Raw genomic sequence first — 71,763 nt, 5'->3', positions numbered from 1 at the left:
CAGGGATTTTCATAGAATCGTTTAGGTTGGAAAAGACCTTTAAGATCATCCAGTCCAACCATTAACCCACACTACCAAGTCTACTCTAAGCCAATCAAGGGTAGACTAGACTAAACCATGTCCCAAAGTGCCACATCTACCCGTTTTTTAAACAATTCCAGGGATGGGGACTCCACCACCTCTCTGGGCAGCCTGTTCCAATGCTTGACCACCCTTTCCGTAAAGAAATTTTTCCTAATTTCCAGTCTAAACCTCCCCTGGCACAACTTGAGCCCATTTCCTCTCGTCCTATCGCTAGCTACTTGGGAGAAGAGACCAACACCCACCTCACTACTACCTGCTTTCAGGTAGTTGTAGAGAGCGATAAGGTCTCCCCTCAGCCTCCTCTTCTCTAGGCTAAAATTTTTGACGCCTCCCCATGCCATGTGCCACAAAACATTTCTGAACAGCTTCAGCTCTTCAACAGAATGAACAGCTAAGGGAAAAAAAAAAAAAAAAAAAAAAAAAAAAAAGGAAAGTCTAACCTGCTTGGGATCAGTTGATACATTTTGTCTCATCCAAAATGAAGTTTTCTGCTTGTTTCATGGGCTTCTCCTGTTAAAAGTAAACCAACAAAAACTGTCTTTTTCCAATCTCACACCCCCTCTCAACCTTTTTTCCCATGATTATTCATCACACTGGATGCAAATCATCCCCTGTATATTATGTTTTTCTGTGGTAAATGGTTTTATCAGAAAATGTCACGCTAGGTTGCCTCCAGTGATTCTCATCCCACTTGGATACACAAATTTCTATAAAATACTTTGCCCACTCAGCTCCCTTTATAGAGTGAGTCCGATATTGCAATGCACTTTGACACTGCCAAACAGTTAAATAATTTCATTTTTTAAACCTCACCCTTATTTGGTGGCATAATTTTTAATCACACTTATTGGCAGTATTGTCCAGAGGTTGGATTTTGCAAAAGGATTGGAGACAGGCAGCCTAGAATTGAAAGGCTTTGAAAAAACAGGCTCTGACTTGAACATCACCTTGGGTTTGGGGTGCTTTCTGAGCCCTTAGTATTGAAAACCTCCAGCCCCAAAAGGAAATAACACCTGTTTTATTCAGCCAAGCAGCACAGACATTTCCCAGAGCCTCTTAATACCCCCTGGAATAAAAATAAGGCTGTCAGATGATGCATCACAGATAAATCAGTATTTTGCCTGTCAGAAAATACCCACCTCTTTATTTATAAATGCTGTTAGCATCCCTACTTCTGAAATTATGGCCTTGCAGAGGACTAAGACAGACACAGCTATCTCAAGTAACAGTAAACCATATAACTTTATAAGAAGTTTTTAATCCCAGTAAAAAATAAGAGACTGTAAACCCACTTTTACCCTTCCTCCTTCACCTCTTGCCTACTCAAAAGCAGGAGCTGCTTCTGGCTTCCAGATGTCAAACCCACAAGCTCTTCTCCTTTTGCTATTTTTGCTGTATGCTTTGATCTTTTGCAACGGCTGCCCAAGGAAGCAGGGGGGAGGCACATGGGGCTGGGGGCAGTGGATGCTTCCATGCCCCCTCCGAGCCCACAGGCTTCTCCCACTTGCTTCCCTTTGCATTTCCTATGGAGGGGAGAGAAACCCACCCAAAAGGTGGGGTGAAAACAGGGGAGAAAGTTGGGGGAGTGGTGGTGGGAAGACATGGGCAGACAGGCTGGGAGGATGCAAAGAGGGAAGGGTGATGGACAGGAAGGGAGCTGCTGGGTGGGCATGACTGAGCAGAAGGGGGGCTGGAGGGCACCTGCCTGCAGACTCAGTACTAATGTCTGAGTTGGGGTGGGTCTTGTGTGGGGTGGGAGGGGGTTTGTCCCATATGGCATATTGCTTTGGGCCAAAGTGGGATGCAGGAGCTGATAGCAAGCTACCGTCTTGAGCCACAGGGGCAGCTGAAAGCACAGCACATTGCACTCCTGCGCCACTGCCTGCCTTTCCCCCATCCCAAATAAATCTCATCTGCTTCAGGAGCATCTGATCACCCTAGACTTGCTTTCCTTTTCCCTGTACTGAGGGTTGAACACCACAGCATTAAAGACAGGGGAATGTGCTATATATAGCAGTGTAAGTATGGTGACACATGAATCACTCACTACCGGCAGGGTGCCTGACCTCCAGGCATCCCCAAAAGAGATGGGATTCCCTTTCAAAGGCAGCTGAGTCATGCCCAGGGCAGTTATAATTCATTGCATGATCAATGGTCTGCATCGCCCCGTAGTGTCTTAGACCGACTAGCACGTTGAAACCCACCCACTCTCCAATAAAAAATAAACCTTTTTCATGCAATACCATACAAGGAAAATTAAATTATACTATCTATGGGACTCATTCCTGGAACAAAGGAAGCAATATTGCAGCTGGAGAGTCAATGTCCAGTTAGAGAGTCATTAATATCTTCTTTCTGCTTCCCTGCCAATGTTTATTGTTGCAGTGGGTAATATAGGAAAGCTTTCACAGCACAGCTCAGCTTGCCTTGAGACACCCACTCAACAACTTCAGACTGGCAATAGTGCTGAGAGGATTCTGTGTCTTGATCTTTTATTGCCAAAAAAGACAAAGGAAAAATTGGAGGGTTTAAAACCTATGGGGACGGGGGACAGGGGGGACCAAGGGGGTGGGTGAAATTGATGCTTGTGACTGAAACAAATTGCATCAGGTATTTGCCCATGTGCTTGGGGTGAGAAAACATTCAGGCATATTGCATGGACCAAGGTGGGCAAAGAGAGTGTAACCCACACTGACAAGCTGCCAAGACACAGGCAAAATGCTGGTGAGTGCAAATCCTGGTGCTTTAGTTGCTCCGGCTTCATTCACTATGCGCTTGCAGACCACAGAAAAGCAAATTTTTCATATGGACATATTTGCCCTTTAATTTCCAAACAGATCACTGCATTTTAATAGCAAATACTCCTGCTCAGTGTGCCCCAGGAAGAACTTCTTTCCCATGGACTTTTTGCCTTTTTGGCCAGTGAACAAAATGTTGGGTCAAGTTCATGTGCATTTTCCTAAGGAGCAGCAAATTTAAGGCCTGGCTGTGTCATCCTTTCATTGTCTAGCTGACCTGAGACTGAAGAAGTGACTTCAGTGCTCAAAGTCAATGGGAATAAATGTAAAAACTCAGCCTGGCTACGTTTCATGCAGACCTTTGTGAATACTAGCCATGCAGTGCCCAGCTCTGATGGCTGCGCAAGTGACCCAGGTGCCTGCTAGATGGTGCTGGTGCAGGTCTTGGACAGGAGAAACAGCTCCAGTTCTGCCTGATATTCCTCACAGCCATGCTTCCTACCTCTTTAGCCATGCTCCTTGAGCTCCATTTCTTGCCTAAACCAGGGTACCTTGGGATAATGCTTCCTCTTTGCCAAGCTTGTTACTGTGATGGGTATTACAGTGCGATTTCCCTTGGCTGCAAGAGGCTCTCAGCAGCAGCAGCTCACCAGGCACCTCCCCAAAACATACCTCCATCAACTCTGTCTCAGCCCCTTAACCCAATCCAGCTATCCCAGCAGAGATCCTGGCACAGCTCAGCTGCCATCCCTTTCCTGTGGCTGGCCACACTGCTTCCCAGTGCTGGGGATGTCCCGTGCCTGCACATCTGGGCATCCTTGCAAGCCTGACATGGCCCAGGCTGCCTGCAAACTTGCAGGCAGGCTCAAGCTCAGAGATGCAATGAGTTTACTGCATCCAAGGTACACCAATGTGGCAGAGGGTTGCTGAGGTATCCTGAAGCCTGGTTAACCATTTTGCAACTGCACAGGGGTAAACTGTGAAAAGCAACATGAGCTTGGGAGTTATGCCAGAGCATGAGAGTGGTCCTCCCACAGAAGCTTAGTCCTCATTTGAGATGGAGGCACATGGGAAGCAGAGCCTCCTGAGGAACCCATGGCTGGAGGTGACCAGTATCTCCTGGGGTGACCAAAAAACAGACTCAAAAAGTGGGTAATTAGGATATCTAAGGGAGACGGCACAGATTTCCAGAATCCCGAGCCAGAGCAGCATTTTGGCTGCGGAGCATGAAGATGATTTAGAAGGCAAAACACTTACATTTGTGTCAAATTTCACTTTCCTCTGCTCCCCAGCACTCACCCGGTTACTTGTTATTCTCCAGGCCTCCCCTGCTACCCCTACCCTGCTCCCAGCCACTGTCACCATGTTGCTTATTGTGGCTCTGGCTGGGGTGAGGAAAGACAGACTTTGCTCATGTTGAGAGGTTGCACAGTGAGTGCTCCGCAGGTCAGAGCTCCCCTTGGCCACCTCCCCATCCCCAGAGGAGCTCGCCTTTGCCTGGAGGGCAAGGGACTGCACCATGGGGATGCTGTCTCTTCCCAGACATCCAACACCTACCTTCTCCTGGGTGTTTCATGGTAGCCATGGTGGTGTAAAAAACTAAAAACAGCGTCAACAATGTGCAAACAGGTGTTTCCTATATATACATATGTGTAGATATACATATACATATATCCCCGACGTGGCACCAAAACTACTTGCTGTTTTCTGTTTAAAAGCTTCAGTTTTGCCCTGAGGCACTTGCAAAAACAAGGCCATGATACACATAACAGGCAGATACCACCACAGAAATCTCCTCTCCTGCAGCTGTAGTGACTCTTTCCCTTGTAAACATATCAAGTTGAGATCAAAATTCACTCCTTCCAAATGAATTCCTGCGTCTCCACTAGCTGCATATTTGTGGCTGTTTAGTATTCCCAATTTAGGCATTGGCAGAAACAAAGAATAAGTGAGTATAAGAACACATATGCTGAGAAATGCAGTGCTGAAGGGTAACCCACCCTTCATTTAAATAGTAGAACTAAAATATCTCATGTGTGTGTATGTGTGTATACACATATGCACATATGTCATGGTACTTAAGCAAACATTAGATCCACAGACCACTGAACATTTGCTTCTCCTATGTCACATTTGGAAAAGTGCTAATGCCTTATGGGAAATGTGGAAAAAATGTAAATATTTTGTTCTGAAGCAACATAGCTTACCACTGTGCTTTTCTGACTTTCTTTTCCCTTGCAGAAAACAGCAAGCAAATAATGCACTGAATGCTTCTGCTTTCTTCATGTATAAACTAATTCTGTCCCTTTGAGCCAGCCTAACTGGGAGCAGGTTTTTTCCAGGTATGTTTTTAATGTTTTACAAATCATCAATTCCTGTTTCCTGCCATCTTCTTGGGGACGGGGAGAACCTATCCAAGTCAATTGCCAGGGAAAAGGCTATAGTTACAAAAATTGAACTCAAAACACCCCTTTTCTAGGCTGATATAGACTCTGACCAAGAGGAAGGGAATGGTTCCCCTTGCAGAAACATCCAGTTCAGGGCTGGTGCCCATATAAGCCATCCTCTCGAGGACAGCCAAGGACACCTGGAGCAACAGCAGGGTCAGTGACCCCACACTGCGAATGGCTCAGCAGATGTGTAGAGATGCTATGGGCCCCCATCTTCAAGGAGAAGCTGATGGTCCCCCACATGGGGAAATACACTCAGCTCTGGATCAGGAATTTCATCAAAAATATTATGTCAGTGGAAAAAATAAAATTTTTGCAATTTTAGCAAAGCTTGTGTGGAAAATGGAGACCTTGACACCAGAATAAGACTGCTTAGCAAACACCAGCTACAAAATATTTCATTAAACATCGCTGCTCTCCAAAAGAGCTGCAAGCCGCTAGGTGAACCCATGCACCAGCCCAGCACAGGTTATCAGTTTAACAGGTTCTTAACATGCTGCCCTTTATGGGACCCTCCCATATTATTGGATATATTTTGGCTTGCCATGAAGAAAATGTTCTTGCCAAAAGGGTTGCTATTACCTCAGTGGCTTCTCATTATAAGAGGGCTCCAAGCAATGGTGCTGGGATCAAGGAATTTTCCACCGCTCTCCTGCCATGCTGGGGGACCACAGCCCTGACATTACCACACTGAAAAACTTCTCAGACAATATCATATTCCTCAGTCATATCTTCACCTACCCATTTCACTGCATTATTAGGGTTGTTATTTATATTACACTTGTGCCACAAGCTCTCACTGCTCTCAATACTGGAAAAGCACAGAGATATCCCTCTGTCCAGGTGCTGTGGGTGTAAATGGACACATCAGAGCAAGAGCAGCAGCAGGGCAGCTAGTTCTCCTTTTTTTTTTCCCTTTCTTTGCATGGAAAACTGGCTCCACCTAAGTGAGCTATGGAAGGTTGCAATGGGAACTGGTGGCACTTCTAAGAAGATCTGACATGTCACACAGAGGTTTTAAAGCAAAGGATGTGCTGTGGAGAACAGGTTCAGGTGAGGTGGGAAACAGGGGCCCAGGTCTTTGTTGTGGGGGTCTTATTTAGATGCCCAGAAGCAGGAGAAGGGAAGCTAGCCTCAATGCAGGGAAGAGCTGGATCTCTACTACTGGCGGATGAGACAGCAGTCTCTAGTGGGAAGGGTTTGATGACCACAGCCATGCAGTACTGCCTCTGGGCTCCCTACCAGCTGCCTCTGCTCAGTGGGCTTAGCTTAAGCAAGGTGTTTGCACAAGAGCACACCAGGAGATAAGACAGAGATGACCAAAAAAATAAGACTCAATGTAAACATTTGCCTCAGACACACTTTTTCCCAGTGATTTCTGTTCTCTCTAGATGGAGCTGACACCATGTGGTTGCTTGCCACAGCCTTCGGACTCAGCATTGATGGGGAAGGGTGGCTTTTCTTGGACAGCCAGCAATCTCTCGGGATGAGTGACCTCCAAGGCCATAGAGGGTTAGAAGGCATGGGGGAGTATGTGCTCTGAGGATGAATTTATGAACCCTAATAAAACTGCTGGGGAAGGAAAGATAATCAGGGAAAACTGAAAAATATTTCAACATTTGCATTCCTCCACCTTCTGTCCTAGAGGCGAAGAGAAGTTCTCCCTCATGTCCTGCCAAGAAAAGAAATGGCTGTAAAACTGCTGATATCATTTTCAGTTCCTCCCCCCACTTTGAATCTGCAAACATCCTGCAATCATCCCTGCTTCCCTCTCAGAGAGTAGGAAATGGTTTGGATTAAACAAGCATGGAAGCTGGAAAGCCTGGAATTGGAATAATTTCCCTGCTGGCCTTCCAGGGGCTCTGATGGGAAAAGCCCCCAGGCACAAGCAGAGAACTAGATCTCCTGACAGGTCTTCTTCCACTTACACCTCCTGGTGCTTCACCTTGCAGGGTCTGCTTTAGCACTTAGGTGGTGGGGCAGAGTGGAGGAGAAGGTTGTTTTTCTTTCCTTCAGCCTTTGCAAATGGAATTCCAGGGCAAACAAAATAATTGTCTCAGGCAAATGCAAGAGATGAACTGCATCACTTGGCAGGTGGAGGTGTCACCTTTCCCATCTCTCCTTTGGTTTCTTATTGCCAAAGCACCCACCTCTTGAAGGAAATGTACTCCCTGAACATCCAGCTGCTGGCCTCCAGGGTTATTATCTGGAATATGGTGGCACTTTCTGAGCACAACCCTTATGCTTGCACCTTTCAGGATTGCATATGCTTCAACATAGGGTTGGGATCCCCAGAGGAACCAAAGAATGCTGAGTAAGTACAGTTATGCTTCAAAAAGCAAATGAAGGTTTCCAAGAAGCAAGAGTGAGGAGGAAAGAGGGATGACATGAGGACGGGGGATGCACAGGGAGCGCATCTCTGAAAATTCAAAGCATCTACAGAAATACTTGAAGGAAGCTTGGTCTGAGCTATCTATGCAAGGTCCATTCCCCTGATCACACACAGAAAACAAGCTGATTAAAACAAAGGACAGTGCAGCTACAGAAATGACAGCATTTTATTGTAAGACCTGGAACAGAAAGCCACCAGAGACCTCTGGAAGAGGTTTGCATGGAGGATGTCTCCAGAGAAGTACCGTCACAAAGGAGCCCCCAAGCCTGGCTTGGTGCAGGTCTTTCATCAATGAGGCTCCAGCTGGAGATCTGGAACTCAAGCTCCTCCATGCCAGGCATTGTACAAACACAAAGGTGGTCCTACCTTGTGGGGTTTGGACTCCACTTATTTAAGACATCTCCCATGCATGCAGGCACTGACTTTTGTCCCCCCACAGCCTGGGAAGACAGCCTTTGCCCCTGTCTTGCAGGACTACATGATCTCCTCGGGCTGACACAAGGAGCCTGCAGCAGAGTTGGGTGTAGGACCCAGGCTTCATAGCACCAGCTCTGCCTGTGTGTTGATTTTGGCTGGAGTAGAGTTAATTTTTTTCACAGTAGTTAGTATGAGGCTATGTTTTGGATTTGTGCTGAAAACAGTGTTGATAATACAGGGGTGTTTTAGATACTGCTGAGCAGTGCTTACACAGAGTCAAGGCCTTTTCTGTCTCAGAAGACCCCCCAGCAAGTAGGCTGGGGGTGCACAAGAAGTTGGGAGGGGACACAGCCGGGACAGCTGACCCCAAATGACCAAAGGGATACCTCACACCATATGATGTCATGCTCAGCACAGAAAGGTGGGGGAAGAAGAAGGAAGGGGGAGACGTTCATAATGATGGTGTTTGTCTTCCCAAGTAACACTTACGTGTGATGGAGCCCTGCTTTCCTGGAGATGGGTGAACACCTGCCTGCCAATGGGAAGTAGTGAAAGAATTCCTTGTTTTGCTTTGCTTGTGTGCGCAGCTTTTGCTTTACCTATTAAACCATCCTTATCTCAACCCACGAGTTTTCTCACTTTTACCCTTCCGATTCTCTCCCCCATCCCACTGGGGCGGAAGCGAGTGAGTGGCTGTGTGGTGCTTAGTTGCCAGCTAGGGTTAAACCACAACAGCCTGTTAAGCACCAGATCAGCCTTCTCTCCAGATGAATAGGAGGCAATTCCAGCACTCTGGCAAAGCCACTTGGAAAGAGGTGATAGAGCCCCCAAGGCTACCCCTAAATCTGTCATACAGCACGTCCTCCTTCCCTTAGCACTCACATATTGATATTGGGGGGGTGGGGGGGGTGGAAATTAGCCCTGGCTGTCCCTGTAGGTCCCAGAGGAAATGGTTTTATAGGACTCTGGTGGATGCAGAAAATAACTTCCACTTAACGGCAGGCGCTGGCTCAGCATTTGCTGGCCCGAGACAGATCAAACACTTCAGAGCAATTCCCAAGTTATTGGTCCTCCAGCTCAGAGGTTCCCAGCCAAATCTTTATCCTCTGCTTCTAAAAGCTGTTTCTACTTTATATGCAGGAATAATATCCTTAAAAACACGCATTTATGAATGAGCAATACTTTCCTCACCTCCGTAAAAGCCCAGCACCAGGCTGGAGTCCAGGATACAGCGGCATCTCTTACAAAGGTGCAGACCATTTGTGTCCAGACCCTTCAAGTGCTTTGGGAATCGGACCCAGCCTAGCACTGCTGCTTTGCAAATGGGCTATTAGGACACAGGCTCTCCAGCCGCACTGTTTAGTTAATGAATGTCTGCACATTTTTAGTTCTCATGACCCTTCATCTCTCGTTATCCAACAAGCCTGAACCAGCCTGTATGGATGGGACTTGGTTGCCCAGAGCAATCAGGCTTTTGAATGGACATTGTATTTTTGAATGCTATTTGAATGGACATGGCATTTTTGAATGCACATTGCAGAGCTTCAGAAACAGTGCCCAAGCTGGATGAGAAGAGCACATTAATTCTGGTGGCCAAAACCTTCACACTTCAGGAAAGGCCATGTGCAGCCCAGAGAAAGAAAAACAGCACAAGGTAAATGGAAAACTCTCACCCAGAGAGCGCTATGCTAATCGGCACCAGCTGGCGCTCTGCTAATATTTTGATAAAGTCCTGTTTTCTCTCCAGAACAGAAACTTTACTGAGGGGTTTTTTTCCCTCCCCCACCCCTTCCCTGCCCTTTCCTTCTGTCATAGTTCTGGCATGGTGTAAAGGGGAACATATGTAGCAGATATAAATGCCAGATGAAAGAAGAAAAAAATAGAGGAGGATAAGAAACCACTCAGCTTCACCAACACATCAAAACCCAGATTATATCCCCACGCTAAGCTGTCCTTTTCTCCCTCCGTCCCCATCCCATGCACGCACCTCACCCTCCTGCAGCCTCCCTCGCAGCATTAAAGGGGAGCAGAGCACACACAAAACCTGTAGCAAAGGATGAAGGATTCCCATTATAAAGTTGAGCTCATGCATTCAATTAAGGAAATGAAGAGGAACCAACTGGACTATTCATTACATATTTCATGCTAAATTGCTCTTTCCAGCCAATGCCTAGAGAAGCTTTGGAGAAGTGTTTGGTCTTGGTTGTCCCAAGGAACGTAATCAGCCTCTCAAACAGACATGGCCATTTTGTCAAACCCAAGGGAGGGTGATTTCAGGAATACATCAGTTTCATGCTGATTACATGTAAGAGAAAAGAAATAAAAGAAATTATTTCAATGTCTTCCAATGTGAGGTTTTAAAAATCTCTTATTTTCTGTTTTTAAAATTACATTAAAACCATCAACATTGGAATTAAGCCACATTTTAGTCAACCAAAATCTGTTAAAGCACCTCCTGCCTACCACCACAAACTGTCAGCAATCTGCAAGAAGGGGACTGCCCCATGCAGGGGGACAAGCCGGGAACCAAGGGGGACCCTGGTGCAGGGGGGTCCCACACCAACAGCATGCTCTCCCACAGCATCTGCACACAGTGGTGCAGAGCAGGGTGCTGGCAACAGGGTCCACCAGCAGCCCCAGACAAGCAAAGAGCTGGATCACACCAGGACCCAGCCAGGGGTCCAGCCACAACCAGCAGGAGATGGAGCGAGGGACAGGGCTGGAGAGAAGTCTACAAGAGCCCATCCAGGAGATAGGGTGAGAGAAGAGACGAGTATACTTACCGTGTAGCCCACGGCAGGACTGGGTGCCCTGCCCTGAAGGTAAATGGAGCCCATGAGCCCAAGGGCAGAGGGTTTACGGGTGGGGGTCCTTGATGAGGCTGCTCAGGGCAATTAAGGTGCATTGCTGTCCTCCAGGACCTAAGAGAGAAAACCTCCTGAGGTTCAGTCCACTTGGATTACAGGAAAATCTCTCTTTCATTAATAAGCAGTTGACCTCTGGCTCTCACAGACTGTGTCTGATCGTGTCTATGGTGCAAATCTTGGTGACAGGTACCTTGTAGACAAGGTGGTATCCAACTTCACTGCTCTGGCAGATGCAAGGGCATGGGATGAACTTTCTCTGTACTGAGTCCCATTACCTGGATCATGGATGAAAGCTTCTGGAAGTCCACTTCTTGCATCCAACTGCCATTTATCTACATCCCTCCCACAGAGCCAGAGGAGTTTATTTTTTTTAACCTACTGTTGGATAATAAGACAGATGTCCGCACTGGGTCTCATTTTGAATAGATCTAAACTGGAAACAAATGTATTAGAAGGGATGAATGAATGTGTAGTGTGTATCCTGTTCCAGCATGTCTGACTAAAGCAAGAAAGAGTGGCTAGCTTCCATTTTATTTTTTGAGGGCACTGTTTTTTTAGATGGGAAATGGAAGTACCCCAGCAAAGGAGGGGATCCTTGGAGTAAGACATGACTCCTGTAGGGAAGAGTAAAACATAGGTGAGAAAATATAGCTGGAAACATGCAAAATACAAGGTAAGTGGTGCTTGCCTACTTCCTTTGCCTCCAGCTCGGTCCCCTGGGGTGGGCTGAAGCATTTGGATGGGGAACAGGACACCCTCTTGGTGAAAGCTGAGTTAATTCTGGAGGAAGGACATGCTCTTGAATGCCTTTGAAAGCCCAAGGCAGTATTTCTGAGGTGGAGATCGGCACTTGAACAGAGACCACAACCACCTAGGGAAAGAAGAGGAAGAAAACAAACCAGAGGTGAAGTGGAGCAGCAGAGGAAGGTAGGGCAAAGATCAAAGGAGAAGGGCAGGTTCAGGGAGCCACCGCTCTGCCTCTGGAGCCAAGGAGTTCTCTGGTTCTGTTGGGTCTTCCGCCACTGGTCCCAGCACACATGTGCATCTGTTTGGACAGCTGACTGTCGCTGACCCCAGGTGCTCGGAGTGGTTGGTGGGCTTGGCAGTGCTGGTTGCTCGCTGCCTGGGATGCTCCTGGGGGCTCGCCAGGGCAGCCCAAAGCCTGTGTGTGGTCAGGGCGCTGCCTTCCCTCCCAGAAGAAGAGATTACAAAGAGCACAGCTGAGAAACTCGAAATGCATCAGAAGGAAGCAAAATGGGAGCTGGGGAGTTCAGCATTGCAGCCACCTGGGGCACTAGTATTAATCAATATGGTCTATTTTATTTTTTTAAAGCAGACATTAGTGATGCATCTGTATTTAATGCCTGTCCCAAGAGTCTTTATCTTTTCTACAGCTCAAAAAGGCAACTAGATGACCCCAGCCCATCCCAGGCTAGCAAAAGCAGGACAGAGGTGAGCCATTGTGCCACAGGAGTGAAGGGTTTGTCACCCCCTCTGTCGTCTTCTGCACATAGGACTGGGGGCTGCTGTCTCAGGACAAACCTGATACTGGACACTCATCTTCACCCAGTCAGCCAGCTACTGTGGGACATGAGGAACTCTCTTCCCAGCTCTCCTATTAGCTTCTGACTGCCTGTTTTTTTGATCAGGAGATGTTGTCAATATTTAAGCCACTGTTCAGAGAAGAGTGTCAGTAGAGTCCATATATTGCCTTTTCTCCAGCTACTGTGAAAATCCCTGTCCTAGTCTCCACTTTGGAGCTGATGCGTCCAAATCTCAGCAGCATTCATTCACTATTGCTTAGTTTATTGGCAGGAACTAATACAGCAAGCAGGCCATGCTGGAGGACTCCAAACATCATTAAACCCTCTTGGAGGCCAGAGTTACCTCCTGATGCCCCTGAGTTCAAAAAATAGCTGAACTCATGAGGCCATGGTGTCACCCTCAGTGAGGTCCCATCTGAAACTCCTCTCACCGTTTTAATTTCCCTTAGCATAAGCACATTACCCTGTCCTAAGAGCTTTACTTCACTTGTTAGGTTTGGCATCTCTTTTGTACTATTTTTGGAGGTTTCCAGAGCATGTTTCTGATTTTGGTCATCTTCATCTTCTTTTTATAATTATTAATAATATTTTTCCTTCCAGTCACTGGACTCATTCCCATGTTCACTGCAAGGCTTCAACACTGATCACCATTTAATTCAATCTTGCTCTCTTTCAGGAGCACCTTCTCACAACACTGCCCTATTACTGCTGCAAATCAATGGAAAATAAAAACTTGCAGAACCAGGGGGTCTGACTTACAGAAAGCACCTCGAAATACATCCCTGTGTACGCTCTGTATCATAAATGCTTTCTCTCCCTCTTCCATGAAACAGAAGGTCCCCCATACTATGTGCCTGATAGGACACAGGGAGATCCTCAAAACCTCAGAAGGCTTAAAATACAATTTTTCTCCCTGAAAAGTTGGGATCTGGCAGCCTGATGCAGAAGGAATCTCCTGATCTGATCAAGTCTCCCCACTTTGGGACTAGCCAGAGATTTACCTCTGGAGCCCCAGGAACCAAGAGAAGTCCCAAGGTCCCAACAAGGAAAGAAGAGGAGGGGACATGCTTACCAGAACAAGGGAAACAAACAAACAAAAAAAAAGGATGGAAGAAGAAATAGGTTTTCCTGGGATTGACAAATAGTTCCGATTCCTTCCTTTTCTTCTTTGGTATTGAACTGAACATGGCACAGAAAATGTGTCATGTCAAAATCCGCTGTCTTCTACTTTTTGTAGACAAATAACACCTAAGAAACAGCAGGCTTAGATGAAATGAAGGCTGTCTAATTTGGTCTCCCTGTGCCTTATGATGTGATGATGAGGTTCCTCCTACCCTCAGGCCCTTGCTGCACCTGGTGCTCAGGCTCCACATTATGGGCTTGAAAAGTTGACCAAACCCCACGAGGTTCTCTCAGGACAATGACAACTCAGTCCCTCCATTGCATGAGAAAACGTTTGCATGGATTTCTGCATTCACCCTGACTTCAGTGCCAGTCTGCCAGCAAATAACTTGGGTCAGAAGCTTATATGGATGGAGCAGGGAAGACATCGCTGCTAGCCCGTGTATGGACAACATGTAGTGTGGCAGAGAGGCAGAAAAGAAAGTTACGCATCCCAGCTGAGTAAACATTAGACTGCAGCTGGCCAGAAAACTGACTCCAAGAGAGAAGGGACCTGCACAAAGGAAGAAGGGGGAGAAAGAGGGATTTCTGAAGGCAAATGCAATACTTATTTCAAGTCAACTACAACCAAATCCCTTGGTGTGCTCTACCAAGACTGATCTCAGTGGGGAAATCCACAGCTGGACAGGGTGAGAGTAAATTACGTATGTTGACAACCGCAACTATCCCCCAGTAAGTGGAGACAGAGGCAGATTGGAGATACAGAAGACTGCTGAAGATAAATAGATAGGCTGAGTTGGTTGAGTTGGCTGCTTATAGCCAGTGTTTCAGCAGCCTTGAAACTGCTGGTGTCTCAAAGGAAATGCCTTGCGGAGTCTAAACCTATTGTTCACCATCAAGACTGTAAATGTGAAAAAGTGAATGTGTACAACTAGCCATGCTGTGGAGGAACCTAGCTGCCAAGGCACATATATCGTATTGCATCAGCTAAAGGAAAAAATAAATCAGACCTGAACCTGGTTTTTGTCTGTGTGTGGGTCACGTCACCCATGGCCTTCAGAGCCCTTCTTCGTCACTATCTAGCTGCCTGTCTAGAGTCTTTTGCAGACATACAGGAAACTTAGGGCTTAGATGAAATTAAGGCCATCTAACTCTGTCCTTTGGTATCCCTGTTCCTTAGGAAGTGATGATGAAGTTCATCCTACCCTCAGGCCCTTCAAGTAATGCTCAACACTCACTGCATGGCACTAATGTGTGCTGTGGTATTGTCCCAAGACTGAGTGCCAAGCATTTCTCCTTGCTCCCAGGGAGAACAGATGAATCAGAAGACCTATAGTATAAAATGTCTTCCCAGAGACATCTCTGGATCCATCCCTGTAGGGGTATCTGAGTGGAGCCTCTCCTGGGATGCTGCTGGATGAGGAATGGAGACCTCACCTCATCTTGCAAGAAAGCAAAGGACTTGAGGCCTGAGGCATGGGCTGAGCTCTGCACCCACTTGGCAGGAAGCAGGGCAGGTCATCATCATCATGAGAGGCTTCCACAGAAGGGAACCAGACCCTGGCTGTTATGACACAAGCCGGTCTTGTCTCATAGACAAGCTCTTCCCTCCAACCAAGACATGCCCCCATCCCTGCAGCAAGGAAAGAGGAGCTGTGTCTGCAGATCATGAGCCCAGCATAAACAAAGGCATCTCTGAAGTATGTCCACAAGCCTTTGGCTGCAACATCCAGGCCCCTTCTGCACTTTTGTTTTTCAAGTTGAATCTGCAGCTTTTCATCAACACAGAAGTATTTCTTGCCCTTCTCTGCAGTGCAAGGCAGCATGGGAAAATGCATGTGATGGTGAAGGTGACAGCTGAGCTCTCATCATTATGCTCTTCAGCATCCTGCAAGTGTTCCCTCTACATGTCTGTTCAGGTGGTTTCTGATGGCACAAAGCAGGCCAGAACTTGTGCCTACCAACCTCCCACTTTCTCCCAATGACTGCAAGCCCTGCCCAGACTTAGAATCATAGAATCATAGAATCATCTAGGTTGGAAAAGACCTTTAAGATCATCCAGTCCAACCATTAACCCACACTACCAAGCCTACCTAAACCAATCAAGGGTAGACTAGACTAAACCATATCCCGAAGTGCCACATCTACCTGTTTTTTGAACACTTCCAGGGATGGTGACTCCACCACCTCTCTGGGCAGCCTGTTCCAATGCTTGACCACCCTTTCCGTAAAGAAATTTTTCCTAATTTCCAGTCTAAACCTCCCCTGGCGCAGCTTGAGCCCATTTCCTCTCGTCCTATCGCTAGCTACTTGGGAGAAGAGACCAACACCCACCTCACTACTACCTGCTTTCAGGTAGTTGTAGAGAGCGATAAGGTCTCCCCTCAGCCTCCTCTTCTCCAGGCTAAACAACCCCAGTTCCCTCAGCTGCTCCTCATAAGACTTGTTCTCCATACCCTTCACCAGCCTTGTTGCCCTTCTCTGAACACGCTCCAGCACCTCAATGACTTTCTTGTATTGAGGGGCCCAAAACTGGACACAGTAATCCAGGTGCGGCCTCACCAGTGCCGAGTACAGGGGGACAATCACCTCCCTGCTCCTGCTGGCCACGCTATTCCTGAGACAAGCCAGGATGCTGTTGGCCTTCTTGGCCACCTGGGCACACTGCTGGCTCATGTTCAGCCGGCTATCTACCAACACCCCCAGATCCTTTTCCGCCAGGCAGCTTTCCAGCCACTCCTCCCCAAGCCTGTAGCGTTGCATGGGGTTGTTGTGACTGAAGTGTAGGACCCAGCACTTGGCCTTGTTAAACCTCATACAGTTGGCCACGGCCCATCGATCCAGCCTGTCCAGGTCCCTCTGCAGGGCCATCCTACCCTCGAGCAGATCGACACTCCCACCCAATTTGGTGTCGCCTGCAAACTTACTGAGGGCACACTCGATGCCCTCATACAGATCATTGATAAAGATATTGAACAAGACTGGCCCTAAAACAGAGCCCTGGGGAACACCGCTCGTGACCGGCTGCCAACTGGACTTAACACCATTTACCACAACTCTCTGGGCTCGGCCACCCAACCAGTTCTTTACCCAGCGAAGAGTATGCCTGTCCAAGCCGTGAGCTGCCAGCTTCCCGAGGAGGATATTATGCGAGACGGTGTCAAAAGCTTTGCTAAAGTCCAGGTAGATGACATCCACAGCCTTTCCATCATCTACCAGGCGGGTCACCAGGTCATAGAAGGAGATCAGGTTGGTCAAGCAGGACCTGCCTTTCGTGAACCCATGCTGGCTGGGTCTGATCCCCTGGTTGACCTGTACTTGCCTGTGGAGTTCGCTCAAGATGAACCTCTCCATAATCTTCCCCGGCACCGAGGTCAGGCTGACAGGCCTGTAGTTCCCCTTGTGTCCTGTCCCAACAGCCTGCTAGCTGCAAATGCTCCTACTAACCAGGTCCCAAGTTCCCTGAGACATAGAGTGGGGGGATGCACAGCCAGGGCCACAGCACCCAACTCAACCATGAGGACCCTAAAGCATTCAGGGGTCTCCTTTGGGAGTCCTCACTGGGGCAGGGACCCAGAGCACCCATCCACTTGGGAGGCCAAGACTAAGCACAGCCATCAAACAGCACTGTGGTGTTTCCAAGGTTGATTGCTCTCCTCAGGGTGCCTCGTTGCTTCTGTAAAGGTGGGGTGTCCACAAACTGAACCTTTTGTCTCATCCTCATGACATATCTTCTAGGAAACCATGGTTTGCAAGTCCAAGTAGGTAGAAAAAGACAGCATAAATATAACAGTCTCCCAGGCCACCTCTAAACTTCAATCAAACAATTCATAACTTTACTTGGGATATAAATAAAGTTTGTTCTTGTAAGATGGCATCACTCTGTCTCCTATCCTTTACCCTTGAGGAGACAGCTCTTATGGTGGCTGTTCAACACTTGCAACACACATCCCTCTCACCAGTCACCAGAACTCACCACCTTTCCTTCTCCTAAACCTTGAGACACTTATTTTTTGCAGCAACTCAAACAGTGGCTCGTTGCTGTCCAGTCTGCCACAATACAGAGAGACTCCAGCAATAAAAACAAAGACATGCAACAAAATTAAAACAATCATGGCACTTGAATTGCTGACAAAAGGCATGTAATGTGCACGCATCCACCTTTTCTCCTGCCTATATATATTCTCACACAAAATAAGCAAACAATATCTTCTGGGAAATCCTAAAACCATTTAGAAAAGGATTGATGGGAAAATAAGATACTTGCCAAATGAAAAGTACCAAATGAGCAAAGTGATGTGTTATTCCCAACAGGCATCCCTGGGGGCAGGAGAGTACTTCAGGGCAGGGGGAAGTGAGGGATGCTATTAGAGAAGGTAGCTGATGGGGGCCGATACAAAACCTTCCCAAGGACTCTGCCTTAGCAGCTTTTCCCACCACATTACACAGCACAATAAAAATGTCGGCAATGAAATAACACAGCTTGTCTTCGGACAACCACACCCCCCCTGCCTTTCCTGAATCAAGCAGTACAATGATAAGTTAAGGCACCAGTGAGTTTTCCAACAGTAAAACAAGGGAAACCTTCATTTTGGACACCTGGAGTCCGACACAAGGCAGGTTGCAAGCAAAAGAAAAGCTCCTGCCTCCATATAAAGGCAGCACTGTGCAATCCGGTGAAAATTCTTTTTTTTTGTGGCTGCATTAAGAACCTGAATTTGATATTCCTGCCTGCTCTGCTGAAAGGTTTCCCTGCCCTCCATAGGCCTGCACTGTGCAGCGTCAGCCCAAGGTGATTTACAGCATTGGGTGAAAATCAGATGAAATTCAGTTTTTTCCCATTTGAGCTCGAAACTAACCAAACTTGGGCTTTTCTTTGGGGTGAAACCAAAACACAGAGGAAAACTTGGGGGGTGAGGAAAAGTCAGAGAGGGAAACCAGGTAAGCTGAAATGAAAAAGTGTTTTTTTTTTCCTGAACTCACGTGAACCCAAACCACTGACCTCCACGCATCCAAGACCCTCTCCACACCAGCCTGTAGCACATAAATCTAACACTGAACTTGGAACTGAGCTTCAACATGGTTTCAACCACATGCAATTAGCCCAATTAAAGGATTTTTTTCAGGGCCTGGTTAGGTCCTGCCTGCATTTTAACTGGGAGAAAACTTGTGTTGCCAAGCAGATGTTGCCACTTTTGCAGCGGGGTGTAGTTTGGGGCCACATATGCTTGGAAAAATTGCGTGCTCAGGCTATTAGCAAAGTCAAGGAAAAGGTTCACTGTAAAGATGAAATGCATTAAAGAAGCTCACATGCTTTCTGATCGTGCTGTGCCAGGCATCAGTAAATGTGACCAGCTGAAATTGCCTCAAAAAAAATAAAAGCGGGGATGGGGGCGGGGGGGACGGACTGCTGGAATCCAGAATTATTTAAAAAGAAAACAAAACCTGGAAATATTTGCCGAGTGAAACCAGACTTTGGTGATTATTTTGTAATTATTCGTGGCTGAAGGGACAGAAAAAAATCCAGTACTTAAATGTGCTTATTTGTTTGTTTGTTTGAGTGCAATTGCTAATGGTGATGTTTAATGGAAAAAAAAAAAAAAAAAAAGGAAGAAATGTGTATAACTGACACACAGTGCCTGCCTCCTGCATTAGTTCCCAAGTCAACCAGCAAAACCATAGTCTTATCGCTACGGGCCCTGTGTGGACTTTATTCGTAAACCTATCTTTCAAATCCTGGGTAGTTGCCAGGAGTGACTCTATTAAAAAATATATAAAAAAAAAGAAGGAAGATATCCTGGAGGGTTATGAAATACATTTCGCTGTGAGCCATACTCCATCGCCACTGTTGGCACAGAGAGAAAGGAAAAAGGGCATTTCTTTCTCGTTTTTTAAATATGTACATTTAAGAATGATTATGGGATTGTCTGAAATGTCTCTGTACCCCTTTGAAGTTCTGCCTTCAATCTGCAAGAGATCTCAGGAGTCCAAGGGTGTTTGTGAGCAACAAAACTTGTGCCTTGACGAGCCCAAGGCAGGATGCAAGGACTCAAGCCTCCCCTAATGCTCCCCTGGCATCCTTGTCTGCCATCTGTGAATATCCAAGGAAAACTATTCTGCAGACTCCCCAGCTGGGAAAAGGTGTCATGCTGTCCTGCACATCTCCTCTGGTTACCAAGAACAATTGCATGTATAAAAGAAGAAGGTTGTAAGCTCTTCCTTATTAGCAAGGATAAACTCAACACTTCTTCCCATCAGTAAGATCTTGAATTCTCTGCTCAAATAGCAAAGACAAGCCAGCAGAATCCATGCATCAAACATCTTCAACAACAAAATGTACCAGCTCAGATAATAGTCCCATTAGCTTAGGAGGTGACAGGTTTTCCTGATGTCCATCACTGATTCAGGAACATACATCCCCCTGATACCTAAGACATTTAAGTACTTCTGAAAAGCGCCCATCTAAGCAGGAATGCAAAAGTCAAAATGGTGGCCTGTGCTCCTCAAATAGTGGCCTTGGACTGGATCAGACCAAGACCTCACAAAGTCCCAGATATGTCTCAGACGTGCCTAATGGTTGTATGGTACTTCCTACCACCCTCTTGGTTCCTGGAAGAGCAGCTGCTGCCTGAGGCTGTTCCTGTTTCCTGTTGGAAGCCACCCAAGCTGTGAACAAACACCATGGGTGGGCATTGAAATATCCAAGGCAACCTGAGACCTTTTGGGTTCTTTCTTAAACATGGGAGCATGGAGCTCCTCTGGGTTACTCAAGACAGTGGCACTGGCAGATGTGACAGAGGTCCCATAACCTTCTGGAACAGCAGTGGGAGACTTGGCAGCCTAACTCACCAGTCCTAAAGTGGCAACATCTTTGGGCAATTGACTCCAGTCCAGGATGTCTGAAATGTTTTTTCCATCCAGCGACCTTATCCTGGCCCCTGCACATGAAGCACTTGGGGAGGGTTGTGTCCTTCCCCTGCAGCGTGGCATGGTGAGGAGCAGAGCACTGGCTTTAACCACAGCCAGATGGGTTCAGGACAGAAATTAGAGAAAACTTTCTATTAGGAAGGACAAACAAGTACAGGGATTAATTTTCTGGAGGCAAGCTGGCTCAAGTCTTCCTACCTGTCCAAGCAATCTGCTTTCCCAAGGAAGGAAGGGACAGGACAGGTTTGGGGCTCCTTGGAGAAAATGGAGGTTGGGGGAAATGCTGAAGGAGCCCTTCAAAACTTACTGGGATGGCGGATGTTGACCACAGAGGCAACAGCAGCTTCCTCATCTGTCCCTTCCCGGGGCATTGGCTTGCCTGCTGGGGGGTCCCCAGAGCAGTGGTGGTGGCTGTTGCACCAGGGATGCTCTGTCTTTCTGAAGGGGTCTGGACCCACCTGGTGATCCTGACTGGTCAGAAGGATCCCATTCAGGCAATAACTGCCAAAGGGGCTTTTTGACAACCACCTCCTTGCAATTGCCAACAGGCATTGGCATTAGCTGGATTTATAGTGAAGCTTTATCTGTTGCCTGCAATTCTAATTTGTGGTTCAGAGGCCATAAAACTCCAAGTTTTCCAGGCAGGGGGAAAAAAAAAGTGACAATTGACTGTTACTGCTGCTTCTTTTTTTTCCACTAGAGCTGTTCCTTATGCAGTTGTAACCAAATAGTAACCAAATAGACTGTCTAACAGCCAGTGCTGTTTATTCCAAAATAGTATGGATTTCTCATTTGTAATTCAAAGACCATAGGGTATAACTTTCCTTGCTTGGCATGAAGCATGGTCGAGCTTCTAGGATACAGAGATGGTCCTGAGGAAAACTGTTGCTGCCTGAAGAAGGATCCATGAGAAAAAAGCTGCCTTTCACTTTTGGTGAATGATCTATTTTTTAAAAGCATCCCCAGCCTAAGCTGCAAAACAGCCATTTGTTTCCCTAAGTGAGTATTTACTAAAGTCTGCATAGTTAAATTATCTTTATTCCCACTTAAAAATTCATTTTTCTTGCACTGTGCATGGACGGGCTTCCATTTACACTTGAAATTGGTTTTTGAAACAAGCTTCATAATACCAAGCAAAAAGAAAACCACAGAATTACAGAGAAATATTAGCCTGTATCATTTCATGTGAGACAGAGGATAAAATCAGAACAAACTCACTAGCAAACTGAAATCTGGATGCCCACATTGACCACTGCAGCTATTTAACCCCACCTGCAGGCACGCATTTCTGCTTTCCTCTACAGGGGTGTTATTGGACAACCCAGCCCACCACAGGCAAAGGATGCTGCCTGTGGCAATGCATTGAACCTGTTTCACCTCCTGAAATGCTGCAATTCAGGAGGTAAGGAGCGAAGTTCCTCTCTCTCCTGATCAAGAAGAAAATTTGGCAAGTATTTTAAAATTTGCAAAGCAGTTGCAAAGCTGCAGGAACCAAAAGGAAGGTGGAGGAAAATGCAACATCTCAGAAAGACAGGGTTTGTAAGGTGTGGGGTTTTCCATATTCCCATGATTTCTGAAAGCCTGAAAAATATTGGCATGTTTACCTTGCAAAGTAATGTCATTGTGGGGGAAAGCATCCAGGCTCTGGTGTATTATTCAATGCTGGCATATTATTCAGTGCAGGTAAGATCTGGGATTGGGTCTTGCATTTCAAGAAAGGTGTGAAGCAATGCAAAGGTGCAAACAAAGGCTAAGGAGAGAACAGCCATTGTCACACATGGCGGTACCTGCAAGCCAGGACTGGATCCCACCCGAACTATGGGAAAGACCCTGCAGAAAAGACAACCTCAGCAGGTGTAAGATGACATAAGTGAGATTTAGGGAAGCTTTCTCATGAGGAACATGAAGAATTGGAATAAAATGCATAAGAGGGTGGGTTTACTGGGGAGGAGGTTCAATGCACATCCCTGGGAATAGGTTAGACTGGGAATGCACTGGGGTGGGATGGACTGGCAGAAGTGCAGGGTCCATCACAGGCACGGCTCAAGGGGCCACAAAGAGTTTTGGCAAGCAGACCCTCCCCGGGAGCCAAAGGGCAGAGCAGGAAAGCTTCCTTGCAGTCCAATTACCTTGGCGGGAATCTAAAAGATATTCCCATTGCCTGCGAAGCTGCATGCCAAGTCTGGTGTTTGTTTGTGTCTGTGTTTATTTCTCAGAGAGTTTCTTTCTCTGCACCCCAGGGAACTGGCTGGATGCAAGTTCTGGCCTTCTCATGGAATAAGAATTAACTCCTGGATCTTGGCAGCACCGTGAGGAGACCGGCTCGTGCTGAACTGCAGCCTGATGAAAGTCCCACAATCCACAAGACACCCAAAAAACAAATGCTGTGTGCCTTCCATCTGTCCAAAGACCCAAAACCATGGGGCCATCTTTGTCCTATGGTGCTGTCTTGCACAGGAGGGCTTTCGGCATTGCTTGAGGACCTGCAGTACTCCCACTGAAGATTTAATCATTCAGACCACTGTGAACTTGAAGGGTCCACACTTCACAGGTCCTTGACAAATTTGAAGGTGAATAGGGGAGCAAAAAGCAAGAGCTGAAGGCTCAGACATCAAAATAAAATGGTGTTTGCCTGAGCCCAGTTTTCTGCTGGGCTTTTAAATTCCTGAACTAATTAAAATCTTCTGGTACAAATTGGTTTTGCTTCTCCAATGGACCATGCCGACTTGCACAAAGGGAGGCTCTGACCCATCCTTTCAGGGGCTACTTCTGTTTTAAGAGAGCATGAGTAATAGCTGAAACACGTGGCGACGTCAACATTTGGGGTAGTTTGGTGAAAAATCCTTTCTCCCTATCCCCAGTGGGGATAAACCAACGTCAGTGCTCAGTGGTTGCAGGGAAATGAATCGCCGGTCTTGGACTTCCCGCATCCCAGCATCACACATTCCTGTCGGTGGTGAATCACACAGAGCAGACATGGCACTTGCCCACAGCAACCCAGCTTGGACTCGGGGAAGTCTGGGCAGAGAGGGGGAAAGTGACTTGAAGGAAAAAACCCGAGTCACTGAGAAAACAGGTCTGGAGGCTCCCAGGCTCATACCTACCCATGGGACCTGAGCACTGCACGTGCCTGAGCCACGTTAAGCCAGACAGTTCATTGTTCTATCCCCTTTCTTGTTGTTGGCTACAATGAAGGCAAATAAGCAGCTTTAGACACTTGAAAGATAAAATGCTGATGCACCAATGCACACCTAGAGTCATCTGGACAGAAACATCAAGGATATCTTCTGGCAAGCAGCAGATGCTGCAGGGAGGAGTGGGGCTGTAGACTTGAAACACCAACTGCTCAGGGGCCAAACAGGCACCCAAGGAGACAGGGCCGTTTAGCCAGCTCCATCTAGTAGCCTAAACCTCATTTTAAAGAGAGGTGGTCTCTGGAAGAACACAAGATCCATCTGATTTGTAATCTAATCTTCTAATGACATTCATGGTATATAAACTGTTTTCCATGGAAACCTATTTGCAGAATGATATGCACGCCAGATGCCTTGATTTAATTAGCCCATATAATATCCTTAGTTATGTTTAAACATCTGACCCATGCTAACAAGACTGGGTACTTCAAAGCCGGCTGAATCATTTTTCATACCAGAGAAAAGGAACATCAGAAGAGCCAAATTCACAGCGGACACTCATCGATGTCCCATTTGCCAGCGCATTCACCATTTTCACTGACCTTAGAAATGAATGCATCACCAATTAAGTCATTTCTTCCAAACAGCAGGGTGCTGCTCTCTGTATTCCCATTGGACCCTGAAGAGGATCCCACGTGAAAGTACATCCAGCCAAGGCTGCCCAGCGAATTCTGTGCTGGTTTGGAGTGGCATGATGCGTACTCACCATGTTTCTGTGGCATTTTAAATGCTCTCTGCTGGGAAGCAAACACAAACCTGCAGCATTTCACACCAGCACAGGGCTCTTTTCAGTGTTACAGAAGTCTGAATGCACAAATAACCTTTAACTGTCCTATTTTTGTCTTTGGATAGCATAGCATTATGGGATACATATTTACCTGCACCTCATTTCTTTTGGCCTCTCTTGATGCACGGACACATACACAGGGTGAAGAGGAACAAGGTTCATGCACCAGCAATGGGAACAGTAAAACTTTCTAGCGTTGTTTGCATTGGCACAATGGGTTTTGTTGACATCTTTGCATCATTCATAGTCTACGATGCATGAAATATTTAGGGTTATCACTAAACCGAAACTTTATGGACTAAACCCAAAGTTCACTGAACACCCAGCAAGAACAACACCCAGCAAGAGGGACCAGACACTGTCTCAGGCTACCAAGTTACAAATAATTCTCAACTTTCAGATTTCACAGATGGCCTTTAGGCTACAGTTCTTGTTTGAACGATGTGTGATTCGGACACGACACTGCAATATTGTGTCACGAAGGCCATGGAGATGCTGCAGCAGGCAGGGAAAGAGCAGCTTGCATGCGTGAAGGTGCAGATAGAATCATAGAATCATTTAGGTTGGAAAAGACCTTTAAGATCATTGAGTCCAACTGGAAACCTAACACTGCCAAGTTCACCAACTCCAAGATGACCCACCTTTAGGCTGGCGGCAGTCACCCACTAAGGCAAAGAAGAACCTCTGCTTTGATGTTTTAGCTTTAAGAAAGTTTGCACTAATGGACGTTGGTAATTATAGGAACTGATACTAGGAGTGGAGCTAGGGTAATTGGAAACTTCTGCTTTCCTAGGTAGTATTTATAGGAGGCTTTATTGGTTGCTTTGATGAAGGTAAGGACTCAAATGCCTTTAAACAACAGAAAGTCTTACAACACATTTATTGTAAAGCAAAATTCCTTTCCAGCTCAACAAGAAGTATCTGGAGGTGTGTGTTCAAGTGCTAGGGTGATGCTGAGATGCGAGGAAGATCACTGTTACACAGACACAAAGGCACAAAGACTACAGCATCTCAGGACAGAGCCAGGTTTTTCTTGGCCAAACAGCTTCATCCAACCAAGCACTGCCTGGCAATGAAGTGCTGCTCAGAGATGCCACTGTGCACCAGTGCATGACCAAGGCTTCATCGGACATCTGTGCAAGATGGCACCATGCTGATATGCCCTGGACTGCTCTTCAGAGCATCTATCTGTGAATCTCAGTGGTGCCCAAGCAACCCCTGAAAACATGCTTAGTGTCTACTACAGCACACAATCTTTAACATCATCCTAGGGCAATGGGGAACAAAGCAAATAGCTCTCATTTAAAAAAAGAATAATTTAAACAAATTAATTTGCTGATATGTCCCAATTGAGACCAAGCTGCAGCTACCATTAGTAATTTGAAAATAAAAATTAAAAAAATAAATTAAATTAAATATTGCATCTATTGCATCGCGAGACTTTCCACTACAGACAGTGTCATGCAATAACAGTGATATGATCAAATACAAAAGAAAACTTTCAGAAGATGCTTTCATACTGATAGGAAATGTTCAGTTGCTGAAATTTGCCAAAATTAAGACTTGTTGGTAAAAACTGTGTTTTGTGGGAAATGAAACAAGGGATGAATCTATTATTACATTCCAACTACAAACAAAAACAGGCTCAGAAAGGCCAGAAACACCCTGTGCCTCCTTAATCTCCCATGCCTCCAACCCGTACCACAGCTCGCAATGCCGTGACACCACTACATGGAGCTAACAGCGCTCAGTGCTTTTAATGTGATTTCTTAATTTAACTTCCAATTTATGAAGGCATTTTACCATCCTTCAACTCTCATTTTCTCTGAGCAAATGCAGACCCTGCTTTGCAAAATGTTAAATAAATGGATGTCGCCAAATTATTAAAATTAAAGGCAAGTGCAGAGTTGGCCAAGCGAATCATGGCTGGAAACCAGCTTCCAAAATTCCCTTAGCAGCTTTCAGATGATTGTGGAAAGACGCCATTAGAGAAAATGCCGTGTCTGCAAGCATCACCTCACCCTGGTATGTTTGGAAAGCTTATAGAAAGCCTGTGCCACAGGGAGTGGACTGTGTACAGATCGTACATCATCCTGCTACCTTTTGGGGGACAGCCAAAGCCATTAATCAATAATAATGGTTGTCCTACTCCATCCTACCCATCTTGGCTTTATTTTTCTCTCTGACTTCATAGTGACAGAAGCATCCTATGAAAATATTTGGAGATGCTTGTTCCTGGGGCTCACAGGTATGCACCACCTGCCACTGTTCCCTTCTTGAATGAAGCTTTTAGGTAAAGGGTTACTTGAGCCTTGTGGTAACTCACAGCCTTTGCTAAACATACATTTGATGGGAAATGTGAATTTCCAGCATTTTACCTGTAGATTTTCATCACTGTGCAGTGTGTTTGGCTGGCACTTTCTTGGTTTTGACTTTTTAGTACCTTTTTAGGATAAAGATCATGGCACACGTGAACTCCTGGCCAGGCACACTCAGGCTGGCTGATTTTCTGTTGGAAAGATTCATCATGCATTTTACAAACACCAGATGCTCGATGATGGGAAAATAAAGCATACTTTCCAGTAAACAAAAGCAGATTTCATTTGTCTCTGAAGCATAAACAACAAAAAAAAGTGAAAAAAAGTGAAAAACAGAACAGTACAAATCAGGCTCATACATATGCATTGCAGGGGAAAAAGTGCTGAAAGCAGTGGGAAATGCGTGTACCTGGAGATGGGTTACTGAGCTCTGCAGTGCAACTGTAGCCTCAGGGGGCTGCAGCCCCTTTTCCCCTGCACAGGGCTGGCATAAGCACAGGAGCCGGGCACCCGCGTGTGCTGCCCTGTCTCTCAGGCACACCACAGGTGAGCCACGGACCTCTTACTTTTCTTCCAAGCTGCAACTTGCAGGGGACAGAGAGCTCATTTGGGAGGGAAAACAAGCCTGAAGGAGCTGATAGGGAACAAAAAAAAAAAAAAAAAGTGAAACAAGTACGGGCTTCCCCAGCAGCAGCTGGGGGAGTGGAAGTAATGCATGCTAGAGGAAATGCTTTGAGACTGCTTGAGATTTACTGCAGTCTTGGTTCTCATAGCTCAGAGCAAATATTTGAGCATCACACAGTGCAAGGCAAAATCTCTTCCTTGCTGCTGCAGGAAAGGGAACTCTGCATTAGATCTTAAGATAAGATTAATGAGTGTCAGTAATAAGGAAAATGTTGCAATGCCATTGTATAAACCAAGCACAGACTCGCCCACAAGCTCTTCTGCCCAGTCATACATGAAATTCAGTGAGAGGTGACCAGAAACCCCAGCCTGTCTACTCCAGAGAGGTAACCGAGAGGGGACAGGTTAATAGCACACAAAATCATGGCTGGAGTCTAGCAACCCTTTAAACAATTCCGTGTTTATTGTTCCGAGGTTTGCAGCTCAGACACACAGATCTCTCCCAGTTGACAATAAATCTCCTGTGCTTTCTAAGCTGCAGCTTAGATGCTGTCACTGACCCACCACCCAGAAAGGTCGTGGGTACCAAGTTGGGGTGGCTACTGCACAAGCCCAGGGGACATGCACTGGGAGGCAGGAAGAAGCCACTTCTGAGCTAGAGGAATATCAAGGCTGGAGATGTCAGAATTTCAAACTGGGGCTTGTTTTGCTTTGTTTTTAATCACCATTGCCATAACTCCAAACCATTTGATAATTTTCTTCCAGTTTAGGAGAAACTCTCTTTTTGCCTTTAGAGGAAATGCTGGCACCAGCTCTGAGAAACACCTCCCAAGCAAAAATAGCAGGAATCCTAAAAAAGGGACTGTGCCCTTGACTGAAGATAGCTACAGGGACTAAATCCTCAGGTACCTGAAATGTTCTTTCTACCTACCACCTGAGCTAAAGAACGCAAATTGTCCAGGTGTTCCAGATGGAGCCTGCAAACCTGCTAACCCCTAGGAAGAATAGAGCAACCATCAGAAATGCTTGCACCTTAAGTTTGTAGGGGGTTTTCCAATGAAAACACCAGAAAAAGCTAAGTTATAAGAATCAAAATATTGTGAGGAATTACACCGACTTCAGAGTACTTTCATGCCGGGACAAACTGAGGAGCTACATTTCCAGAGCTGGATACAAAGTAAGGAGGAGCAGAAATAAGAGGTCTGAAGAGCCTTCTTCAGCCTGTTTTGAAGGACCAGGTGGAAAGCCGAGCTTTGGGCTGCTCTAACCAGCAGCGGGTGACAGCAGCCACCTTGCACTGGCACAAGCTGCCATGGCACCCTGAGGAAAGGGCAGGCCAGCACCACTGAGAGGACATGTGAGCTTATGAAAGAGGATTTGGAGAGGGGAGAGGCTCCAGAGACAGGCTCCTCTGCACATTCACATCAGTTTACATTTTGATTTGGCTGCCATATCCTTCCTGAAAATCATCCAGTGGTGGCAAGGCAGGAGTTGTCAATGGTGCAGGAAACAACTGCCCAGTCCCTGCCTGCTTGCCTGTAACCCCCTTGCAGCCAGCACGGTTCTCCGGCCCCCTCCAGTGGCTACAAAACATGCAGAGGACTCAGCTACAGCCTCCCAGCGGAGGCCAGCAGGATTCAGGCTTTTGCAAATCCAGTCCCTGCTCTTTGCTGCACAGAGCAGTACTCACCCTTCCCATGGCGAGGTAAATAATGAGGCAGACAGCCATGCTCTTGCACTGGAACATCTTTATTCAGCTGCACATGGATCCAGGCCCACCACAGATACCTCCCATCTGCTCTCAGATCTGATCTCGCTGCTGTGCACAATCATTTTAAGCCAGGCAAAATCAACAGACCACTGATTAGCTCTAATTGAAGCAGGACTCTGTCACCTCTACTCTGTCCTGGGCAGGTTCTTGCACTGCTTTCTTTGCTGGAACACGAAGGGCTAAAGAGGTGCTGTACCTCAAAGGCTGGTTTTGGTGTAAAAATGCTTTAATTGACTTTGCGGATGGGAAAAAAACCACTTCAACCCAACAGATGCTGTTCCTCTGCCATTTGCAAAACCTCCAAAGAGCAGGAAATTATATTTGGATACCAGCATTTGGTGCTCTGAAAATCCCCTACAGCAACAAAGAGAAGAAAGCCCACATGAAAAAGACTGTTTTGGATCTGCTTTGCTTATTCCAGACCTGTTTTGGTTCTTTAACCATTTTCCAAATCTTGTTATCCTATCCCACCCAAACTTACAGCAAGGTCACACAATGCACACTTTATATACTATGCACAAATATAACAGGCATTCTTCAATATAGGGGATGTATACTGCAGAAATGTTTAATTTCTCACCCATGACTTCACGATATGCATTTGTTATTCATGTTATCTGAGCATGCCCCATGGACAACATGGAAAAGAATACCTTTACAAAAGAGAATTCTTTGCTACATAGGAGGAAATGGTGAAGTCCAAGTTAAGGCAAAAATAAATGCTGTTTATACAGCATAAAGATATATAATATGCATGTATTTCTCAAATTTCATACTGGAAGACTGTTGTTTCTTGGGTTTAAAAGGACAGGGACAGCCAGAAGATAGAGGTTTTGGCCCTACAGGACAGGACACTAAGGTCTATGAATATCATGAATCTATTTTGAGATTCATTAGTATCTCTCTACAACTAAAATTCCAGATCTTCCAAGTCTGTGTATTAAACCACTTCACTTAGGCAAAGCTGGGTTTATGTAGCCTCAACAACCAATGTCCACAGGGACTTACTCTAACAGTAGTCTTTGCACTTACAGCTTAGTATTATGTGAGTTGTCCCCCTGAGTTGGACACCCCTCAGGCCCTCAAGCCAAAAGAAAGACCATCCAGGTTTAACAGTGAGACCTTTGCAGAAGGCACAGTTCCTCAGTTAAAATGGGAGTTGGAAGGATAGTCCAGGCAAAATGTCTCCTGTGCTTCAAAGCTTTGATTCTGCAAATGTCCAAGTGATTGATGAACTACAAGCTTGTTTGCTATTGGGTTGGGAGAACCATCCTTTGACCTGTGCATCAGGGGCTGGAGATACCCATGGTCAGGGGAATCCTTTGGTCTCCACATTGGTTGGATTTGAAGACCCATGTAGTCCTTCAAGCCTGAGGTCAAACTACCCATACATACAAAGTCCAGCACACTGTTGGAGCACCATGATCATCATATCTCAAATTATAAAGAAAGAATGGTAAACAGAGGTCAAAGTCCCAGCATGGCTTAAGCTTACCAGTGGGACCTACAAAGGAATCATATCAGTACCAGGTATTGATTCTGTGCATGGGGAGAGGGTGCTCTTCGCAATTTCACCCACATGGGAGTTATAGTTCTGGGAGGGAGCAGAGTTGCTAGACTGGTTAGGGTGCCACTGGCTGGCTATGCATAAGCATGTTGTACGACAGTGTCAGTCAAGGGCACAACAGTCAACAAATCAAATACTGAAGGCAGCTATAATGAAAATTGTAACAGGTCATCTGCAGAGGGTTAGCTTTAACTAGATACTCAAGTTACATCAGACACTGTGTTAATCATGCCCATAACAACTAAATTCTCTGAATTTCTTTGGGCCACCCTCCATCATCCACGCTGTGGCATTTCACTGTAGCTCATTCCAGGTAGAGCCAGCTCTTCTCCCCAGAGGAGCATATGCCTTCCACATCCACCCTACTACCTTCTCCCAAAAGGCACTAACGTGTGACCGGTTTGCAAAACTGTCTGAAAAAGTAAAAATCAAGGGGGAAAAAGTTGACCCAAAGAAGCTGTTGCCATGGCATTTCTCAAGACCACCTCCCTCATTTTCTGCCTCTACACTGCAGCTAGAGAGTACGTTCAGCCTGTGCTCCTGCAAAACATTACGGTTCCACCAGCAAAGTGACAAGAGGCTTTACAACCTGTTTGCATCTTTCAGACATGTTAACACTTCTATAAAGCAAGCACACAACTCTCAGGCAACACGCTCATGGTCTGCCCTGGCCGCCAGCATGGTGAAAACCTAAACCATCTGCAAGCCTGAAAACGAAACAGTGCAAAACTGCTGCCTTCTCACCTTGAAAGCATGCTTACAGCTACATATCCTTGTCATTACGTCTCACCTGATGAGGGTTTTGAAAGTATCCTTCGCTTTGGTATCTGAGCACTGAGTGTAATGATGACACTTCAGCCTGTTCTCAGTAGTGCAAATTTTGCCACCTTATCCTAAAATCAGTGAGCAGAGCAATGTAAGGGGCCAGCTGGACCTTCCATGTCTGGCCATGGAACTGAAATAACAGGAAACAACCAGGGACTGTGTTTTTCCTGCCCTTCCTCCTTCTCTGAAAGTATCTTGGAAAGGCATGTGTTCTTCAGCAGATAATAAAATATACAAGAAAGTCCATTGTTGCTTATCAAACTCCACCTTAAAAACATCCCATAGTGGGAGGACCAGAAACTGAACTGTGATTTTGCATTCATTTATGCCTCCAGAAAAAGAAAATTTTGTAACGTGTCAAGACCTATGGGGCAAGTCCATAGGGCAAGTCTATGGGGCAGCCTTGAGGATCTGCTCCTAGAGGCAGGATAACCAGGGCTGTCGGCCAAAGGCATTAGAAACCAAAATGCAAGGTAGCTTAAACAACCCCACTTCCCTGTTACTGCAGCTGGTCAAGAAGAGTGACCAGAGCTAGATCCCATTCCCAGAAGGGGCTGTCTTACTGTCCTTGCAATCCCATGCTTAACTCAGCTATCAACAACAGGTCCCTAGGCACTAATATCATACAATAAATAAATCTCCAATATCTTTAGAATCACATCTGGAAAAATACCCTTGCCAGCTGCATGAGCATGGGAAGAACATCTGGCAAAGAAAAATTGTCCAAAAAATCAACTTATAACACAGGGACTAAGAAAGAACTTGAATCAGTAAAAGCAAGTACCAATTATCACCTGAGTTTTTACCCAAGATCCTGAGGGACCATCATCTCTGTCCTTCTAAAGTTGCTATTTTGACAATGTTTCCTATACAATGTCTACATAACTGCTTTTAAGGAGCTGGCTGACCCTGAGATCCCGATGAAAGGCTGTTGATTCACTGCAGAATGACACTCTTCTGTGAGCTTGTGACATGAAGGTAAACAGCGATGTAGAGGCACTGGAAATCAAAGGAGCCCAGGCTGCTCAATCCAACAATGCATTTAGAAGCACATAACCTCCTACCTCTTCAAGAAAAGACAAAAAGTCCTTCCTTTTCCCTTTTCCACAATGTTGGCAGAAGCAGTATGCAAACAGAAAGACCTGTTAAGTGGATCTGGGAGGGTTTTCTCTGGTCATACTGCCACCATGGGATATGAAGTAAAGGGTAGGCAGGAAACTTCTATTTCTATGTGCTGTGCATTGTCAGCTACTTTACTGGGCCTTCAATAACATCATAATCACTGCAATATGGGAAGCAGACAGCCTAGATATCATTTTGGTGTCTTTTTCTTCATAATCACACAGATAATTCACAGGCATTGCATCAACTACCATCCAGCACAGCAACACAACAGTTTAATTTAGCAACGCCTCCACTGTTGCTCCTGGTCACTCTAAAATATTCCAATCCATTTTACAGTGAACAGATTAATTTAGCCATTGCTTTTTCAAAAAGTACTCTAGAAATCTTTCAGGTTCACGTGTTGGCTTCATCTGAATATCACAGTCCTCGTCCCACCACCACTGCAGCGGTGACTGAAGCACAGGGATCACATCCCCACAACAGGCTGCGTAGCTATCAGTTTCCAGAGGTAAAGCTACCTTTTCCTCTTGTCTCCACGTTTGCTCATTCGTGCTATGGCAGTGGTCACGAGACTTGACCCAGTCCCAGGCAATCAGGAGAAGGACTGGCCAGCCTCTGCCTTGTCCATTACAGTGCTGGAGGGAGAGCCAAGCTGCCACAGCAGATCTGCTGCTCTGTAGAAACGACTCAGGATAGGATTACATATTCTGCTACTCTCCCATCTGTGTCATGGGGCCTCTACACGAAGAAAGCCAAGTCAGCAGCTACCTTGCAGCACGTAGAGACACAGATACAATTCTCCAAGTAACACATGGACAGGAAACTTGATGCATTTCACACCAGAAGAGGACAGAAGAAAATACACCCACTTTTACAGCAGCAATCACAAACTCCATAGGGAAGAGAAAGGCCAGGTACTGATGGCAGAAAGAGAACTGTTCTCTTACAAGGCAAGGAGAGACTCCGTTGTATGCTCATATGAAGAGGAAAGGCTAGAGTCCGACCGAACACTTTCCCCACGCAGAAGTGCTGCTGAGACCAAAGTTGTGTGTAACACAGAGCAATAACAGAGGTAGAGTCATAACAAAGACATATGCTAACAGCTATGGGATATATTGTATTTGCTCATGTAACAGCCACACACGCTTATTGGCCTCATCGCCCAACCAGTTGCAAACAAGAGATCACCAGTTACATAACCGGTAACTTAAGAACAGACACAAAAAATCACTGCACCCTAAATTTGCAGGGGAAAATCACAGGGGCAGGGAATTATGTGCACTCCATGAGCAATACAGTATTTCACTGTGGGGAAAGGGTTAGGATTGGCACCTGGCTTTATCAGCGCACTCATTTACCAAATCAAACTGTCCCGGAAAGCAGCCAGTTGCCCTTTAACTGTGTTCGTGAAGTAAAAATTGTTTAATGGGGTCTGGGATTGGAAGGATATGGATCAGATCCAGACGAGATTTGCCAAGTATTCTTCGTACAGCTATGCGGCAGAGAGACAAGAGGCTCCGGGTGCGGCCTGCAATAAAGAAAGCAGAGAAAAACTACTGAGGGACAGAGAGAGGAAGAGAGAGGGATAACAGCGTGTAAATTGTGCTGAGCTCTGGCTGACAGCGGAGGAGCCAATTTACCCCTTCCAATCACCAAGGCTACATCCTGCACAGCAACATGAAGGCAGCGCAGGAGAGCTGAGCACGCACAAATCCTCCCTGTGAGGAGGCCAAACGTTCTGGCCAAAGACTTGGAGCAACAACAGCTGCCGCATGGGCAGTCTGGAAGGGCAAGCTGGAGGCTGCATGCAGTTGCGACCATGCAGCCAGTCCTTGCAAGAGAGGGTTCAAGATATCACTGCCAAATCCTCACCGGGGGAGGCTGTGAGAAGCTTTATACTGTTTGGATAATTTTAAAATTATGTGGACTTTAATTTTGCTCTCAACTGCCCGCTGGGAAACAACAGCATTGACAGCCAGCGCAGGCCTTATCCCAACTTTCTTTTGAGGGCTTCTTTTGAGTTCATGGAAAGCTCTTGCAGCACAGGGACAAGAGGATGGTGATGTCCATGTTGACTGAGGAACTGGACCTCCAAGGCACCACTCCATTATCCTGCATGCTCTACCTGGGGAGTCCCATTTGCCTCCTAAACCCAGGCTTAATGGAAACCACCTGCTCAAGCTTATGTGCACCTCTCCTCAGCGGAAGTCCAGGCAGGTTTAAAAACCAGGTATGTGCAAAGCTGAATAACTTCGGGGTGGGGGCTGGGGGTTATATCCCACTTCCTGAATCCCTTTCAAATTTCTCTGGAGTTTGAGAGGGAAACCCCACTTCCGACCCTGGTGCAAAGCCCTGGCCTTCACCAGCAGAGCCTGGTGGTTTTACGAGGTGCTGCCCTTTCTGGAACAAGGGTGCGTGCTGTATTGATGTTGCTTTCGTTATAAAAAGAAAGAAATAGCAGGTAAATTTAGACATGTTCAGGTCTGAGGCTCTGGTTTACTTCTTTTGTAACTCATTTGCTTCCCAGAGGATGTTACATTCAAAAAGACAATTTTTTCCCACCTTTTTCCACCACCATCTGAGATCCCTCCTGCTACTTGCTACCATCGTTTGTGACTTCCCAAGTAGCCTGTCCAGATACAACTACCTCCTGGGTCCCTGGGCCCCTCTGCAGAGCACAGGGTCACTCAAGAACAGTGAGGACACATCTGCATGGTGCTGGAGAACTGGGTCTCACTGGATATGCCATAACTTGCCTGTGGTTTGCAGACCCAAAGCCCAGCTCTGATAGGACCCCACTGCCTGAACCTTACCTCAGGCTGCTGAGGACATGGTTAGGCAATGGAAAAAGAGCTGGGAGAAAGATAAAAAAGGTAAAGTTACAGACAGAGGTTGGGCTGCTGAGATAGGCATCATTGGTAGCTGAAGGAGTCAAGAGGGAAAACACCATGTGAACGTACAAAATACAACAGGAGAAAAACAGGGAACCTAGCTGGAGGCTTATGGGGAAGCCATTGGGTTGAGTCACCAGTGTTGACAGAGCTGGAGGCAGGCAGCAGCTTGGCAACACTGAGGATCCATGCCAGGGAGCTGCAGAGGCCAGCCCCGCGGTCCTCTCCTGCCTGATGCCTGCCTGGCCAGCAATGCCTCTTTGGGAGCCATATCAGGGGTGGTGAAGTCATTAATGCTTAGCTTAACAGCTTGTTAAATCCCAGTTATCTTTTCTGTGTGTTGAATTGCTTTACACTTTTAAGTTAGGTATAACCTGTTTACATAATCTTTTTACACTTGGCTGAAGGCACTTCAACAAACAGACCCAAGAGAGGATGGACCCACCCTACTACTGTGACAGCTCCTAACTACCAAATTAAACTCTCCAAAAAGTTCTCCTGAATCCAGAGCTAGGTAAAACCAGCACCACTGGTAAGTCTAAGTTACTTACCCCTTGCGTCTTTGAACACCTGCAGAGCCTCAGGGTTGACTTTGACTCTTCCTGTGGATTCAACTCCCAAGGCCTCCACTTTCACCAGGTTCAGATTGGCTCCAAAGTCAATCAAGAGGTGGACAAATGCTGCTTCACAGCCATGCCGCAGGACAGCATCCATCACACACACTGGGGAGCCCCGGGAGAAGCCTTGGATGTTGATGGGCCCGCAGCAGTTAAAATCCGGGTTGGCTCCTGCCTGGAGCAGCAGCCGGAAGCACTGGAGGTTGTGGTAGGCAGCGCTGATGTACAGCGGGCAGACCACCAGCGTGGTGAGGGGCCGCAGGGAGAGGCTGGGGACCCGGGAAGCAAGGTGGTGATTCACGTCCACATCCGCACCATACCTGGATGGGGGAGAGAGAAGAGCAGAGGTTTGGAAACATGGGCAATAGCACCATGACTGCACCCCAGGGTGACAAAACAGCAGGGGATGAGGCTGAAGGACACCCAGAGGATGAGCACCCTGCCTGGTTTTGGTACTTCCGGGGCCCACCACCCAAGAACTACCTATACCTACCCTCAGAGGGGCCTGACAGGGCTTCTGAGAGGGAATGCTGTATCCAGCATGGTCTGATCTTCAAGAAGCAAAGCTGTTTCTGTGCCCACAACAGCCCAGGCTCGGGAGGGAGCAGCTGAGGAACATCTTTCCTTGCCCTCCTGAAGGATGTGCCAAGCATGGCCTTGGCACAAGGGACGGCTCAGCCCTGAGCCAGCACCACGTAATGTTGGATGCTAATGAGCCGGCTGGGGAGCGGGGATGTTTCCAAACGACTCAGTTGAAGAGATGCAGTCAAATAACTTCCCCACCAGGATAAAACAGGCCAAAAAGCAATACAGGCAATTGATCTGACTGTCACAGACAGCAGGGAAATGGAAACAGAAATCTGTGCTCAACAGCAAAATGTGTATGACAAAATCCTGCTCCCAAAGGAGCTGGGTGGTTGAAATCCCATCAGAAATCCCCTCAGGGAGTCAAAAAGAGGCCTTTTCCCTATATTCAGCTCAGCTGAAGGCATGCACCCGCCAACTCTCAGCACGTAGGAAACTGGAAAAACACAAAATAATTGCGTCAGACCTTCTGCTCTCCCCATCCATCCTGCACAGCTCCATTCACAGGTTATATATTATACTAGATACCGCATGAGAGATTACAGTTCACTGGCCAGCACTCCAGGCGCTGAAGGGGAGACGTCAATGAGCTGCAGCAGCAAACCTCTCAAGCCTTTTGCAACTGGCTCCTGCCTCACTCTATCCCACAGAGAAACCCGTACCTCACGTCTTCGCCACGTGGTGCCATGGTGTCCCAACTGCTCCGTAAGCCCTGCGGCCAGAGCAAAGCAGGCTCGGGCTTGCTGTGGCGTAGAGAAGGCATACGAGCAGGCTAAAGCCCTGCTCAGTGGACATCAGTATCATCATCAAACAGAAGCAGTGCCCACAGTATACTTCTTTTTGGGGAGTATAGATGGCAACTAAGTTGTGAAGGAGTAGAAAACAAGGCTTACTCGCTTTGGTTATTTTCTTTTTTTTGGAGGAAGTGAAGAATGTGGCCAAATAAATGGGAGCAAAAAGGCCAACTGTCGCTCTCTGGAAAAGCACAGAATTTGAAAAACGGCAATGCTGCGGAAAGAAGAGACCGCAGAAATAAGCACTTACTTCCCCCAGGCTGGGTAACACCCAAGCAGTGGGGACACTAACTCCTTCTACTTCACATGCAGCTTGGATGGGAACAAGGAGGAAGACAACGCAATCCCCTAAGGGGTAGCTGGTTTTAATTGCAGCATTGCAGATCAAGCAAAGCCTTGTCCCTTCTCACCACAGAGGGATAAAAGGTTCCTTCACCCACCGGTCCCCCTCCCAAAATCGCAGACTGAGTGTTCAGAGAACTAGATTTTTCTGTCTTCCTAGATAGCATTATATTCCTTTCTGCAGTTAATAAAACAAATAAGGAAACCACCTGGGGATGAATTCTGCCTCAAGGCAAGCACAGCTCTCACTGAACCCAGTAGGGGCTGGTCCCTATCCAGCAAATACTTAACCAAATGCTTCAGTTCTGAGGGTGGGAATAGCCTCATTTAAATCAAGCACACACAGAACAAGGGCTGAGGAAACTTGTCTAAGAGCTGCAAATGGCATGCAGTTTATTTTTACCCCGACGCACAAGATCTCCCAAGCATGAACATCTTGGCTGAGATGTCAGGAGACCTGTGGGGTGGAGAAATGCAGAAAAAGGACAGAGCTAGGCAGTAACAACACTGCTGAGTGCAAGCTGGTCCTCGCACCAGCCACAGGACCAAGCTTCGCTTCCCAGGCCAGGCAGCTGGCCCAGGGATCACTGCACACTGAGGGGACATTCCCAGCACTTTGCTGAGTCTGCATCACTTCACCTATGGTGGAGCACAGAGGGCTAAATAAGAAAAGGTGTCTGTTCTCCACAGGCAATTGTACATATTCCCTGCAGATAAAGCTCTTAAAATCAGACTACACAAGCATTTGGATGGAGTCATCTGTGCTGCTGTGGGAATTTTGTAGGGCTGTTGTATGGCCACTGCCTCCTATGGCCATCGTCCTGACCAGACAGCAGGTACCCCTTCACTTCAGTCCTTGTTTTTTTCATTATTGTCATCAAAATACTCAGTGGAAACCCCCAATTCAAAGCAAAATACAAAATTCTGCTTTTATCACAGTCAGGCATGCACCTGAGGCATTGGGATGATTTGTCAGATCTCTTTTTCACCATTTTTAGTGTGGCAAAAGGATCCTCTTGTCCTTAATACGTTGGGTCAGCCCTCAGTTACACTGCAAGTACAATGCAACAGTCCGATCCCATCACAGCATGATCACATCACAAGCTGTTAGGAAAGTAATCTACACCCTGGCAATATAACCATAAATATTTCCGCCAGCCGTCTTATAAAATGGATCGCCATTCCATAGCCATGTGTGTATTTACTATTAATGGATACAATTTCACCTATTGCTTGGTTAGCTGGTTCAGCAATTGTGGTAGGCTTCAGGAATCCTGATTGTGCTACCATATGATTAAAAAAAAAAAAAAGAACCAGGTGATGTTTAGATACCTGCAGCAAGTCTGAACTGGGTTGGGCTTTCTTTTCAGGACACTGAAGTGCTCTCAATCTGAATATGCTGCAATATTTCCTTATATCTCAGTAAATGTGTCTTCCTCATCACATTCCCCCCTGCCAAATCCTTTAACATTTTAAAAATCTCTGAGTGAGCTTTGTAACATAAGACTGCATTTTAAAGTAAGCAACTCTGAACAGATCTGTGAAATCCGTACTCCGAGATATTTGAAATTTTGGGCAATCTGACAATCTGGTATTAGCTTAGCAGCCTTGGGAGAGACATTGTCTAATAAAAAGATATTGGACAAACTCCAGTTAATTTTTAATCCTGAAAGTTTTCCAAAATCTTGCTTTTAATATTGCTGGCAAGATATCCCAAGGAGTAGACACATAAATCAATGCATCAGCTCTCCATGTGCTGCTGAAATACCATTTGCTACATTTCACCCTGCCTTAGCAGATATATCAGGGGAGATTCTCGGGAATGCAGCATGTGAGCTGAACCCTGTACCAACAAGCACGTGGCGATGGGGACATCCTTCTCTCAGCTTGCTGAGAAAGAAGCAAGGAGGGAGGATCATCTCCCCTTCTTTCTACTTGCTAGCTTCCTTAAAGCTGCACTTGTATGAAAATTAACTTCCCCACAAGCAAAAAGGAAAGGAGAAAACTCCCAAGTATTTTGAAATTTTTCTATTCAAATCCTTTCCGTTGTTATTTTCTAGCATTTGCGGTCATTGAAAGGATTCCTTAGAGAGTGTTTCTGTGTGAATCCAAATAAACTTTCTTCTCTTTTACTATTTCTTTCTACAACCTACATTTTCCCCTTACAGTCCCTTATTATTTGGTGTCAATGGCCCATGCAGTTGCTCAGCATGGTCCCTTATACAAAAAGCTTCTAATTTAGAAGAAAGTTAAGTATCATGGCACGCCACAGAGGAAGAAACTCAAGTTTGCACAGCCTATTGCTAGACCTTGAGCCCACTTGCTCTTGGTGTGGCAGAGGAAGTTTCCTGAGGGATAGGGGGTCACCAGCAACCCACCACCCAGCTAAGGTTACTGTTCATCACCTCATAGTGATGGCCATCACTCCCTGCCCCAGAGATGCCACACCTTTGATGGAGCTGTGCATCAGGTATCTGGCAAGGGGAGACTGAACCAGATGCCACGGAGCGATGGGCAAACACCAGGCAGCCAAGAACAGACAGTGCCAGTGACAACCATTCTCCTCCTAATGACAGAAAATGGTCAGAGCAGCAGAACTACACAAAGGAGAGATGTATTTCCAAACAATTTTTGGTTCACTGGGTGATCCACCTCACTCAAATTCAGCAGGGGCATGGAGCTGGCAGTCGAGATGGAGGTGGGGGGGAAGATACTTTGCAAGATTTGGCTCTGACTGAACAGTGGATGGTGGGCTCAGAAACGGAGATTCCTCTCTTAGGCTTTGTTTCAGGAGAACAGTCATGGGAGTCACACAGCTGGGCACAGACCTGTTGCCAGGGCCAAGCAATGGGGAAGACAAGGATGTCCCTTTGGGCACCTCTTCACCCCCTACCCTGTCCATCTCTTGGCCAGCTTCACCAGGCCTACGGAGGCACTGGGCATGCGAGGAGGGAATGGATGATCTGAGCCCCACAGGGGCAAGATCCCAAGGGAAGAAGAGAGGGAGGTAGAGCCACCCATCTCCCCACCAGGACCACTTCCAGCCTGGACCCAAGCTCTCACCTGATCAGCTCCCGGAGAATGTCTGCCCGGCCTACACGTGCTGCGTGGTAGACAGGGGTGCTGCGGTGGTGCCGGCTGCCATTGGGGTCAGCCCCAGCTTCCAGGAGGATCTTGGCACACTCAAGATGCCCGTTAACCACAGCCACATAGAGGGCGGTCTGCCCCTTCACGTCCACCAAGTCGATCTCGGCCCCTTTGCGGAGGAGAAAGTCGACGCAGGGGCCGTGGCCAGCGGTGGCGGCGATGCGCAGCGGTGTGCAGGGCAGCCAGCCGCAGCACCACACCGACTTCTCATTGATCCGGCTGGCATCAGAGGGGAGAAGCGCTGGGTCAGAGAAGCCCTCCTGCTGCCTTGCACCACCCCACCTCCCCCAGCCCCGGAGGAGGATGCTGGGAGAGCTCAACCAGCTCCCTTGAAGTTTTCCTCACCACTTCTGTCACTTTATAGCAGCCCTGAAAAGCTCCTGCCAACAACGTGACCAGGCACTTGTCCTGCTTTCAGCAGGGATAGAGTTAATTTTCTTCCTAGTAGCTGGCATAGTGCTGTGTTTTGGATTTAGTATGAGAATAATGTTGATAACACAGTGATGTTTTAGTTGTTGCTAAGTAGTGCTTACACTAGTCAAGGACTTTTTCAGCTTCCCGTGCTCTGTCAGGTGCACAAGAAGCTGGGAGGGGGCACAGCCAAGACAGCTGATCCAAACTGGCCAAAGGGCTATTCCATACCATATGGCATCATGCTCAGTATATAAACTGGGGGCAGTTGGCTGGGGGGGCAGCGATCGCTGCTCGGGGACTGGCTGGGCGTCGGTCAGTGGGTGGTGAGCAGTTGCATCACTTGTTTTCCCTGGGTTTTTTTTCTCTCTCTCTCCCTTTGTTCTCCTTTTCATTACAAGTAATTATTATTATCATCATCATCATTATTATATTTCAGTTACTAAACTGTTCTTATCTCAACCCATGAGTTTTCTTACTTTTGCTCTTCCGATTCTCTCCCCCATCCCACTGGGGTGGGAGGGTGAGCGAGCTACTGTGTGGTGCTTGGTTGCCGACTGGGGCTAAACCACAACAGCGCTGCACGCAGGTAGCCAGAGACTATGGCATATACCGGAGTAGTGACTAGAAGACGGGCTTTATTGCAGCTCTGCTGTGTCAAGAGCTGCACATATGCACCACGAGGGACAAACCCTGTCTCAAACCTCAGTCAAAATTACCAATAAAAAAATAAAATACTCCCTTTTTACAGGGAGATGTCCCAAATCAGAAGTGACCAAGCTGGGGACCACAACCATTTAATTCAAGCTGCTCCAAAGGGGGCAGAAGGTTGTCAAAGCAGCAGGGAAATAGCAAGAGGACAAGTGAGGAGGGGAGCAAGGTACAGAAATGCAGGCGTACATTCGTATCACACCACTGGCAACATCCACACTCAGCCAGGCACCATGACATGACACAAACACAAATCCAGGGAAACTCAGCCCTGCCAGCAAGGAGTAAGCTTGGGAGGTGTGGCCATCCTGCACTGAACAGCGTAAGTAGGCCATTAGCATCCTTGTTGGATGGCTGTACTGGCATAAGAGCCTTTTCCAATTTACAGAAGAGATGTCTCTGGCTGGCGGCTGCTTAGATCCCCTCTGAAATCACCCATATTAGTTGTCATGCTCATCCAGACCTCAGGCTAGCCCTACAGATCTCATAAACATCCAGACCTCACTCCCAAATTCTCTGCAAATCACTGTGGGTACCATTTTAGCAGAAAACGCAGAGAGGAAGAGATTTCTTTAAGGCCAATGTAGGCTGGCGAAAGTTCTCTTTAACCAGCGCAGCAGTGGATTTGCTCTTCTAGCTCAGTCCATGCAGGCCCATGTAACTGGTACAGGACAAAGCAGTTTTTATACAGTGCATTTACAGAGTTTTCTAGGAGAGTAATGCCACAGGGTTTTTTCAACAATGTTTTAGGAAGAGGAGTAGTATAAAACCCACATCAAGCCCTCAGCTGTCACGTCTTATGATAAAAGTGCTCCCCTTAACCTCAGAGGTTTGGGGATCTCCATCCCATACCTAGCCCCAAATTCAAAGAAGTCAATTCTCTGCTCACTCCACCACCTGTGTGATGGTGCTGCAGGTCCGGACCTCCTCCTCTCGCCAAACTTTCGCTTTTTCCTTCAGGGAAGAACACCTAGCCCTGCTGCCCTGGGTTCCCACACAGCATGGGACAAAAACAAGGCAAAAATCTCAGACCAAGGGACCTGAGAACCTCAGCTGCCCAGGTGGCAGAAAGAGGGGCTGGCTCATTCTCATTTTTGCTGAAAGGACACTTTTTTTGAGGCTGGGAGACATTCTGCACTCTAAGCAGTTTTCTCCACGGTGCAGGAAAATTAATTAACTATCCCCACGGTCACAGACTTAGCAGTGGACAGATTTTGTAACATAGGGTGTTTTAGGTCTATATTCGATTGTAATCCCTTTTGTATGTTTTTCGCATTACACGCAGGCTCCTGTGTTCACGGTATTACATTTCCACCCTGATCTGAAAAGAGCTCGTGCGTGGCCGGCGCACGCTTGCGAACTGGCTTGAGTTGCCTCCCGGGAGACCACGGGGGATGATTTCAGGGGCGAGCGGAGCATCCTCCCAACCTGACACCTCTCCTGTAAAAATGGAGCGGGATGCGGTCTCCAAAAGGAGCAGGCTGAGGGCAGATGGGTGTGGGGTTGAGCAGCCCCAGGGAGTCATTAGCTGAAATCGCTGAAGCGGGACCTGGCACCCGCGTCCCCGTGAGGGTGTCCGAAGGCAGCGGGAGGGTGCGGGCAGCGCGGGGTGTCAGAAGCCCCCTCACCTTTGGAAGCTCTCCTCTTGCAGCAAGCTCTTGAGGGTGGGCAGGTCCCCCACGTAGGCCGCGTCGTGCAGCCGGGTGTCCTCGCAGTGCTCGATGGGGTGGTCGCAAAACTGCTCGCGCAGCCACTCCTTCAGGTTACGACCTGCGCTGGAGAGAGCGGGGGGAGCCGGGCTGAGCCCTGGCCAGAGGCGGCCCGGGCCGGGCGGGGGCGGGGGGGCCGTCCCGTCCCCCCCCGGCGCAAGGCGATCCCGAAAGCAGCCCCCGGGACGGCGGCGGGCCCGCCGCGGGCAGCGCCGCTCCCCCCGCGCCGCGCTCGCCTCACGTTACCTGCCTGCCCGCCTGAGGCGGCGGGCGCGTCCCCGCCGCCGGGGGGGGGGCCGCCCTCCGCCATCTGCCCCTCGCACCGCCCGGCCGGCTCGGCCTCCCGCACCGCCGGCCGCGTCCCACGGCCACCGCCGCCGCCCTCCCTCCCCGGCCCGGCCTGATTGGTGCCTGCCGGCCCGGCGGCTTCCTGCCTCCGCGTTAAGGTGGTTTTTCCCGGCGGGAGGAGGGCGGTTCGCCTCCGCTCCGGCAGCGCGGCAGCCAGGAGCAACGCCGGAGCCATTCCTCCTTCAGAGGCGCTCCGCGGCGGCACCTCAGCGGGAGGGAGCCTGGCGCGGCCCGGCGCGGCCCGGCCCGGCCCGGCCCGGCCCGGCTCGGCTCGGCTCTCCCGGCGGCGGCCCTCAGCGCCCCGAGCCGGAGCCGTCAGCCCGGCAGAGCTCGGTCGCAGGGAAAGGGGCCTGGGGGCTCCTTTCTTCCAGCAACGGGCAAAAATGGGGCTGGTAATTTATTTACAGTGCTGTCTCCACTCCATGGAGCAGCTTCACAGCCGCCACCTGCGCCTCTGCAGGAGGGATACGAACTCTTTGAAAGCTGGTACAGTGGACAGCTTCGCTTTCCTTCGGCTGGACAAGGTTTCTCACAGCTAAAAGCAGCAGAGAAGGTTTTATGTGATCACAGTCTCCCGTTTTTCCCTGCAGCACAGCTCCCGGGGTCTTCCGTCAGGTTGCCGCAAGCCTGAGGGAGAAAACAGTCCATGTGAGGGTGGATGGAGCTGCAGCGGGCTGGGAGCAAGCAGAAAGGCAAGGTTGGTCATGAAAATGCCACCGAGAAACAGCCAGGCCTGCAGGGTCTGAGCAAAAAGCCAGTGCTTTGCTTAAACCCCACCAGGCAGCCTCAAATACAGCGTCCAAAGCTGCACCCTCAAAAAGAAGCAGAGGATTTGTTAGGTGCCTGCATGGGCACAACCCTTTGGGAGGACAAAAGGAGGAGAAGGTAGATGGAAAGATAAACATGCACGCAAAAGATCCGCACGGAAAGGGTTCACACTGAACCCAACCTCTTCCCAGGGCAGTGCTCACAGGCAAGCTGCTATAGCTCATCATGTTGGTGCCCTGGCGCAGAGCTGCTCTCCGTGCATTTGAAACACGCCCTCGGCTTCTGAGTGCACGTTTTTGAGTCCCCAGTGCCAGAGGGGAATGGTGGTAATCCATCTAGCTTTCCTGCAGCTCCACTCCTGCTGCTCCATGGCAGGATATCAGTCCACAGACGCCAGACTCTGGCTACAAACACGGTTTCCTGTAACTGTTATTATTTGGGCTCAAGCAATCCAGAGGAGAGAGGCGCGATCTGCAAATCGAACCCATTCTCCTTGCCTGGTGGAAGATCAAAAGGGGAATGGAATCGATGGGATTTTCAGAAGCCATCGATGCTGGCTAGCACTGCCACCTTCCCCTGCTTGCAGTCCTTATGCCATTAGATGAGGCAGACCTGGGGCCAAGAAACGTCCCCTGGAATGAATTGGCTGCCGGTCTGGAAACCTGACTCAATGTCTGTTTGGCCCTTCCTTTAGTCAAAGGGACCAGATCTGAAAACCAGACAACGGGGCTAGGTGGAGCTCCAGTCCTCTGCTTGGTCTGCCCATGCTCCTCCATGTTTGTGAAAGGCTTTCTAGGATTGGGACAGGTCAGGCAGAGCTTTCTGAGGTGGGCTTGCCCCAGGGCTAGCTGCTCATTGGGAGATGCCTTTGCTGAGTTTGCAAGCATCCTGACGGAGCAGACCCACCACCCTCCAATGGGCTCCTCCACATTCCTTCCTTGGTTTCTAACCTCAATCTATAACTGCATTCAGCTACAGAGGCTCTGTGTGACCCCCTCTGTGTCTGCTCATGGGCGGGGAAGCAGCCATATACATCTCAGTTCCCTGTTGCTGTGCCTGATGATCGCACGACAGACCAGAGCAGCTTTCTAGCTGTTGCATTGTCTGCAGCCCTTACAGATTTAATGGGACTAGTTTTAATGAGCTCCTCCAGCTGCAAAGCGTTGCGTTGGACTGCTGGCCAGCAATGAGGTCTTGTCCAGCAGAAGAAGGCATGTTAGTCCATGGGCTTTCATACGCATGGCCCCTGACCAAAAGCCATAATGCCTGTGCGCACAAGGGCATACTTACTGCACGGGACAGAAACCTTTGTACTTCAGTGCCTTCCCAGCAAGAACACAACACCAGTTGTCAAAGCTCTTAGGAACAGGCCACTCCTGCTCAGCACAATTTTTCTTTAAAATGGATTTGTTTACTCACTCTCTCTCATTCGGAGCTGACTCTTCTCTCTTCCCCCATGGGTAAAGTGCAGACAGGCAAGAAAGGGGAGCAGAGGACGCAGCAGTGTTTACTTGCAATAGGGTAGTTGTCCCCGTGGATAAAGCAGAGCTCCAGAGAGGAACAAGGTGGTGGGTAAACAGGACAGACAAAGCTGGAATGCCAGCATCTGGATCACTCGTGATTCGAGATCCATTCCGTTCTACTTGCAGTAAATGCCTCCATTTAATCACTCTCTTCTCTCTCATCCACATATTTATATGTTTTTGTGTACTTACAGACATGCTGCAATCAAAGACAGAGGCTTTTACATACCATATCCCATTATACTTTCTGGCAGAAGTTTATTTCCTGAACCAGGCTTTTTTTCTCTTTTTTTTTTTTTGTTTGTTTTCCTTAAATGCACATGTAAACCAACCCATCTCAAGTTGACCTAACCAGTTCTTGTACAGGGTTAGTGGAAGAGAGTGACTGTGATTGCTGTCTCAGCCTTGGAGATGGCCAGCACTGGAAATCCATAGGTGTTTAAGAAAAATCCCATGGAGAAGTACACTATAATATAAATCTGTATCACTCTAAGTGGGTGTAATGGGAAAACATAAATTTGCGAACAGGTTAACATTCGGCCAAGACCTAGGAAATACCTTTTCCAAGTCTGGAGAAATATGTGTATGTCCAGCATACCTGACTGCTCCTACCAGACATACTCTTACAAGCTGAGGGCATAGGCTGCGGGCAGCCCCGGCTGCTGTTCCGGCCTGCCCCACCAGGAGGCTGGACTAGATAACCTCCTGAGGTTCCTTTCAGCCTGAATTATCCCATAATCCTAATAATAATCAGCCAATGCTTCCTGTAACTGGAACAGTGCTGAAGGCCATGGACTGTTTCTAAAGTTGCTGTTTGTTTAAGGTACACCAGGCAGATTCTCCATTGGCATAAGACAGCAGAGCACCAGAGGAATCAGCATCTGCTGGCTCACTGTCTTGGAGCACATTACTTATAGAAACCTGCCCTGGCCAAGCCTACCACCAGAAGGGACAAGCAGCCAGGGCAGGTGATCTCACTTGGCCCCCTCTTCCAGCCATGGCCAGCAGTTCATTATCTGTGGGTGGCCTTTCGGACTGCTGCACTGATCCCACCCTACTTGAAAACCGATCCACCCAGCAATTGGGGCATGAGACTCTCTCAAGGAGAGCTTCCAGTATCTAAAAATAGCCAGTAATCCAACACAGCCAACACACACTGACTTGGTCATTAGGCAAGACCTTTTCTTCAGCTCCTAACACTGAAGCAATGAAAAAGAAAACAATTAAAAAAAAAAAAAAAAAAAGGCAAGGAAAATTCCTTCTGATTCTCCAGAGGAGCCCTCAGGCATGGGCAGCTAGCTCAACCACTTCACCACATTCACTAACATTTCCAGCAGACACATCCTCCCACTTGTCATCATCTCCCAACCATGCTCCTCATTCTTCAAGTGAAACAGGGGGTTCACCCACCCTGGGCCCCATCCTGCTCCTGAAAACAGGGTGCTGGATCCCCATCAAGCATCACTCAGACCAGAAACGAATCAGCCCATCTATTGGGGCACTACTAGAGAGTCCCTGCCCCACAGGACCTGGGCATGTGCCCTCCAACCTGCTCCTCTCTGCACAGCCCACCTTCCCATGTTGCTTGCCACCAGCCCCCACAGCCCAGCAGTGGTCTCCCTTCTGCAGGGTGGCAGCCCCTGTGAGTAGCATGCACTTGTAAGGCTAATAGCATGGGGCGTGGACGTACAAAGACCCGTGGCTTAACCCTTCTTTCTGCACTTTGTCACTGGGATTATTACAAACAAGAGTTTCCAGTTTCAGGGCTGTGAAAGCCCCCTCTGTGGACCTAGAAGGTCTGTCTCACCTGAACATGGTGGAAGAGAAAAGAGGGGAAGGGGTGAACTCCTATTAACCCACTGCTTTTACTTCTTGGAATTAAGCCAGTGGTTGCATTTAGTGCCAGACTGCACAGTGCAAGACTGAGAAGAGAAATGCACCTCCTTCTCTCTCATTTCTGGATTAACAAGGACATCTTGAGAGTCTTGCAGCCAGGCAGGGCACACTGGTTTGTGATTGAAAAGGACAATTATTTACACCTGGTGCTAAAACAAGTGGTTAGCCCCACCACCACCACCACCACCACCACCACCTCCAGTGCCCTCTCCAGAGGCACCACCTTTTAAATCCCCCAAGGTTCCTCCCAGACCTGCCAAGCAGCAGAAGAAAGCTATATTATGAAATACTCAGCAATTGTAACTGCTTCAGTGCCAGAGTAACAGTCAAGCTGTTCTTTAAAAAAAAAAAAGAAAGAAAGAAAGAAAGAAAAAAAAATGCCGTAACCATAACTGTAATTCACGCTTAGCTCAGTCTATAAAACCTCTCCCTTCCTGGATCTAAGCCAACAGCTTGAATTTTTAGTGAACTCTAAAGTTAAGTTGCCCTGGTGATAAATGCATCTGTGGGGAAAGAGGGGGGAGAAAATCCCCCGTCCCCCCAGTTTAGCTCAACATTTTTCTGTGGAATTTCTATAGTTTCTAAAGTGGACATGAAGATGTACATTAACAAGGGGCTGCAATAGAAACGAGGAGTGAGAGACGGGAGGATAACTTAATTCCAGCATGCAGGACTGTCATTAGGACTGGGGCTATAATCACAAAGACAACAACAGATAGGTTGCTTGGAGTCCAGTAAGTTAATTATGCTGCAAATGTGCCTTGACATGCCTAAATATGACTGTCTTGAGGGAAAAGAGGCAAGGCTGATGCATCAGCTAGCTGTATTTTGACCTTCCATCAGTCCAGGACTTTGTTCCTTCAATCCTGAGCATGAGAAAGTGGAGGACATGGAGTGGAGATTATACTGTAACACCATAGAAAGGCAGAGACTAGAAATTCCCACCCATCTGTCATCTTCAGCATGGCACAAAATGAGACAGAGATGAATCGTAACCCTGCTGCTCCCAGCAGACTGGTACAATCAGTCCTGCAAGTGAGGAAGGAGGGTTAAAACTGAGTAAAGAACCACCAGGATAAACACAGATAAAATTGGTAGCCTGGATATGGGTTCTGGCAGATCCTGAACATCTCACCTGCACTGGGGATGCCAGCCCCAACACGGTCCCAAAGGAAAGTTTACACTGGCTTCACCATAAAACCACACCATTAAGGCAAAACAGCCAAAAAAAAAGGTTCTATTTCATACTGATTGTGCCCAGAGAGGTGTGGGTCACACTGCATCTCTGATCCTTGATGTTTGCTGTTTAGTATTTTTAGCCTTGACCAGAGGATGCCTGTTTTTAAGGAAACAGGACAATCATTGTCCTAACATGCCCCTTTCATTTCTCCCAATAAAATTATGGGACCACCTGAGAGAGAGCTGCATTTCATGCTTTTTTCTCATTCTTTTCCTATCATTTACTTTTGTTAAGGGCATGAAAGGCTCCAGCTTTGGAAATCCTTTTTCAGTAGCCCAGTACTGTCCTGCAGGAACTCCTCAGAAGAGCCTATCTCAAAGCACAAAGGACCCAAGGAAGGGTTTGCACCAGTCTAGTGTCTCAGGCATGCCCAGCACATGAGAGAGGAGGCAGCCCATACCTTGGCCACAGGTCCCCAGCTCATGGAACAAGCATGGTTGTGGGTATTTACTCACCCAAGTGCATTACTGTGATTGGGCCATTATCATCAACAGCTTGAGGCAGCATCAGAGACATCGCCAGCACGAGGCAGGGGAGAAAAACACCAGTAGAGTTTTTATCACCATTTTCCAGGAGAAATGGCCATCTGGAGCCTTCCTCTGATGGCAGATGTGGGAATATCAAAGGAGAAGCAGGCGCCTCCTTTACCTCAGTCAACAAACGAAACACCTCCTTGCAGGCAGGTTAGAAAATAACATAAAATCTGCTGAGGACAAGTTTCCATTGACGGCAAAGAGCTGCCCAGAAATGAGTCACACAGGAACGTTTCAGTCAAACCTCCCCCACTCCCACCAGGGGATTTGCAGACAAAAGGGATTTATTTATATTTTTTGCTATTTTTTCTCTTCAGAAAATACTCAGATTTTGATGGGAAAATAAAACTGGAAAGCTTTTTTCCCTTTCACTTTTGCCCTTTTAACAACTGCTTTCACCACTTGTGTGGAATTGTCAGAAGAAATACCTCAAGGAAAAGCAAGAGCAGGAAAATGAAAAGAGCTATAAGAGCTGGAGAGGAGAAAAGTTCATTTCCAACATACACAATGCATGTGCAAAATGTTTCTCTGCAGCCTTCCCTGTCCCTCCCTCTTCCTCTGAGTCTGGCCAGTATCCACTTCATCCCACTGCCCTGAGCAAAGCCATCTTCAGCCCCTGTGCCGTGGGGTGTGCACCCTTTCCTCAGGGCTGGACCTCATCTCTTGCAGAGAAGAGGTAGACAGAGTCCACCAAGCAATGAGATGGGGGGTTTCATCTTCAGGCAGGTGGTTTCTCTTGCATTTGCTCTCAATGTTGAAAAATGCCAAAGACACTTTGTTTTGTCTTTGCGAAAGACAAACCAAATGGCTGAAGCCCCAAGAGGCTTTTCCATTTATAATGTTAAGTAAGCAAAGGGAATGTTAGGAGCAGTATCCTGGCTGTTGAATAATCAGAGGAAAATAAATCTCTTACAGAAAGTGTATCTGCATGGAAATGGGGCAGGAAACTGCTATCAGCGGTGAGAACTATCCAGCAGCAGGGATTATTCATAAAAGCAATAAGCGGAGGTGATGTGGGAGGTGAGACCTGGCTCCATCAAGTGCCTGATGCCCAGCCTCTGGTGTTTTTTCACTCACTTGTTGGACTCACAGCTCTGATTCCTTTCACCAAGCAGATACATCCCTATGTAAACTTGACAATGGAAATCCTTCCCTGTTTCATACATTTTCTTCAACTGACTAAACAGACTACTTGCACTCTTAGGAACAATTTTTAAAATAGGTATTTCAGTTAGGTTTAGAGAAGATGCTGGCTCCAGTAGGACCAAAATTAGTCTCCAAATAGAGAAAAAAAGAGACTGTGACACAATTTGCTGGATAATATGGGAATGTTTGTCCTTCACTTTGCTAGAACCATTGCTGAAGACATTGAAAATATATTTAAGCTCCTAAGCAAAAATATCGAATACAAGGCAACTCCAATGCCTTCATATAAGCTACAGCAAGGCTGTAGACTCTGTCTCTAGCAAAGAAAACATCCAGTACAGCCCTTCTGTATCACAAAAGGAGTGTTAATGCAGAGGAGACAAGTCTCATCTGAAAACTTTTCCTGTTTTTAAAATGTTAAACAACAACAGACAGGATCAGAATCTTTGTTCAAATTTATAGTTAGTCAATTTGTTTTATCCTCTCTTTTTTCTGGACCAGAAGCTCCTGTACACCAAGATGTACCCAGCAGAGAGCTAACTCCAGATTACCCAACAGCTGATAGGAATCTGTCGATGGATGGACACCCTTTCCAGCCTGCAGCATACCATCTCCATCCTCGGCTGAAGGGAGAAGCAGCTGCCATAATGGAAACACTTGGTTGGGTTTTGCAGATCAAAAAGAAGGAGAACCTAATCTGAAAGGACTTGCTTCCATTCTTTATAGCCATCAAACTTTTCCATCAGGAGCAAAGTGGGAAGCAAATCTAACTCAAAGCAGTAAGATCAGTTCATCTCAAAGCAAGAGTGGTTTAAGAAGCAGAGGGCAACACAAGTAGGAAGAAAGCAGACTACCACTCATAGGATCCAGGTTCTCACCCCTGCCTCTGGCTTGATGATCTTTGGCAGATCTCTGATGCTTCCTGAGCCACTGCTCCCCCACAAAGGGAAGATGGAGAGTTCCTAATGTCCATATCATGGAAAGGAGAGCCAGAGATGCTGTAAACGGCACTCAGCTTTCATTCAAAAATATACTGCGGGCTTCATCACTGGATAGAAAACTTTGAGATTGTGAATGGGAAGGCAAAAATGAAAGAACTAAACACATGGGTTGTTTTTAATCTGATGCTTTGCAAAATCAATTTCAGATCAGGAACTAAGGGTCAGGAGAGACCGGACTCCTGATTTCCCAATGCTTATTGCTGGCAATGCTGGCATGACACTTCCTCTGCCTTGTGGCTTTGGCTGAAGGTCTCTCAGGCAAAGAGCGAGGTTTATTCTGTGAACATTCAGTGCCAGGCCCAAAGGGAACAGGAATCATGCTGAACTACTGGCATTTGAATGCATCTGGCTTTTCTGCATCAGTCCATCCACACTGCACATTGCCAGGCTTTCACACTTCACTGCAAAGATGCAAAATGTCCCAAACCAGCGTTTGTCTCCTAACACACAGAAAAGTCAAACAGTGAATATTTCATAGAAACAGCAGAATGGTTTGGGTTGGAAGGGACCTTTAAAGATCATCTAGTCCAACCCCTCAAGACATTCCAGGCAGTCCAGATCCAGGCCCAAGGGTGCAGCTCCCAGTGACTTGGAATAGGACTGCTGTCTCATATGAAATCTGCCATGAAATTTGGTCTCACCAGCATTGAGCAACAAACTCATAAACCTGATAAAAGGCTCACTGAGTCCCCCATGGCAGCGTCTACACCACCACCTTCCTTCAGCAGCTGTGCTTTTGGAGATGTCTGACTTCACCGCTGCATCCAGCTAGGAACAGGCATCAGGATCTCCACAGTGCTGGACATCTATGGAGAAAGCACACTGTGAAGGTGGCAAGTTCTGGCAAAAGCTAGAAAATGCCATTAACTAGAAACCAAGCATGGGACTATGCAAAAATAGGAGACTGTTTCATAATGTGCTCACATAAACAGATGAATTAAGCCTGCTCTCCAGACAGCTCTAGCTATATCTGCCTTGTGAGTGCTTGACTTTCCCACCTTAACACCGTGCTCTTAGCATGCTTTTTTTTCCCCGTGCGTTGTATATAGAAAATACAGCCGTCCGCCTGCACCCCGGCTCTGCAGTAAGAGAATCCCAGTGTTGAGTGAGTGCAGGCACTTACTGGCTGACACAGCGTCCCCGCTGCAATCACAAGGGTCTCTTTATAGAGCAGCTCACCGGGCACACGAGACCTGGACCAGCCTAACCAAATCAGGAGAGAAAAATAAACATCCTTCTCTTGGAAGTGCCTAGCACGATTTCATTAAGCCAGACTATGACTGCGAAGGAGCCGGATGTATATTTATTGAATTGAGCCCTAGGAGAATGAAAGGGGAAAAGAAGCCCCCGGCTGTTATGGTGAGGGGGGATTTAAGGAAACTAAACAAAGCAAGAACTAGCTCCCTTCTCAAATCCCAATGCTAAAAAAAGAAACTACAAAGTCATTTTCAGATGTGATTTCCGCGGAGGGTAATGTGAACATGCTGCGGTTTTAAAACAATTAAATGAAGAAAGGTGTCTTTTGGAAAGAGGGGCACAAGAATTACGAGCATGTTTCCAACCAGCAGCGTTTCTGCCTGGTTTACGGCACGCTCTGGATGCCGGCCTACCTCCGAGGTGGAGTGTGAACATAAAACATTTCCCCAATTGTTTTCCCCGCCTAGATGCGGCGATGCTAAACAGCTGCGAAGTGACACATGGGCAGCATTCCCTGGCCTGGCTTTCACTCGCGGTGGCAGGGCACAGGGGTTTAGAGCTAATTAAGAAATGAAAATTGACTCTTGACTCCACACATATAATAACTACCTCCCCTTGCTCCCAGTCCTTCCCAGGGAAGGGATTTATGTTTCAAGGTATTTCAAATCAATCCCTGTTCATTTTTCTCTGCTCCTTTTGTTTTGGGTTTTTTTTTTTTCTTATTGGAAGTGGCTTCAGAGAGGCTATTTAAAATGCTTCAGTTACCAAAAATCAGCTTCCAGTAAAGAAATAACATTGACTGTTCTGATAATCCTTCTTACAGTATCTCTCTTCTCCCTCGAGTGCTAACAGCGATGCAACATTTCTTTTAACATATGACCCTGAGTTCTTACCTCTCCCCTCAAAAAGAAGTCCTAGACTGGAGATGCATTAGAAATGTCACCCTGCTCTGCTTGCGGGAGATACAGAAAATACAGCAAGTTATGCCTGAAGGACATGGAAATGTTTTATTGGTGATCAGAACAGCAATGGCAATGATAGCAATAAAAAAATGTTGCAGTTATACTGGTATAAAGGTGTAATTTTGGCTTTTGGCTTTTAGCTTGTATCTATCTTGTATCTACTAAGAAAGAATAAAAGGTGAAATGAACTAATAAAAAAAAAAATAAAAGGTACCCAGTCAGGTTTAATAAATGATAACGCGAGAGATGGACAGCGTAAGGACCATGCAGAGAAGAGGGGCAGGCAGGGATGTTTCTTTGCCACTGCACTGATTCCCTCCTGCAAGAGCCCAGCAAACACTTCCTCTGGGCCCTCCAAATCACTCCCTGAAATGGTAGAGCGATGACCCTCTGCCCAGCTGCACCGAATCTGCAAGGGCTGCAGGAGCTGATGGGCAACATTGCAAGATGCCGCAACACGAACAGCATCTCTGGCACATCAGGCTATCTCAGCCTGCTTTTAATACCACCAGCATCCCTTTCTCAGGTCAGGAGTATCACATTACACAGTCCTGCTGGTGTGAGAAGTGGGAAGGAAAGACAGAATAGCCTCTCAAGAATATTTTAGCTGGGCTATAAATACTGATGAAGGAGGCTGCCTTCCCTTCCTGATGTTTCACAAAGCTTCTCCAAAAGCAGGAAAACACACCAGGAAGAAGCTACCCCCCCACTTGGCATCAGGCTGCAACATCTCCACACCCTTGAGGATCCTTTTCCAGGCAGAAAAGGGGTGTTGTAGCCTAGGCATTTTGCAAAGCTGGGTGAGTAGATTTGCCACACGCTGGACTGGGGCAGTGGGGCCTGGGGTGTGCGGGTGGGGGGCCAGGGATAATTATTATCCTTAATTATCTGAGCAGATTTGGGAGAACCAATGCACCCTGCTCAATGCAGAGATGGATCAATACAGACCTCTTAAGGCTTTGTTCCCCAAAGCGTGCAAGTTAAACTCTAATACAATGCAGTTGCCTCTTTCTTTTTTTGTTTAAACAAAAGCTAAAAACAAAGAAAATGGCAAGAAAAGCGGAAAAAAATACAGTCATCAGCACCTGGGTATTACCAGAATCCATGCGGTATGGAATCTGATACCCACTGCCTTTATCGGGTCAGGGTTTGACAAGTAAAAGAAGTAGATTATGGTAGACTTTCAAAGCCCTTTTACCAGCGCAGACAACTGAAAAGCTGAGTTCTCCAGTCTCAGCCTTATTAAAGGCTATTTTCATAACCATAAACTAACAGAACAATGTCTCATTTTATAATTAATACATATTGTTATTAATAGATTTAAACAAAGCTGGCTTTCATTCCTTTATTTAGTGGAGCATTTGGTGAAGCACTTAAAGGGGGCCATTCCAGTGTACACATATAACTGTTTTAATTACATCCTGTGAATTTATTTTTCCAGGGAGAAATATTTCTCAGGGAAAATGTCTATAAAAGTAACTTTAGAAGCAATGTAATTTTGTGTGTGTTTCCTATAGGAAATCTGTTTAGTTTAAGTCCCAGGTTCTAACACTTTCTTTTATGCAGCAGTGCGACCTGAAGAATGCTGCTGACAGCCACGTTAAACCTTTGTATCTCTTCTGAAATGAAATTGCTGATGGATTTGTGAGTCATATCTTGATGGGAGTTTGCCTCCTCCCTCTCAGCTGGATTTCACTTGCAGGATGACTCCTTCACAGACACCCCTGCCAAAAGGAGGCACCTTACCTTAGCGGGCACTTCAGGAGTTGATTTATGTGCCCATGTTGGTGTTGCATTTGTGAGTTATTTTTACCTTCATTTATTTAACCAAGGACAGCCCCACAGGAGCTTGACTGTAGTTTCCCAGATATAAGAAGAAAAACTTTATGGATTTCACAGCCATCAAAGTAAGAGTTCCCAGGAAATGTATCCTCCAGGAAGGGCTTTGGTCAGGCTTGAGCGTTTATTTCTTTCCCCTAGGAAGCAACAAAGACATCTGGAAACTCCAGCCCATGGCCACTTTGTCACCCTTAAAATCCTCATTTCTGGGGCTTGCACCTATTGTTTCACCATCTAACTTCATCCTGACCCTGGGGAGTTAGCAATTAGCGACTTTTCATTCCTCTGCCAAGAAAGAGTACATGTTCGTCCAGGTGACTGAATACAGACTGAACACTATGGGGACAGACACGCTCTGGGTCCTCGGCCCTGCCTGTCTCTTCTCTGCAGACCACAGGCCTGCATTTGTCACAAGTCTGTCTCTGTCTGCAGACTTTGCTTGGGTTCTGCTTGTGATTCTGGTCATGGCCAGATCTTCAGCAGCTTTGACTTCTAACACAAGGTGATGGAAAAGCTGTTAGCTCCCTACTGCTGGAGCCTGCAAATCAGCTTTTTCTTCCCTGATAACGTACTCTATAGCACTTAGCTCATCCTGCTCAGATTTTGCCCTATGCCTCATCATCATGGAAGAGCAGACATACCCCAGCACCCCAGTGAAAAGATTCTGTGATGTACCAGCACTGTGATGTCCCACTTGGAAAGCCTTTCTCTGCCTTACATCTGCTGGGTGCTGGTGTGAGGAGTTGCACCAGGTGACCTTGGAGAGGAGAGCACCTTTCCTCACCTGAGGAAAAGGGCCCAGCTTCTAAGAAAGTCAAAGGAAGGCAAAAGCAGCTTTTCCTCTACGTAATGACAAGGAATTGGACACTCCAGAGTGGCTCCTTGCCAGGAGGGATTTCTAGCACAGAATAAGTGTGACCCTCTCTGAGCTTCAAGTGCTGTTTTGCACTTGGTTTTCTTCTAGGAGGCTTGAAACAAGGGCTGCTGCTGGGCACCCAGATCCCAGTGCTGCAGCAGAGGACATGCATTAGGATGTGGGACAGTGACAGGTGGTGTGCAAATAGGCGCAGGCTAAACAAGGGAAGAGCCAATTTTGCTTCCCAGACTCTGGGCTCCAGAAAAGTGGCCAGCTGTACGGCTGGAAACACAGTCCAGGTTTGTGCATGGTCCTTGAGTAAAAGCCCACAGTGCTGGAAGTTTCTGATGGTAACAGTTGTCCTAAAAAAGGATAGTCCTTCAGCTTAAGAGAAGACAGCGTCTTCAAGATTAGTTACATTCTGCTGCACCTTTGGTGCTAATTGCCTTGAGCTGATTGGGCACTGCCTTCAAATCAGCCCTACCTTACATGCTTGTGCTGCCAGATCCTTTGTCAGAAATGTCTTCTTCCTTCCTTTTCCTCTCCACCATTAAACCAGGACACGTAAATGTAGCATGGGTTCTTGCAAGTAGGTGTGATCTGCTCTCTGTGAACTTATTCAGCTCCTGCTGCTGTGAGGTTTCACCACCTTGAAAATTACATCCTTCCAGAACACAGAGGAAAGGGTTTAAGTCATTTTAGACATAGGAAAAAAAAAATACAGAGAAATTAGCTTTCCCATATGCAAAGTACGGTGGATCAGCTTTGCCACTATAAAAACCTATCCTGGCTACTTACTCATTCTGGTGACAGGATATTTTCACTGTTCACTTGAGATAGTGCATTAGCGGTACCACAAATTAGTCTGTAAGGACCATTCTTTAACTCCATGAAAGTGAGTCTTTCAATGCTACAAAATGTGGCATGGCATTTCACACTGCCAAATACACTTATGAAATACGCAGAAAGTGCTGTACGCCAATAACACAGGAGGAGAAAGACAGTTGTACCTGGTCATATAAGAAAGCAAGTCCCCAACAGATGGAGAAATAGTCATTATTAGCCACTACTAATTCCTCTCTATCATTACTATTGATCTCTATTGGCACTATTGCAAGCTGTAGCTCCACTGTTGAAAAAAATGCACAAAGATGGTGCTGTGAGTTGCTAGCCATTTAAATCAAAGTGATGGAAGGGAGATGGCCTGCCCCAGACTGACAGAGGTCTGTTGCAAAACTGGAGAGGAAGCCAATGTAGTGAACGTTATTGTGTTCCCATGCCAGTACTCTTACTGCTTTGATCTGCAAGTCTTTGGCAGGTTCTTCTTGTCTGATCTAAATTTATCTGGATTTTGGACTGACCTGGATCGAGCTGTGTAATCCAGCAGCTCAGCTGAGTGGTGTCATGTAAAAAGTCTCACCCACTCCTGCTTACCTCTAAGAAAACCTGGATTGTGGACTTGAAAGTCTCAAAGGCTGCACCTTCACGACTGCAAGTGCTGAAGTTATGGCTATGATCAGAAAGTATCAACTCACCTAAGTAACTCCTAAAACTCAAAGAGAATGGAAGATACTGTGTTGAGCAGATGAAATGCAGAACAGCAGGGCTAGCAGTTCCTAAACACTTTCCAGTTGGATTGGTTTGAAGGAAAAAGCCAAACTTGGAGCCAAGGCATCAATAAATGTTCTGGAGCTCTCCAGAGGGATGTGAGGTCCAAGGCTGAAATGGAGCATCCCATCCCCCTGCAGCAGGTTTCACGCTGACCTCAGAGGGATACTTCAGGCTTGCACTTTCTGGGAAATTTTTTTGCCAGGCTTGGATGCACAAAGAGAAATCACAAGTGTTTGAACAGTTAGCTGCCCAACGGATGCTGTGCTATACCTGTCTGGGCTTGGAATGAGAGATGCTACTCTGAGTCCAAACTAGGTGGCAGAACAAGAGCCTCCATGGAAAGGCTGGTGGAGAAACCTCAAGACCCATCATGCTTCACAGGGACTGAAGACAAAGCTGTGAGGGGTCAAAGCACAGTGGTGGGGTCCTGCATTTCAGTCAAGAACATGTGAAGAGTAAGACAATAGGGCAAAACCAGATTATTTTTATCTCCTGAGCACATAGGAAAACAATTTGCTTCTGCAGGAAAACAGCAACCTTACAACTTCTTTCTTGCTAGTGAAGACAAAGTTCCAGCTTTTGTTCTAATGAGTGCCATGCTTATTTATTAATGTTTTTCATGGTTTGACTGTGAGGGGTCCAAAAGAACCCCGAAATCTCAAACCCTCTTTCCACCGCTACTCAACCATGCAAACTGTACTTTATAGCCCCGACATCTGGTTACCCTACCTACACCCAGGACCTGGAGGAAGCCCTTGCAGGCTTTCATGGAGCCCACCATCTCTTGGTCACTGGACTTTCCAGGAAGATGCCAGCACACACTTCTTTACCAAGGTGAAGAGCACAGAGCCTGCGCCCATGCTCTCCTGAGGTAAGAACTACAGAGAAGCACTTTTAACCAATTTCCTCTGCAGGTCATTAAAAGATTTATTGTCTAACATGAAAAGAAATAGTGGAAAAGCTTAGGACAAAGTGCTGCAGGCTGCAACTCTTTGCGTTGGCTGAGGTCTTCTTTAATGGCTTCCATGCACCAAAGTGTTCAGGCAACAGGCAAATTCTCCATGGCTGGTATGCCCCTCCTGGGTCTGCTGACAAGGCAAGGATACCCACCTGCTCTGCAGCAGGGGAGAGAGAAGTCAAGGCTTTATCTCCCATCACCCAAGCTAGTCTCTCCAGCCTCTGTTTTGCCTCTCCCTTGTTTTGTCCCTGGGCAATAACCATCCTGTGACAGTGCTGGGAGTTAGGTAATTTCCTTCCCCCTCTTCTTTCCAAGGGGTTTTAATTAGCATTGCCATTGTACTACTTAATTTGACTATACTCCTGGCTTCCAGTTTAAGCCCCCCCCCCCTTTTTTTTTCTTGTTATGAGCCCTTTAAGACACAGCTGTAAAACTCTGCAGACTGTATATCATAACACTTCATAATCACACTTACATTTTAGTAACACGACAGAAATCAGCTCATTCCTAGTGACATGGGGAACCTAAAAGCAGTATGCCAGTGCATATTAATAATGAAGCTGGGAGCAAGGCATCAAGCTGGAGCACCACTGCCCCCCGCCACTGTCCTCAGTGGTCCTCTGGGAGGACCTCAGTGGGACGAGGCTGAACCCAAGGGAGTCAGGGGACTAGGAGCAGCGTCTCATTCCCTTGCTGAGCTACATCAAGTCTGCACAAAGGTGCACACTTCCCAGTGCATGTTTTCTTGGCAGGGCTCCGAGGCTAACCATTGGGATGAGCTGGGCTCCCCAGGGCACACTGGGGAGGTGCTACATTTCTGCGAGGACATCTGAAGAAAGGATAAGACAACAGGGCAAAAATAGATTATTTCATCTCATAAGTGCATAGAAAAAAAACCCAATCTGGACACGTGAAGACAATATTCAGTCTCCCAGTATAGAAAAAGGAGTCAAGCATCCTTTAAAGTGTATACACACACGTAGGCATGTTCATCCACAGAAAAGGGACTTTCACTCACAGATCATTCCACTAATTGAACAAGCAAATGTATTTTCTTACTTATTTTAACTTAATCCACAGAGAAGATGTGTTTCCGAGGCCCCATCACAAAGAGGACAATGACAGCCACACGTTGTGTTCATCGGAAACCATCCAAGCAGCTGAAAAGCACAGCTACCCTTTTCTGTGCTGACAACAAAGATCAGCATAGGACAGGGTCCCTCTCCTGTCATGTGTTTATACAGCACCTTGCACAGTGAAGCCTTGATGTAATTAGCCCTTTTAGCTCTAATGATACCAATAACGGCTGTAAAGCATTCCCTCCTGATCTTTTACAGCTGCAGACCTCCAACTCACTGTGACCTTCTTCTCCCCAGGACCCTATTTCCACCTTCAGCAGTACGCCCACTGGTTTTGACAGCAAAGGGCAGTGCGGTTCTGGCTCTCGCATAGCACCAGCCCTTCCTCCACTATGCAACGTGCTGCAGCACAGTCCTTACATATTTTTCCTCCTGGCTGCACGTTTAAGGCCCTGATCCAACACTCAGAGAAGTTCGCAGAGCGCTTGCCATTGACTCAAGCAGGTTTTGGATCAGGTGCTGCAAGTAAAATTTGTCCCAGCCAGACACTGGTCACTAGGGTGTAGTTTTTGAGACTGAGTTTAAATACCAAAGCCCGGGCCTGGACTTGGCTCCCTTGCTGACCTTCCAGAAAGTCTCTTCTCATTTTGCTTGGCTGCTTTACCAGTTCTGGAGCCGCCTGTGGGTTTGGTAGTGGTTCAGGTTACTTGCTGATGGCCTGTTCTTCTACCTCTGCCTTTCAAGAAGAGTTCACTCCACAATTTATAACAGGTTTTTGGTAGCACCCTCTGTACTTAAATCTGTAAAACCATTTCAGTTTAACCACCTGTTTTCACACGCTTATAATTTCACAAAGCATCCACCTTTTGGGATAAAATTTTCCATGCTTCAGCTCTTGCCCAAGGCACTATTTTTTTTTCTTTAAATAAAATTCCAAAAGAAAAAAAGAAGTTTGATCCAAATCCATTCCACATTTCTGTGCTTAGCCTGAGGCAAGAAACTTTCCCCATTCAAAAAAATTTCTAACCGCACTTCTTGTTGTGGAGCTCAAAGGAAAAAGCTGATGCTCGGGAGCTGCCACAAACACTCTAGGAAGACAACTGGAGTCCAGCCATGGGCTGAAAACCCTGATCCACCCCAAAGACTTGAAAACGATGTACCTCTCCTTCCCTTGCTGTCAAGCAGTGGGTGGTACATAGCTGATGCAGCTCCACTAGCTTGCGGTGCAGCCAGCAGCAACAGTGTTATGAAGGTGGCTCTCCCATCATGAGAGCTCACAGCCAGGCTATGACACAGCCTCCCCTTGAGCCACTGGGAGCCTTTCCACCAAAATGGCCTTTTGGTCATGCTTGCAACTGCATCACTACTTATGGGCTGGGTTCAAAGCCCCCTGAAGTCAGTAGGAGCCTTTCCAGGGACCTCAGCTATCTGAGCAGCTGTGGTTCAAAGGGTTGACAGGGTCTGTGGGAGAAGCCGGCACACCTTGTAAAATACATGCCAGGTTTTTATTTTTCACTCCCTGCTCTTCAGAACGTCTTAGGAAATGAAATGCAAAGAAATAACACCAGGGCAATAGTCCGGCTGTAAGATCAAGCAGTCAAAGTAATCAGGAAATTGTTTAAGAAAACCTTACGTTGCTCCAGAAATGTCTCAACTTCACTGAGCCATTTCTGTTTTCCCCAGTATTAAAGGTAATATATCACTTGTCTCATTTGAATCTGTCCTCATTCCTGTTACTGCAGCACACTGGTCCAAAGCCACCCCCAGGGCTCCAGACATGGCAAACAGAACAGTCCCCACCCCAAAGTAGTGGTCTAGCTCCCTCCAACAACATTTTGCTCCTCCTGCCCTGTAAGGGCTGCCCTGGAGAGTTGTCCCACTCATCACCCCTACAGATTAATTTCTGGGGGCACAAGTCTGTCTTTCACTCTGAGCTCTGGCTTGGAAACTCAGATGTCCAGCTTGCAGCTGCCAGAAGATAGGAGAAAACAGTAAGGGAGAAAGATATTCCTGGTACCACAATTGGATCAGAAGAACTGCAAGGCAGGAACATTCATGGATCACAAACTAAGGCTGGGGCACAGCAAAGACCTATTTGCAAAGCTCCTCTAGGTCAACCTGTCAGACTGTCCTTCCTCCAAACCCAAGGCTCGCTGGGGCAGCCAGCCATCCTGCAGTGTGCTTACAAGATGCACAAGGTCCCTTGTCCCCCACGAAAGCTGCTTTCAGAAATCAGGAGGCAGCCTAACCACTCTCCTAGAAGATGCACTGACACAGTCCTTTGACTCAACAGCAGCTGTATCACCACCCCCCTTTCAAGCGACCCTGCTGTTTTGGATGCCTTTTCTGCCAAGCAGGGCAGTGTCCATTGAACAGACTCTTCTGCACTTTTCTAAGGATGGCTAAGGCCCACTCCAGGATTCCCTCCTCATGAGTCCAGTAATAAGCTGCTCTTCCAAAGCCTGAGATTTGCTGCCTGCTTTTAGATGTCTGCAAAGATGTTGATCTTCTTGGCTAGATAAAGCCTAGAACCATACCCAACACCTTGTTTCCTATTACAGCAAAAAACCCCTCAAGACCTTTAAGGCAACCACCCCCAGAGGAGTTAGAGCCAATCACATATAAATGCATGTGTCAGTTAATCCCTGCTTTTGAGGCTGGAAACACTCTTGGGATGCTCCATTTCCATCTCGCAAAGCTTTAAAGAAGTACAGCTCAAAAGAGGACAATTTCTTAAACAACTTCAGTAGTATCACAGTCCTCTAGTGGTCTTTACCACCTAGGGACTTCAGAACAAGCAACAGGACCATCACCAAGGGGATGCATCAGCAGTTGACCTGCTTGACCTTGTAGCTTTGCTAATCAAGTGTGTCTACAGCCTTGACAATGAGTGCAAGGGTGTAAAAAGAGAGCCAAGCTCCAGGGGACAGTCAAAGCAAGTACTGTGAGCATATAAAGATGTGGGAGTCCACAATAGAAGAGACAAAGGGGTGGCAGGAAAGCAAATTACAGCTTTGACATGAGAAAGGGCACTTCACCTTTGCACAAAATAACTAAGGACAAATTTTCTGGGCAGGCCCTGGGAGTGAGCTGGAAGTGAGCTCTAGTGGGTGTGCTGGTTTTGGCTGGGACAGTGAATTTTCTTCATAGTAGCTAGTATGGGGCGATGTTTTGGATTTGTGCTGAAAACAGTGTTGATAACACAGGGATGTTTTAGATACTGCTGAGCAGTGCTTACACAGAGTCAAGGCCTTTTCTGTCTCTCACCCCACCTCACCAGTGAGTAGGCTGGGGGTGCACAAGAAGTTGGGAGGGGACACAGCCGGGACAGCTGACCCCAAATGACCAAAGGGATATCCCACACCATATGATGTCATGCTCAGCATAGAAAGGTGGGGGAAGAAGAAGGAACAGGGGGACATTCAGAGTGATGGCATTTGTCTTCCCAAGTAATGGTTACGTGTAATGGAGCCCTGCTTTCCTGGAGATCGCTGAACACCTGCTGGCCAATGGGGAGTAGTGAATGAAATCCCTGTTTTGCTTTGCTTGTGTGCGCAGCTTTTGCTTTACCTATTAAACCATCTTCATCTCAACCCACGAGTTTTCTCACTTTTACCCTTCTGATTCTCTCCCCCATCCCACTGGTGGGTAGTGAGCACGCGGCTGTGTGGTGCTTAGCTGCCAGCTGGGGTTAAACCACGACAGTGGGCATTACACACCTGACACAAACCCCCCTCCCTTCTCAGCAAATTTCACCCTTAATTGGGCACAGAATAACCCAACACTTTCCAAAAATGTTGTTGCCTTTAACAGTGCAACGAAGCCTCCAGCTCCCCAACTCCTTTTCTGCAGAAGCACCAGCAGGTGAGTGGGACTCAGCCCTACATGGCCATCAAGCCATCCCATCTTCATGGACCTGGGAAGGACTTTACCTGTGCTGGAGGGGCTCCTTCCCTCTCCAAGCATGCTTTTCTCCCACTGGGGAGACATCTTCTCTCCTGCATCAGAGTGGCTTTCCCACAAAGCCCAGCCACCAGCAGAGCCAGCCCAGGTGGCAGCAGATGCGGATGCTGAGACCAGCAGTGGAAGTTCGCACACGCCTTCCACCACGGGCTGTTCCCCCACTGCGGCACTGCATTGGAAGCAGCTGGATGCCTTCGGGTGGTCCTATGCTCCAGTTGCTCTCTGCAGTCGCATACTGAGAGCCCGCAAGCCCCGTGCAAATACAGCACATGATACTTGAGAAAGTGACATTTTAATGAAATAACACATTTAATGCGCATTCCCACACAGCTTTCGGTTGCTCCTACCAGCCAGATATAAAACACAGCACAATAGAACAGTATTTAGCTGTGAGAGACCCTGGTCTCCATTTTGGCTCCAAAAGATAAGTATCCTCTTAACGTGGTCTCTGAGTTTACAGCCCTCCATCTAATGGAGTTAAACATAAAACCAGCCCTTTCTTGACACTTCTGTGGACAGGAATGGAAAGCTAAGAGGCAGGGAGCACTAAAAGTGGAGAACACTTTTCCTTCCTCCCAGGCTACCTGATTGGCACAGGGCTACCTACGAACCGCGGACATTGGGTGGCTCATGAATTCCTCCTGGCTCCAGGGCTGGTTTCCAGCATGAGGTGCTTCTCAGCTGAGCTGCCCCTGCAGCCACCAGGAACCCCATCAAGGATGATGAGGCCATTGAGGGGGCATTTCTTGCTCTCCTGTGCCTTGTCCCACTCCACCCATGCATGGCGACAGCCACAGCTTCATTACAGTGAAAACCTGTCATTATTGGAAAATCTCCTCTGGCTCTTCTCTGTTCAGCAGCTTCCCAGTATCCAGGTTGCTCAGGATCACTTTAAATCAAGGTCTTGGTGCATCCTCCAAAACAGCTATGCCTTTGCTCTCCTGTCAGGACGTTTTTGTTTAGACCCATAGCTGTTTGTTGAAGACCCAAACTGTTGGGACAGAGAGGTACTTTTATTCAGCTCCTGCCCTGCCAGGAGCAGTAAGAAGCATGAATGAAGTCTTAGTGTGACCAGAGCAAATAAACCTTCCTTCTACATCAAGCTGCACATCCCAGAAAGGGCTATGCATCTTTGTCCAACCTAAACAATATCTATCCCTCCTTGCAGTCCTCTTCTCCTTGCCCCCTCCAAGTGTAACTGTCAGTGAAGAGACTGGCCTGCAAGAGGTGAGCACAATGGAGTGAAATCTGGACAGGATGCTAAACAGAAGACAGGAAGAAAATCCCTTCTGCAAGAACTACAGAGGAAAATCCAAGCACAGCTGGGTTTTATAGCTAAATGTAACACAACAAGAATAATCTTGAAAGACAGATGAGCTCCACATCAGCTGCAAAAGAATTCCAGATTAACTGATATGTAAAATGAAGCAATTTTTTCCTCTCTTGTCCTGTCTCTCCTTCTCCCAAATCTCTGGAGAGACAAGGCACAGAGAGCCAGGTGTGAGTCTGTAGTTATGACAAACCAAAAGAGATTTGGCAGTGCAGATGTACATGTTGCACTAGGCAGTGAATCGGTGATGACAGGGTCATGGGTGGCCATGATCATGCAATAACAGTTTTAGATGCTCAGAGAAGTAAGGAGCGGGGTCAGCAGAACTTTGGACCTTGGATTTCCAGAGGGCAGACTTTGGCCTGTTTAGGAGCCTGGTTGACAGAGTCACTTGGGAGGCAGTCCTGAAGGGCAAAGGAGTCCGGAAACACTGGACATTCTTCAAGAAAGAAATCTTAAAGGCACAGGAGCAGGCTATCCCCATATGCCAAAAGATGAGCCAGTGGGGAAGAAGACCAGCCTGGCTGAACAGAGACCTTTGGCTGGAACTCAGGGAAAAAAAGGAGAGTTTGTGATCTTTGGAAGAAGGGGCAGGCAACTCAGGAGGACTACAGGGATGTTGTTAGGTTATGCAGGAAGAAAATTAGGAGGGCCAAAGCCCAACTAGAACTTAATCTGGCTACTGCCATAAAAGACAATGAAAAATGTTTCTATAAGTACATTAGCAACAAAAGGAGGGCTAAGGAGAATCTCCATCCTTTATTGGATGTGGGGGAAACATAGAGACAAAGGATGAGGAAAAGGATGATGTACTTGATGCCTTATTTTCCTCAATCTTTAATGGTCAGACCAGTTGTTCTTGAGGTACCCAGTCCCCTGAGCTGGAAGGCAGGGACAGGGAGCAGAATGAAGCCCCTATAATCCAAGAGGAAATGGTTGGCAACCTGCTACACCACTTAGACACACACGAGTTCATGGGGCCAGAAGGAATCCACCCAAGGGTACCAACGGAGCTAGCAGAACTACTCACCAAGCCACTTTCCATCATTTATCAGCAGTCCTGGCTAAATGGGGAGGTCCCCGTTGACTGGAGGTTAGCAAATATGATGCCCATCTACAAGAAGGGCCAGAAGGAGGTTCCAGGGAACTACAGGCCTGTAAGTCTGACTTTGGTGATGGGGAAGGTTATGGAACAGATCATCCTGAGTGCCATCATGTGGCAAGTACAGGACAACCACGTAATCAGGCCCAGTCAGCATGGGTTTATGAAAGGCAGGTCCTACTTGGCTAACCTGATCTCCTTCTATGACAAGGTGACCTGCTTAGTGGATGAGGGAAAGGCTGTGGATGTTGTCTCTCTAGACTTTACTAAAGCCTTTGACACTGTTTCCCACAGCATTCTCCTGGAGAAACTGGTTGCTCATGGCTTGGACAGGTGTACGCTTTGCTGGGTTAAAAACCATCTGGATGGCCAGGCCCAAAGAGTTGTGGTGAATGGAGTTAAATCCAGTTGGCGACTGGTCACGAGTGGTGTTCCCCAGGGCTCAGTATTGGGGCTGGTTCTGTTTAATATCTTTATCAATGATCTGGACAAGGGGATTGGGTGTGCCCTCAGTAAGTTTGCAGATGACACCAAATTGGGCGGGAGTGTTGATCTGCTTGAAAGTAGGAACGCTCTACAGAGGGATCTGTACAGGCTGGATCGATGGGCTGAGGCCAGTTGTATGAGGTTCAACAAGGCCAAGTGCCAGGTCCTGCACTTGGGTCACAACAACCCCATGCAATGCTACAGGCTTGGGGAAGAGTGGCTGCAAAGCTGCCTGGCAAAAAAGGACCTGGGGGTGTTGGTCGACAGCTGGCTGAACATGAGCCAGCAGTGTGCCCAGGTGGCCAAGAAGGCCAGCAAGCATCCTGGCTTGTCTCAGGAATAGTGTGGCCAGCAGGAGCAGGGAAGGGCTTGTTCCCCTGTACTCAGCACTCATGAGGCCACACCTCAAATACCATGTTCAGTGTTGGGCCCCTCAGTACAAGAAGGACATTGAGGTGCTGAAGTGCATACAAAGAGGGCCAACGAAGCTGGTGAAGGGTCTAGAGGACAAGTCCTATGAGGAGTGGCTGAGGGAACTGGGGTTGTTTAGCCTGGAGAAGAGGAGGCTGAGGGGAGACCTTATCGCTCTCTACAACTACCTGAAAGGAGGTTGTAACAAGGTGGGTGTCAGTCTCTTTTCCCAAGTGACTAGTGATAGGATGAAAGGAAACAGCCTCAAGTTGTGCCAGGGGATGCTTAGATTGGATATTAGGAAAAAATTCTTCACCGAAAGGGTTGTCAAGCATTGGAACAGGCTACCCAGGGAAGTGGTTGAGTCCCCATCCCTGGAGGTGTTTAAAAGACATGTAGACATGGTGCTTAGGGACATGGTTTAGTGGTGGACTTGGCAGTGTTAGATTAACGGTTGGACTCGATCTTAAAGGTCTTTTCCCACCTAAAGAATTCTATGATTCTATGAACCAACATGGCTATAAAACCTGTGTGAAAAGAAATGAGGTCTCAGCTTGCTCCAGCAGAGGCTGGAGTGAGATACACCAGGCAAGGGCTCACCAAGCTCACTCTTGTCTAGCTTTACGTTTTTTTCTAAAGTCATCATTTCCCAGTACCTACTGGGACTTTCTAGACACAAGCACCAGTGGGATGAGGACATCTTTAGCTATCTCTCTCAATGCTGACTCAAAGTCAAAACACACTATTATAGCAATTATTCTCAGGTTAACATATATGTTGAAACACTTACTTTTACAGGCATTTTGTTCCAATTTCGTAAATTTAGACTAATACCTGTGCAAATGAAAGCCAGGAGAAAGGAGTTAATCATGGCCTTTTTATATTCACTATTTGTTGTCAGTCTGTTTACTTTCACTTTTCTCCCCATGATATAATTCAGGTACATTTCTATGCATGCATTTATCCATTTGAGTGCTTTGTTAACACTGTTTGTTTCAAACATACTTGATTCTAATGCCATTTTTCTGATGTCCAGTCATCAGACTCACAAGACGCTTCAAGATGTTGGAGGAGTCGTTCTTTGTTCTCCACATCCTCAGACATTACAGTAGCTGAGAACTATGAAAACAGCATTCTCCTTTTTTTCCCATTTATCCTTACAATGAGAACTGTAGCACAGACATCTGTGATGGTCAATGGAGTAACTTGGGTATTGTGGAGCATCTTGGGCTCTTTCTTTTCCCACTGCCATCTCTCCAGTAAAAAAAAAAAAAAAAAGCATCGTGCAAATGGTTAAAGGCTGCTTGTCTGCCTTTAGGAGGATGCAATGAGGCAAAGCCCAACATTTCTGTGTTCTGGCTGCTCATTCACAATTCGTCAGTGTCACTTCTGGTTCTTACCTGTGTGTTCCTACTCTCCATGTACTGATGCTGACCTACGTCAGGTTGACTCCAGTTTCAGCTTTGTAACATGCACTGGAAGTGCTACTGAGATTATCTGAATTAGACAGAAAGACTTCCTTTCTCCCTCTTGAGGTTAAAGCCAGACCAGCTTGGAACCTCTTGTTCAGAGTAACTGCTTCTTATCCAAACAACTTCTCCTTCCCAGACAGCTCTGCGATATGTTGTGTATCCCCAGCTCCTCCCAAGCACAGTCTCCAGCATCAGCAGATGCTGTTCCAAAAAGCAGAGAAACCTGAAAGCACAGAAGAAATTAAGCACCTCTTGCTACCGACCTAATCCAACATAAAGCTGTTAGCCAGCAAACAGTCCCTGTGGCTAGGCTGCCAGCCAGGAATTGAGAGATACTGTGCAGCTCCTCCACACTGCTCGCCTGTACCACTTCCCATCCATTTCCTTCTAGACCAAGTCAGTCTTCTGAAACAAAAAGAGCTCTGTTAAAATATGCCTTTTCCATTAAATCAATAGAAGTCCTTTCGGTTTATATCCTGGTCGTCTGGAACAGGCTCTTCTGGCCTTTTGGGAAGGAAGGAATTTACATCCATAATTAGCCTTTCGAACAAAAGCAGTTACACCGGATGGAAACCAAGGGCCATTCCCTTCCACAGCATTGCAGCATGCGACCTCCCTAAATGTGGTTCAGCAGGAGATGAAGAGATGACAGGTCCTTGTACACCCTGGGCACATGGACTATTATCTGCTATTTTTCTCGGGAAAATGAAATTCCTTCTGTTTGTCTCAGTTTTGGGGTTGTATCAGTTATTTTAGGTGTTTAAGTAGTTTCTCCTGTGTAGAAAGTAGTTTCTCCTTCTCTGTATTATTTATGCTATTAACCTTTACTAGACCTTGCAGTAAAGACAGGCATATGGCCCCCAGCGTAGATTTTTCAGTCGTTGCCTCTACAACATCCTCTTGGAAGGAAGGAGAGAGCAGGGAGCCTTCCCAGCCATGCATCCTGCAGGGGAGCAATGCTCAGAAAGGTCCCCAGGCCCATCCTGCTCCAGCAGCTGAGCACCTAACTCCACTTGTGCGTGCCTCCATGTCCCTCAGAAAAGCTACCGTGCCTCAGCAGGCGACCACAAGCCCATTGGGTTGTAGCTGCTCTGGTTTGTAGAAGGGAGTTACCTAAGTGATGCCCCACATACAGGGAGACCACGTCCTCTGCCATCTCTGGAGGCCTCTTACCTGCAGGGTGTGGGACTGGCAGCAGTTAACACCAGCCCTGTCCTGTCCCTCTGCAGAGCCAGCACACCTGGAAGTACTTCCAGTACTGAAAAGGACAGAAATTACCTGGCCTTTTCACATACAGGAAAAAAGAGTTGTAAAAAGAGAAAAAGAAAAAAAAAATCTACCAACACTTTTCTATAAAAGAAATTTGCACTTCTTCAAAAGCTGGAAAAATAAAAAGATATCAATTTTCCTTGGAGAAGGAGACTCATGTGCAGAACATGTCCGTTTTCTCCCTGGCTTCAAGGAGAAGGTTATCACCATACATGTTCAGATGTTACTTTCCCTGTAAGGCCAAAGATGGCATTTCCACATCACCTTTGCCTTCACTTTATCTACTGCAGGGCAGAGTGAGACCAAAATAATGCAGCAGGCGTAGTTCCTGTCCTCCCGGGCTGAGTGCATTCTTAAAGGTGGCATCTGCACTTCACTGCATATCCCACAGTCCATTTCTGAGTGCTGCACTTTGGATGAAGTACTGGGCCAGGCAATGGCTGGGCACTGTCTTCCCATGTGTCCTGGGTGCCTCTGGTGCAGCACCTGGGGAGAATGCCTTCAATACATATGTCACCAAGTGTAGATACTACGGTAGGAGTAGAGGCTTTCTAGGATCACCGGGTCATTTGGTGTGGCCTCGTGTGCCTCCCAGCCAACCCATTTAGATCCTGCCACATTGCTTCCCAAACTTCCAGTAAATGGAAGAGGTGAGCTCCATCTGGGTCCCAGCTCTGGTGACCAGATTATCCCTTGGTGCAGAAACAAGGCATGACTAGGCCGACACAAGAAGGATTCCCTGTGCCACCTCAGAGCAGGGCTCCCATCCCCACCTCTTGCCTCTGAGCAAAATAAACGGCACAACCAAAGATAA

The 71,763-nt window shown here is 47.1% G+C and overlaps 1 protein-coding gene across 1 annotated transcript; it reads right to left on the bottom strand.

Annotated features, from left to right (window-relative positions):
• Positions 1-34,146: 34,146 nt before the first annotated feature.
• Positions 34,147-50,250, bottom strand: ASB1 (ankyrin repeat and SOCS box containing 1). Its single transcript, XM_075711191.1, has 7 exons — positions 50,190-50,250; positions 44,713-44,842; positions 44,206-44,487; positions 43,879-44,025; positions 41,045-41,347; positions 36,195-36,580; positions 34,147-34,280 (listed from the first exon to the last, which is right to left on the bottom strand). Exons 1-7 carry the CDS (start codon positions 50,248-50,250, stop codon positions 34,147-34,149), a joined length of 1,443 nt encoding a protein of 480 aa, XP_075567306.1.
• Positions 50,251-71,763: the final 21,513 nt, after the last annotated feature.

The sequence above is a fragment of the Pelecanus crispus genome, chromosome 5 (assembly GCF_030463565.1).
Source record: "Pelecanus crispus isolate bPelCri1 chromosome 5, bPelCri1.pri, whole genome shotgun sequence".
NCBI classification, from domain to species: domain Eukaryota; kingdom Metazoa; phylum Chordata; class Aves; order Pelecaniformes; family Pelecanidae; genus Pelecanus; species Pelecanus crispus.
The sequence above is the reverse complement of the archived record's forward strand: the minus strand, read 5'-3'. Positions and strand labels throughout refer to the sequence as shown.

Bases quoted from the DNA above. Each gene is read 5' to 3' on its own strand.
- ASB1 (XM_075711191.1), bottom strand. From the start codon at position 50,250: ATGTCTCTGATGCTGCCTCAAGCTGTTGATGATAATGGCCCAATCACA. The intron at 44,843-50,189 runs GTGAGTAAATAC...TGCTGCTTTTAG, and splicing joins AATCACAGTAATGCACTTGG to CTGTGAGAAACCTTGTCCAG. The intron at 36,581-41,044 runs GTGAGAGCTTGG...TCCCCCATCCAG, and splicing joins ATTCTCCGGGAGCTGATCAG to GTATGGTGCGGATGTGGACG.